At 34.8% G+C, this 65,538-nt stretch overlaps 1 protein-coding gene across 1 annotated transcript; it reads right to left on the bottom strand.

The window, feature by feature from the left end:
* Positions 1 to 4,803: 4,803 nt before the first annotated feature.
* NUA (nuclear pore anchor) lies at positions 4,804 to 35,272 on the bottom strand. Its single transcript, XM_085670044.1, has 48 exons — positions 34,847 to 35,272; positions 34,591 to 34,737; positions 34,283 to 34,381; positions 33,806 to 33,934; positions 33,611 to 33,703; positions 33,457 to 33,522; positions 32,200 to 32,289; positions 32,018 to 32,095; positions 31,636 to 31,745; positions 30,676 to 30,796; positions 30,492 to 30,584; positions 29,945 to 29,993; positions 29,387 to 29,490; positions 29,241 to 29,309; positions 27,962 to 28,102; positions 27,772 to 27,876; positions 27,563 to 27,676; positions 27,127 to 27,205; positions 26,158 to 26,210; positions 25,933 to 26,006; positions 25,246 to 25,352; positions 25,031 to 25,161; positions 24,827 to 24,925; positions 24,722 to 24,763; positions 24,587 to 24,640; positions 24,288 to 24,467; positions 24,156 to 24,203; positions 23,646 to 23,696; positions 23,374 to 23,457; positions 23,223 to 23,297; positions 22,953 to 23,137; positions 22,773 to 22,875; positions 22,038 to 22,154; positions 18,595 to 18,687; positions 17,859 to 18,017; positions 17,722 to 17,775; positions 17,251 to 17,364; positions 17,060 to 17,137; positions 16,702 to 16,851; positions 16,531 to 16,602; positions 14,024 to 14,179; positions 13,893 to 13,946; positions 13,696 to 13,783; positions 13,517 to 13,584; positions 13,281 to 13,409; positions 6,824 to 6,928; positions 6,475 to 6,649; positions 4,804 to 6,353 (listed from the first exon to the last, which is right to left on the bottom strand). Exons 1-48 carry the CDS (start codon positions 35,150 to 35,152, stop codon positions 5,011 to 5,013), a joined length of 6,234 nt encoding a protein of 2,077 aa, XP_085526170.1. The 5' UTR covers positions 35,153 to 35,272; the 3' UTR covers positions 4,804 to 5,010.
* Between the last annotated feature and the right edge of the window lie 30,266 nt (positions 35,273 to 65,538).

Here is a 65,538-nt window from a genome sequence, read left to right as displayed (position 1 = left end):
ATGTATGTCAACGTGATGTATGTCAACGTGATGCATGTCAACGTGACATGAGTATAATGATTGTAACATCCAAATTTTAGCAGTTTCATAAAAAAAACTAATAAAATAGGACTGTTTCACTATAGTAGTCAAAACAGAAGATTCGATGAATAAAGTATATTAATACAGTCCTAGAACAGATAAGACTATAAAAGTATAACATTTATACAAACCAACTAAAAATACTAATTCTAATTCTAAGCAGAAACTAATCACTTACAATAACTCCCACTAAAACCTTCGATCAACTTAAAAGATGACTCATCAACCTTTAGAGGTGCCTCTGACATTGCAGCCACATCTGCTCCCACCGAATAGGTGATCATCGCAAAAGAAAGACAAACAACACAGAAAAAGGGTAAGCTAATGTAAATAAGGAAATATTCATATGAAAACTTAACGCAGTTTACCAACATAAATCACATAGGCATACATATGAGCAAAGATACAATTGACACTAAACTCAATTATTCGGATACATGCAAGTGACATCGGATCTCTCGGTGGCTTGCACCTGTGTGGTTACCAAAATCTGTAGAGTTTGGCCTCAAAGGGTTATCACCCAACCACTCATAAGGTAAATCCCCTTCGCGCCTAGGACTTGATCAAGTCCAGTGACTAGGACCTCCTGCTACTCCTCACGACATAACTCATTATGCTCTACGTGAGCCTTAATGATTATTAGAGCATCAGGATACCAACCAATACCAAGTTCGTATGTCATTGCATACACTAAAATACCACTATATAGAATTTCTCCTTGAAATTCCTTAAACATCATAACTTCTCATGCTCACACAACATTTCATACCAATCATCATCTTATATACCCACAATAACATTTTTATCTCAATTCATAGCAATAAGTACTATATAATCCAATTCAAGTATACATAGAGCATCCAAAGTAACCAAAACATCAAAAACAGAAAAACAGAGCAATTGGCACTATATATGAAATACATCCTAATGGTCAAAACCATTTCTCTAACCACAGACTTCAAAACAAAGATCTCACCAGTCAAAATGAAGATTCACGTGTCTAAAATCAGTTGTCAAAATTTTAGCTTAATCTGACGGTTAACGAAGCGAGAATCTTCATTTTACCAATAAGACGCAGTGTTTAAAATAGAATAGTGTTGAGCGCTAGAAAGTGGCGTCCAACGCTGATCAATTCACAAAACCAGCGCTCAACGGAACCTGGCTAGCGCTCAACGCCAATTGACACGCAAAAACAAGCGCTTAGCGCTGCCACGTGAGGCTTAGCGTTGTATCAGATATCAACAACATCACATTAAGGATTTTGAGCAATCTGAACCTGTTTCATTACTCCAATTGATACTTCTACTTTAGATAGTGGTAAAAAAGAGTTTTAAATTATAGTAGGTCGGACCAATTAGATTTATGATCCAACAACTCCATCTTTCTCAAATACCCCCAATTCCAACAATACAATCAATTTCAATTCAATCATTTAAAATATCAACATACCACAATCACAAGCATCAATAATTCATCATAACATATTAGAGACTTCACAATCATACAAGATATGACTCACTCACTCTAAAAGCTATTAGCTTCCCTTACCTGTTATCCAGTTTAGGTCGCTCTATAAACGTCAAATGCCTTTAACTCTACATGATGCTCTATCTACGCATAGAAACATCACAAGAACGATCAAGACATATCGTTATGATCATTGATCAGCAGAGACTATAAAAGCTATTGCGTTCATTATTTTGGGTAGCACTATGAAAAGAGGAAAAAGACTGATGATTAAAACGATGCATGCAACCGAAAAAGGATCACATGCGACAGAAAACAAAAATAGACCAAAAAGATGACAGAACTCAACTTACGCGAACGGAAAAACTGATCAATCTAATTTGAAGAGCTAGTCGAGAGGGTCAATTCTACGGTCTCGATTCTTCAATCAGACGATCAGAGAGACATGACTCCTAGAGAGAAGTCAGAGAGCTTTAGAAAAGTAGTTTCTAGAGAGATAGTATGTTTTAAAATAATGAAAGTCTTTTAGAATGATTCTGTTTATATTAAAACTTTTTAATATTAAAATAATCGAGTCTCACTAATTTTAAACTTCTATCACTTCTAAAATGCCATTTTCTAGAATTTCACAATGATCAACATAAGTAACAAACCATTTTACTCCAAAAATAGATTCTAAAGTATGTTCACAAACATCGGAGTGAATCAAGTTAAATGAAAAATTACTCTTTTACTATAGATGGGATAGATGCACAATGATGTTTTGATAGTCAATAAATTTCACATTTGAAAGAATAAACAGACTTTGTAGTGAATAAATTATGAAATAACATTTTTATAAAGTTGAAAGAGCAATGCCCATTTGTTGATGAAGTCATATTTGGAAATTTACCCGTTTTTTTGTGGTGCTTGTTGGCTTATGACCTTTGTTTCTGTTTTGACACTTGGATTGTAATGTTTACAACTCATTCTTTTCCTTAGCAACTAAAATTGTTTCCCATGTAGAAAAGTCCTGAAATACACGATAAAAATTATTGAATAGTTTAAATCTTATGTAGGTTGTTGAATGAAGACAATATTATTGGTCAATTATGTTAGATAATCTTAAATTAATAATTAGGTTGTTTTATATAAATACACATTTGGTACCCAAATTTTTTCGGAAAGTTCAATGTGGTACCCGAACTTTAGGAATGTTCAATTTGGTACCCCAATTTTCTAAAGAGGTTCAATTTGGTCCTCTCCGTTAAGTTGGAATTAACACCGTGTGCGTATAGGACACGTGTCAAGCCATGAAATTTTTATTTTTTTTAATTTTTTTTTTCAAAAAATTTAAAAAACTGTCACGTGTCAGTTTATCATCGTGCCACGTGGCAGCTTACAAGCATGACACGTAATAGTTGTTTTCAATTTAGTACCGCAATTTAAATTTTTGGTTCAATTTAGTACCCCAATTTTTTAAAATCATTCAATTTCGTCATCTTCCACTTGAGACCAAATTAGTAAATAAGCTTAATTACAACCTATATATACATGTTACAATAACTTTTTATAATATATATACATCAAATCATTTCACCTAAATACTTAAATTATTTTATTTTTTTCATTTTAACCTTTGTAATTTTTTATACATGAAATTTTTTACACTTGTAAAAAATAAAATAATTTGAATATTTAGGTGTAGTGATTTGATATATAAATTCAAAAAAATTATTTTAACATGTTTATATTAAGCTTATTTACTAATTTGGTCTCAAATAGGAAAGGACGAAATTGGATCATTTTAAAAAATTTGGGTACTAAATTGAACCAAAAATTTAAATTGGGGTACTAAATTGAAAACAACTATTACACTGCCACGTGTCATGCTTGTAAGCTGCCACGTGGCACGATGATAAACTGACACGTGGCAGTTTTTAAAATTTTTTGAAAAAAAAATTAAAAAAAAATAAAAATTTCATGGCTTGACACGTGTCCTGTACGGACACGGTGTTAACTCCAACTTAACAGAGAGGACCAAATTGAACCTCTTTAGAAAATTGGGTACCAAATTGAACATTCCTAAAGTTCGGGTACCACATTGAACTTTCCGAAAAAGTTTGAGTACCAAATGTATATTTATACCTATTTTAAACGTAAGTTGCATATCTTTAAAATAATATATTTGGGTAGTTTGTTTTTATTAGATTGTTGAAATATTGGATAGTTTAGATTGCTGAAATATTGGGTTGTTCCATTTTATTCGGCTAGTGATTAGGGTGGTTATTTATATGCTGTACACGGCTATTTTAAAAGCCAATCAAAAATAAAAAAGTGAGTGTTGCGCATCTAATTATTTTTCTAGTGTAAGTGAATTGAGTTTAACAAAGTGATATCATAGCTCTTATGCTCTTAATACCAAATGAATGAAGAGAAAGAGAGTGAAATAGTGTGAGGAAAATAATGAGAGCTTGAGTGTTTTGAAAATAAAAAAAGAATAATGACAAAAGTTATTAATGATATGATCGTGTTACAATTATCAAAGAAAACCAATTATGATAATTGGTCTTTACAAATGAAAACCCTTTTGGAATCCCAAGACATATTGGTCCAGATTACCGCATTGAAAAAAACGCAAGTGAAAGATAAATTGGCGTTGTACTTCTTGTACAATGCGATGGACAAATCAAGCTTCGAGAAGATTGCAAACGTTGCATCTTCAAAAGAAACATGAGATTCTGTAGGTTGCATAAGGGGGAGCAACCACGTTAGACAAATCTGACTACAAACCCTCAGGGGAGAGTTTGAATGCCTAAAAATAGAGGACAAAGAGTGGATAACCGACTCGAGTAGAGAAGGTGACCAACCAACTAAACAAGAATGAAGAGCCAATGCCAACAAACCGGATTGTAGAGAAAATTTTGAGATCACTACGAACAAAGAAGAAAAAAAAACCTCTTACCAAGCAGTCCAATATTATATTGAATGGAGTTTATCTTTAATGTTAATTATTTGAAATTCTTTAACTAGACTTATAACACGTATAGAATCGGAACAACCGGGTTCTAAAATTTTATGTTCTATGCTTTCATTCTCAATAAAGAAATTAATGTTTACCTTTTATATTCTTTAAAATTTTAAAAATCTTAATGTTTATCCTTTATACTCTTCTTTCTTAATATTAGCCTTTGGGTGATTTTTTACTAAATCTATCAAGCATTATCCATATTTTCATGACATAAGAAATCATTATTCCCCCAACAATCCATTACGTGTAGAAATCTATCAAACCCAAGATTACCATTATCACACAACCAAGGTCATGATTCTAAGCAAAATTAGATAGGAGTAAAACCAGTGAAAAGCAAAATTGCATTTACATGACGAGAACAGATCGCCAATTTACACCTAATAAGTGGTCTATAATGTAACAGTCGGACTAAGGAAGAAGTTTAGAACCCTGAGTCAAATAATTTCCTTTCATGACTCACCACCAGAAGGTGGAGGAGGCCGGCGTACTACTGTTCGACCACGACCGCGCCCACGGGGAGCACCTCTTCCGCGACCTCTAGTAACATTAGGGGTAGAAACCAAACCAGCCTGTCTCATTTGTGCCCTTTCCCGTGCTCGCTCTGACAAATTTATGGTAGTCGAAGTACTACCAATAGGTGATGCCTGCTTTGTTGTCTCTTCTGTTTCAGAGGGGGTAGTGGGGGTTCCTTGCCTTGGAACCGGTATGTTCACCTTAGACGAACTACTTTCTGTAACACTACTTGTCAAAGTAGAACCATCACTCACAACAGGTGTCGGTTCAGCTACCTGATCACTCTCAACTGATACTGGCTCATTAACATCAATTAACTTGTCAGAAGCATCAGCAGCCTCCTCAACCAAGTCAACCTCATCATTCTTATCATCGCTTGAAAGCTCAGGAGAGTTAATCTCACCGGCCTCTAGAGCATCATCATCCCCTCGTGCTGGGGAACGTTCAGGGGTTGCAGCAGACTCAGATTGACCTTCCCGAGATTCTTGGTTTTCAACAATGTTAGACAGATCACTACCACCCTCAAGATCTCCAGCATCTGGCAACAATTCTCCCTCTTCTCTCTCACCACTGGGTGCCAATGTTGACTGCTGGTTGTCTGGGTCAGTGTGATCCCTCTGCATCTCATCAGGTTGATCCGGACTCTCATCTAAAATTCCAGTCCTGTCCCCTGGTAATTCCTCTTGACTTGTACCATCCAAGTGTTGTGGATCTTTGGATTCCTCGTCATTCCCAACAGCAATTTCACCATCTTCATTTTGGACTTCACCTTCCTCATTTTGGCCTTGTGGCAACTCATTGCTATCAAATAATTCTTCAGTTGCTTCCAGAGCTGCAGCAGGTTGTTCTTCTGTACTCTCTTCTGGTGACTCTGACCCTTTTGACTTCTTCAACACAGGTGCTACTACTGCATCAGAGCCCTTCTCTCCAGATGCAACTGATTCTTCACGTAACTCAGAAGTGGACGTCGGAGCAAGACGTTTACGAGCCAATGGTTGAGATGATTGAGCAAAATTACTTGTTTCTGTGTCACTAGACGGCCCAGTCTTGCCCAGTGGGCCTTCGGCATCTGACATTTCAGTGTCACCTTGTGGCTCATCCGGTCTTACAAGTCTAGGCCTGACCAATTTTCTACCAGTACGACGAGTTTCAACACTAGCTTTGGGTAATGGTAATGCAAGTCTTTTCTCACTTTCTCCAGTGGCTTTTGGTGGTAAACTGCTAGCTCCAGGAGCAGCCAGAGATGTGGTGCTTTGGGATTGAACTTGGACAAGAGAACCTGATATATTCTATCCATTAATATAGCTAGAGGTACAAACTTAACTTATCCAAAACTTCGTTCTTTCTAAAATAAAATCATTATTCAAGAAACTTGATCTGCAAATTATAAATGAAACAACCTGTAGCAGCTGTTGAACCATCTGTAACTGTAGCTGCCTCCCCTAGATTACCGCGACCTCCAAGCTCACGAAATATTGAATGAGCTTCCTTTTCAAAACTTTCCACAGCAGATATGTAAGAAGCAGCCAAGTCATCAACATTGGATCCAGAAAGAAGTTGAACCACATTCGAACCCTAAAAAAGGATAAAATTTTTTTGCTCAAAAACAATTGACTCAAATATAATAATAGCAAGTAATGAGGGATCAGAATATAATAATAAAGTTAAAATAAAAAATTCACGAAGGCTAAATTATTTCTACCAGTTCAACATTAGATTTCAAAGTAAACCACTGTTCTATATTCTTACCTCGGGAAGATTGCCAATAACAATCTTAATCTTTTCGACCTCGTCAGATAACTTTTTCAGGGACTCCTTGTGCTTCTCAATTTCATTAACAAATTTTGTTTTCTCCTGAAAGTAAACAAATAAATAAAAACATTGAAGAAAATACATACATATTATGGTTGAAGAACTGGACAAGAAACTACAAAAAATGAGATTACTAACTTTCCTCAACCAAAGTAATATCTGTGCATTATCAGTATCAGTGAGCCAGAAATATATCTTTCTGTAATGATGCATATTTGTGCATGTATTGACAAATACAAAAATTACAGACAGCGAAAATTTAATGGTCTAGTACTTTAAATCGGAAGTTAACAGAAACCTCGTCACTATCGTTTCAGCTTTCACATCAAATCTCTATACCTCAACTCAAAATGATGTAACTAAAAGGAAATCCTCAAAGACCACGGAAACAAGCAAAGAAACAAAAACTGCATTCTTCCAATGCTACTATAGAGAACACTTGCACCTGCTATTGAGACCAGAAGTAATACTGAAGGAGTTTAAAAGCATGAATAACAGTATTAACAGTATATATGACAAATTAAGGCCTGAGACAAGTATAAAAAAAAAGCACTATTGATTCCAATTTTCACAAAAAACACGCTAAAATTCATATTATGCATATATGAGCAGTCGTACTAAACATTTTCGTTCATTGAACCTACTAAATTTCGGTTCAAAAGCAGAAGTTTAACAAAAATAGTTTATTGGCCAATAAAATGTAGGGGCAAGAAATGGATGAATTCTCAAGACAGTATTTACCTATTTTTTTCTCTACTAGCTTAAACCCCACCAATTATATCCCATGAATGGGTAGGGGCAGATTCAATGATAAAAAAATCCTAATAGGTTTTAAATAGTTTATATTGGAAAATTGCTGTGTTGAACCAATGACCTGTACGTAAAATATATTGTCTCTCTACATATCTCAAATTATTCCGTTTAGAGAAAGTATTCAACTATACCATGGTTATTGCATTGAGATTCGAATCGTGAATTTTATTTTTTTATGTATAACTTTATTGCATTGAGATACATAAACAAAATCCTTCACAATCACTAATTTTTATAGAAATAAAGAATATAATAAAAAGTGTATATTAATTCAAACTTATTTTCTTTCCAAAAAAATTAAATAGAAAGAATCCTTTTCAAATAAATTAAATAAAAATAATCCTAAATAACAACTAATTTTATAATTTATACAAAAATATATAGTAAAAATAAAAAATATATACTAATTTAAATAATAGTGTGAAACTTCTACAAAAATAAGATAAAAAATCCTTAAATAAGAACTACTTTTATAAAAAAAAATAAAAAATATAATAACAATTAGGTATTATTTTAAATAATAATAATTTTTTTTCTTAGAGATCATGTTAGAATATAAAACAAAATAAAAAATAACATAAAAATATTATTGTTACGCAAGTGGTAAGATTAAAAAAATTAAATTTTTCAGTGGCAAAAAAGATGAAAAAGCTATTCACGATTCTCTCTCTTTCACGGATCATCTTCTTCCTATTGACGATTAAATTTGTCTTTTCCTACTCTTTTTCAATGTTTGTCTTCTTCGTTCCAATTCTCCCATGTTTGCCATCTCCGTTGAAACTCATTGTTCAAATCGTACTATTACAAGATTGTCTTGGAAATCCCACATTCACAATAGTAAAGGCCAAATTATAATCTCTCTCTCTCTCTCTCTCTTTATATATATATATATATATATATATATATATATATATATATATATATATATATAATAAAAGGGTGTATTTCTCACTTTACAAGCAGATTATAATATTGAATTAAATTTAAAATGTACTTTAGAAAATGATATTAGAACATATCCTAGCAAGGCTTGTAAGCCACTATTAGCAGACTACCCATAAATAGCCACAGATTTGAGAATCCAGTTGAAGATCCCAAGTACATTAGCAATATATCTAAATTATAGTATATAAAGTATAAATCCAACCTTACAAGTCAATTTTGTATGGTTGAGTCACTAAGTACATTTTCAAAGAAAGTGGATGCAAAATAATCTAGTTTCACCAGGTTGAGTAAGACTTTTGGGTCTTATGTGCCACTATTAGACTACCCACAAATATCTAGTCTCACATCAAGATGTTTGGTCTTTTGACACAAGGTGGTACGTTTGAGATCTCACTTCATTTAAAGATATGGTTAATATAGAGTGTTAGATATAGTTTGATATTATTAAGATATTGTTAGATATTGATAACCACAATATCAAACAATATCTTCTATTTAATCTTTTTATTTTCAGTTACTCTTTTTACTTGTACCTCTCTCTATTATAAATAGATTACCCTATGTGTGGTTTATACACAAGGGAGATTAATCTCAATCCCTATCTTCTTTATTCTCAATATGGTATCTAGAGCTTAAGGTTTTTTTTTTTCCACTATCGCTGCCTCCACCTCTGCCGCCACCGCCGCTGCTGCCACCGGAGCCGCCGGCGCCACTGCCGGCGCCGCCGCCGGAGTAGTCGCCGGAGCCGTCGCCGGAGCCGCCGCCGGAGCCGCCGAAGTCGCCACCACCGTTGTCGTCGCCGGAGTGTTAGTTCCGACCGGCGACCATACAGTTTTGATCATCCCTCACGCGCCATTCGAAGCCGCATTCGAGCATTCGAAGCCGCGTGTCTTCCAGTTCCTCTATGGCGTCTTTCGCTGCCTCTTTCCGTTCTGAACTCTCTTCTGTTTCATCCGATATACTTGTTATGTACAACAAATTTCTCAAATGGTATAAGGATCAACAATTTTCTAGTTCCACTGCATCTGTTGCTCACACAGGTACATCTTTTGTTGGTCTGACTCAATCTTCTTCTCCTGGTCCTTGGGTTTTTGATTCAGGAGCCACTGATGATATTACTGGTAACAAATCTTTGTTCTCTTCTTTATCCTCTACTAATCCTTTACCTTCTGTTACACTCGCTAATGGTTCTAGAGTCTCATCTCATGGTGTTGGCACTGTTAAACTTTTTCCTTCTTTAACCATTGATAATGTTCTTTATGTCCCTGGGTCTCCTTTTAACCTGTTGTCCATCAGTCGCCTAACTCGTTCTCTTGATTGTGTTGTTTCTTTTACCAACAATTCTGTCTGTTTACAGGATCGGAGTTCGAAACAGGTGATTGGCACAGGATATGAGTCTCATGGTCTTTATCATCTTCGTCCCTCTACACACATTGGTGCAGTTATGGAGTCTCCCTCTCTTATTCATGCTCAGTTTGGTCATCCAAGCCTTGCCAAGTTACAACAGCTTGTCCCTGCCTTGTCCAAGTTGTCTCGTTTGGATTGTGAGTCGTGTCAATTAGGCAAGCATACTCGTACTTCTTTTCCTCGTAGTGTCACACGTGATGCTTCGTCCCCTTTTGCCTTGGTTCACTCTGACATTTGGGGTCCTAGCCGCGTTAAGTCTACTTTAGGTTTTCAATACTTTGTTACTTTCATTGATGATTACTCCAGATGCACTTGGTTATTTCTAATGAAACATCGTTCGGAATTATTTCATATCTTTCAATCTTTTTTTAATGAAATTAAAACTCAGTTTGGTGTTTCTATTAGAGTTTTGCGTAGTGATAATGGCCGTGAATATCTTTCTCATTCTTTCAAACAATTTATGGCTTCTCACGGCATTATGCATCAAACTTCTTGTGCTTATACCCCTCAACAAAATGGTGTAGCTGAACGTAAAAATAGACATCTTATGGAAACCACTCGCACTCTTTTAATTCATGGCGAGGTTCCTGAACATTTCTGGGGTGATGCCATTCTTACTGCCTGTTATCTCATTAATCGTATGCCTTCTTCGGTTTTAAAGAATAACATACCTCACTCCATTTTATTCCCTCATGAACCTCTTCATCCCTTACCTTTAAGAGTTTTCGGGTCTACATGTTTTGTTCATAATTTTAGTCCTGGTCTTGACAAGCTTTCTCCTAGATCACATAAGTGTGTTTTCTTAGGGTTTACAAGATCACAAAGAGGATACAAATGTTTTTCTCCTTTTCTTAACCGTTATTTTGTGTCTGCAGATGTCACCTTTAATGAGTTCTCCCTTTATTTTAAGAGTCAATCTTCACCTCTGACTCCATCCAATCCTGACAACTCTTCTAATACCTTTAACGTTCCTATTGTTTGTGACCCTCTTACTGTGTCTTCACCCTCGGTTCCTGCTCCACAGTCACCTGCTCCTCCTCCACCTCTTCAGGTTTATAGTCACCGTAATCGATCACAACCACCACCATGTGACTCCACTCCAGTGCCAACTACTCTGTCTCCTCCGGCTCTGACACCTGAGTCTGACCTTCCCATTGCCCTCCGAAAAGGTATGCGTTCTACCCGTAATCCCTCTCCCCATTATATTCCTTTGAGTTATCATCGCTTGTCATTACCTTTTTATACATGACTTTCCTCTCTTTCTTCTGTGACCATTCCAAAAACTGTCCGTGACGCTTTAGCCCATCCTGGTTGGCGTCAGGCCATGGCAGATGAATTAAGTGCTCTTCATAATAGTGGAACTTGGGAACTGGTCCCGTTGCCGTCTGGGAAATCTGTTGTTGGTTGCAGGTGGGTGTTTGCTATCAAAGTTGGACCTGATGGTACTATTGATCGCCTCAAAGCTCGTCTTGTAGCCAAAGGTTATACTCAAATTTTTGGGTTGGATTATGGAGATACTTTTTCCCCCGTGGCAAAGATGGCTTCTGTTCGTTTATTTATCGCCATGGCCGCTCTTAAACAATGGCCTCTTTATCAACTGGATGTTAAGAATGCTTTCCTCAATGGTGATTTGCAAGAGGAAATTTATATGGAGCAACCTCCTGGGTTTGTTGCTCAGGAGGAGTCTTCTGGGATGGTATGTCGTCTTCGCAAATCACTATATGGCCTAAAACAATCTCCTAGGGCCTGGTTTGGAAAGTTTAGCAATGTTGTTCAACAATTTGGTATGACTCGGTGTGAAACAGATCATTCTGTTTTTTATCAACACTCGAGTGCTGGATGTGTTTACTTGATAGTATATGTTGATGACATCGTTCTTACAGGGAGTAACAACCATGGCATCTCTCAGTTGAAACAACATATCTGTCACCATTTTCAGACCAAAGATCTTGGCAAACTCAGATATTTCTTGGGTATTGAGGTGGCACAGTCCAATGATGGTATTGTTATATCTCAAAGAAAGTATGCCATGGATATTCTGGAGGAAACTGGATTGATGAGTTCAAAGTCTGTTGATACACCCATGGATCCCAATACTAAACTTCTACCAAATCAGGGGGAGCCTATATCTGATCCTGAGCAGTATAGACGATTGGTTGGGAAATTGAATTATCTTACCGTTACTCGTCCTGACATTTCCTTTGCAGTCAGTGTGGTAAGCCAATTTCTTAATTCTCCATGTGAAGATCATTGGAATGCAGTCATTCGCATCTTGAAGTATATTAAAAAATCTCCTGGAAAAGGATTGTTATATGGTTCTAATAACCATACAAGAGTTGTTTGCTATTCAGATGCTGATTGGGCAGGATCTCCTTCTGATAGAAGATCTACATCTGGGTATTGTGTCTCCATTGGTGGTAACTTGATCTCGTGGAAAAGTAAGAAACAGAGTGTTGTAGCAAGATCTAGTGCAGAAGCAGAATATAGAGCTATGGCCTCAGCTGCCTGTGAACTTGTTTGGCTCAAGCAATTGCTTCAAGAGTTACAATTTGGAGATATTACTCAAATGACACTTGTATGTGACAATCAGGCTGCCCTTCATATTAGCTCTAATCCTGTCTTTCATGAGAGGACTAAACACATTGAGATTGATTGTCATTTCGTTCGGGAAAAGGTTATGTCTGGAGACATCAAGACTGAGTTTGTTAACTCAAGTGATCAGTTAGCAGATATTTTTACGAAGTCTTTACGGGGGCCTAGAATTGATTATATTTGTAACAAGCTTGGCACATACGATTTGTATGCTCCAGCTTGAGGGGGAGTGTTAGATATAGTTTGATATTATTAAGATATTGTTAGATATTGATAACCACAATATCAAACAATATCTTCTATTTAATCTTTTTATTTTCGGTTACTCTTTTTACTTGTACCTTTCTCTATTATAAATAGATTACCCTATGTGTGGTTTATACACAAGGGAGATTAATCTCAATCCCTATCTTCTTTATTCTCAACAGTATAAGAGTGAGTGCAAATTTCATCTTATAAAGAGATTTTGTAAGGTTGAGTTAAACCTAATTCCACACTTTATGACCATAAATATAAAGTTAGGGTATAAAATTTTCACTTACATGAGCATATTAATAGGTACAAGAAATTAAAGCAAACAAATTACTGAAAGGTACTGGCACAAAAAGACAATTAGGGGGTGGGTGAGGGGAAGAACCTGCTCAACATTGTTGTAAGAGTCCTTTATGGCCTTTTCACTCTTTAGTCGTCTCCCTCTCTCCAGGCGACTTTCTTCCTTCTCCTTCTTTAATTCATCTCTGAGTCTCTCTAGATGTTTCTCCAGAATCTAGCAATCAGAAATAATAAGTAAAATTAAGACAAATTTAGTTGCTCATCACAAAAAAGGTAAAATTATGACAGTGAGTTAAAACAAAACTAGTGTTTCAAATGAACCTGTATTCTTGTGTCCTTTTCTTCCTTCATCGCTTGTTCACCAGTTGTATCAGATGTTGACCTTTTCACTAATATACACCATGAAATTTAAACAAGAATTTCCAACAGCAATAGCAGTTTAGAAACAAATATAAACACGGACAGCAAAGGAATAGAGATTGGAAAAATAATTTAATCACCTTGTTTAATCTCATCTAATTGCCTAGATAGTTGCTGGTTCTCTTTACTTATGTCTTCCTTTTCCCTTAACAAAACATCAATCCTCTTCTGGAAAATGATGGCAAAGAAAAGTAATGTGAAAATCTTTTAACAATTGGAGTATACAGTTATTCAAAGAGAACACTATCCACTTTTCAAAATAAGAATTTCTACGCACCTTATACTGAGCCAGCAGTTTCCTATGCTTCTCCAAATCAAGTTTTAGGTTAGCCTGGTTAAATCATAACAGCCAATGTTAATAGAGAGAATATATCACCAAATATCAGATATAGAGAATATCCCAGTGACCTCATTATGCAGAACGTCATTAATTCTCTTCTCTCTCTCTACAAGCTGCAATCGGCAGTTTGCAAGATCCTTTTCTAGACGTGAAACAGAATCCTGCTTCTCTGATAGACTTCTACTCATTTCCTCAATCTGAGCATCCCTATCTCTTAGTTTGTCCTGATCAGACAAATGAAAAAGATAATGATATCTCACTTCAAACATAGAAAACAAAATATAAATCTAGCAATAGCTATGATGTGTGTGTGTAAACAGACATGTAAATGAAAACTAGAAGTTTCTCGCCATCTTTAAAACTGCTGTATCTGACATCAAGCTCGATAGGTATTCCAAATACAGTTATAATTTTTGGAATTATAAGTTCTCTTCCAATGTTGTCAAACTCGAGTATAGTAAGAGGATCATAAAGGGGGATGAAAAAACTTGAGGACCATAACTTGACTAGTAAGTATTAAGAAGTAGACTTTAAACCTAGCTCATCCCCAAAAGTTGGCTTGTAAGGTGAGGTTTGCACCCACTTATATATTGTGAATTGACCTTATCTCTAGTCGACGTGGGACTTCCAACAAAATATAATATACATTATCAAAATAACTCATAATAATAAGTCTTAAAGGAGCAAGATCCAATAAATAGCTCAACTAAAAATAGATTCACAATTCATAAAATTGTTCATATAATAAACAACTAATAAATTCACAAATGTTTGAAACAGACTATTGAATAAAATCATTCATATTAAACGCAAGATAGAAGTTTCCTCAACATGATCTTCATTTTCATTAAAGTCATCATCTCTTCCATGACCTTCATCCAATAAAATCATTCATATTAAACGCAAGATAGAAGTTTCCTTCCTCAACATGATCTTCATTTTCATTAAAGTCATCATCTCCTCCATGACCTTCATTATTACGGCAATTGGAGGAAACTTCAAATCATCCATAGCTAGAGCAACACCACCACTAGCATCTTCATCTCTTCTAACTTCAATTAAGATATCTACATTTGAAGCATCCAAAGTTGAATTTGTTTCATTCTCTTTCACAAGCCATTCATCATCATTCATCATCAGATGCAAGATCATCAATGTTATCATCATTTGTTTCCCAAAACCTTCTTGTTCAATCTTGAATTAGCCATTACAAACACAACATCATTCATGGTCTTTTGTTGTAAAGGATTTCCTTTTTATGATGTCAATCTAAATAATCATAAAACCAATTTCAGAAATTTAAATTCGTAACCCTCTCAAAAACATTCCAATTATGCTCACAACCAAATGAACTACTAGTCAAACTCAAACATCTAATAGGTGTCCTATTGTAGTGATGGAAGTATCATCTGTTGTGGAGAATTTCTTATCGTTAGGGTGGTGCAGGAGGTAAAATTTTTAGGTAGAGGTGCATGTGATCAGAGCCACCCGAATTCAGTATCCAATATTTCATATAGAATCTCATTGAGTCCAACAGCAAAAGGAAACTTCCCCAACGTACACTTTGGTTTATCCAATATGATGTAAAATGATCTCATTTTCTCTATTTCATCTTGATTGAGTTGAACCAATTACTCTTTGTTTTGTCGCCTTTTTCCCCACACTCCTTCACACGCTCCGGGGGGACCCAATCTTTTCTAGGTGGCTTTTCATGCATATTGCATTAGGTACACCACACTCCTTCACCTTTGTTCACAATGTTGGTTATTATTTTCTCTTTTTTCTAGTTTACCATCTTGTTCGAGGCCCCATTGGTGAACTATATTCACTTTTGACCATAGCGGCTACTTCATTGATTCCTGGAACTTTTACTTTTTTTAGGGTCTGAACCCTGACAAAAGTCGGAGTTGAGCCCCAAATCATAAACTCTATCCTGCACAATATATTCTTTGAGCATTGCTGAATCTGCTGAACTTGGCCATCATTGACGCCAATGAAGGATGTGTCATCTAGGGCTTTTGGGAAGCAGAGTCAAAGGCTGCTATCAGGATTTGAACGCTCAAATACCAGCTCAAATATTAGGATAGAATAAAATGATTTTATTGCTAACAATACATCATAAATATACAAGACATTGGAAGACTAATTATGGAAATACAATAACAATAATTATCTAATTAGATACCTATGATTCAAGGATATTTCCGTTATACACTTTAAATATGATATGCTAAAAATAGAAGTAATAAAATGTGATTGTTAATATAATAGATTTCATATTAGTTTTACAATAGGCAGACCCAGTTTGATCGCCAATTGTCCTAACTTTAAATATAATATGCTAAAAAAAGAAGTAATAAAATCTGATTGTTAATATAATAGAATTCATATTACTTTTGGCAGACCCAGTTTGATCGCCAATAGTCCTAAATTATTAAATGCACAATCTTTAGATAACAGAGTTCATTTATAAGGCATGAAACATGTATCAAATAATCAATTGTGCTATACAACTGAAAGGTTGAAAGAGGCCTCAGTACTCATTTAAATGAACAATTTATGCTAATATAACAACCTGAATTTCTCTAGCAAGTTTCTTCACTCGATCATAATCCTCAACATCAACGGTTTTAGTCTTTTCAAGCAACTGAAAAAAGAATGGAAAAAAATTAGAAAAAAAAAAAAACTGTAGAACAAAGGCAGTAATACATTGTCATAATTTACTTTCAACGTCTCAAGAATATACCTCCAAAACCTTGTTATTGAGATTATCTTTTTCCAATTTTAATGTTTCAATTTCCTTCTTACAGCCTTCAAGCTCAATTTCTCTTTCCCTCAGGGCATTCTCAAGTTTCTCTGTCCCAGCTCTAGCCTTTTGTGCTAGTTCACGCAATTTCTAAGAAACCGAAAGCTGCAAGTGTCAGTAACTGGAAAACATAACACAAGACAATAGATGTTACCAAAATACATTTCAACTAACATAAACAGCATTTTGTTATTATGACATCACCAAAAACCTTTTTTCCTAGCCTGTCAAAGCATTGCAACGAAGTTCATGTGTTGGAGTAAAAAAATCAGACAATGTAATTGACATAGCTGTATACCTGACACTCCTCAAAATTGTGTTTGTTTTCTTCCCTGAGCTGCATGTTACTCTCACGAAGTAAGTTCATTTCTCTGACCTAAATATTTAAAAAAAGAACAGCAAATTATTTGATTGATTGATCAATAAGACCATTAAGAAACAAGCCAAAGATAATATAGAAAAGTAGATTTTCATGATAGGACTCTCAACCTGGAGTTGCAGCGATTTGAACTCTTCTTCAGTAAACAAAAATGATTTTGATTTTGCACGCTCAGATTCTAGTGATGCGTGTGCAGACTCTGCTGCCTTCAAAGCACTCTCAAGCTACAGAGAACCATGAGATCCCAGAAGATTATATCATTAAATACACAAAACAATAGCAAAATCGCCACCCCCATCACAAATCCTTACGAAACCAAGCACAATTATCACCAGTTCAAATTAGAACGACAAACAGTGCTTGGACGAGAATTAATAAAGTTACAGATACCAATAAAGATAGAAGGTACTGCTGGTGTTAAACAAATGGTGCAATTTTGAACAATATATCAGGTAACAAACAATAATATGAATATAAGGATAGTTCTAGTATTATTTAGAATACTTGACGAATAATTTGTCCATCATACAACCCTGACTACCACACATCATGCAAGAAACATAATCAATACAAAATATTACCTGTGACTGTAACCGCAGCTTCTCTTGTTTTAACAAAGAAACTTCTGTTTCTGCCTGTAAAAGTTCAAAAACATTATTAGATAACCAGGAAATGAACAAAAAGATTAAGAAGTATTTATCAAGGCATAGATATTTACTATTTCTTTTGATCGTCTGAGATAATTAATCACATTTTGAAGTCCAGCATCACCAAAGGCTTCTGCGCTACTACTTCCGGATGAAATACCAGCAGCATTACGCTCCTTCTCAGCCCATCGAATATGAAAAGCCTCAAGTTGGCTGTGTAATATTTTATTCTGAAAAATGTAGCAAATTTATATGGTGAGAATGATAACAATTAGTGTGTACAATATAAGTAAGAAATCACTACAAGCAAACACTAGGTCATACAGAGCTCAGACTTCTACACAATAAAAATCCTCAATGCATTTTTCACCATGGAAAATAGAACAAAAATTATATATCTACTTCACCGATGCAAATGCAATTGAACAGATCTAAAAAGGTATTATTAAGTCAAGAGAAATCAAAAAATTGTCAAGAAATCCTTCAAAAAATAAAACGAATGGGAGAATTAAAAAGGAGAAGACAAAAATGGGAGAAACATTGTCCAATCCCAGAGAAACTTAAACAATAATTATAGCAGTTGCAAATTAAGAATAACATAACAATAATACTAACCCATTTCCCAGATGAATGAAATTAGAAACCAAAACAATTTGACAGTAAGGAAACAATCATGTAGCATCACTCAATATTCTAGTGACATAATAAAGCTATGCAAATAAATTTGCGTCTATGATACACGACAAACAGTTTACTGCACATCCTTTGTACTGAAGCATAAAATAGGGTAGAGATATTCTCAATCACCTGTTCATTGATTTCATTGTATTTCTTTTCAGCATCATTCCTAGACTTCTCTAATTGTGCCTTCTCCTCTTCCCACCTAGCCTTCAGTTCATTCTGTCCAACATAGGGTTTGTAAATTAATTGCCGTATTTTTATTCAAAATATGAAAAGCAACCATAAAACATTGTTCAGAGACAAAATAATTGGTACAAATCCCAAAGTATCACATAAAGAATTAGGGAAAATCAAGTAAAAGAGCAGGTACTCAATGTTGAATGGGGAAGTAACATGGAGCAACTATGGCGTCTTTCCATCACTCCCCTACATCCCAAGGCACCAGCACACAGCATAGCAAAAACAACTGCGGAAAAATAGATGACCTAGGCATAGGGTTAAATATCTTGGAATTTGGGCCAATGATCTAATTCAACAACAAAGTTGGGGGTGCATGTTTGGTGAGCATTACCCTAGAATCAAAAGCTCTATTGAATCACATATATAATCGATGTGGAACTAAACTACCACCCTAAGAACAAAGCTACAAATAGGCAAGCAAAAAGTCACTGCAATTAATGAAACTTTCCAACAACACTATAAAAACTCAGGACAGGATCATAGTGACACCATTCTCCATAAGCTGTGTTCTAAAATTTCATTGACATGTTTGTAAAAGTATGGAATTATTGTGTTTTCCGTATTTTGCCCATTGATACCAAGACTTCCTCAATTATGTTGTATTGTCATTCTAGCATGTTTGGATACCTATAACAGTGATTTGTTTTCCTAACTAGCTAATATTGAGTTAACATCCCTTAGAATTCAGGGGGTTTAAAGCCCCAGTACAAAACCAGCTTGTTAAGTGTGAACTACCCAAGTCTTTTAAGTTCTTGTTATAATTATAGAAATAAGGAATAAATCATATAAAATGTGGAATATCTAAATTATATATATATATATACATATATATATATATATATATATATATATATATATCATTAGGAATTATTTTATTTATTCTCATATCATATCTTCATTAATAGAGGACATATTGATTCCGTTTTCTCAATACAAATAAAGTACTTGCACTGCATCAAAAACACAGGTTTCAGCTCAGGAGCTCTGTCTTTCCAATAGTTTAACTGTTTTAATCAACTAATATCCACATTCCACTTGTAACAACATCCACCCTTGAGGCTACAATATCTTTATCATTAGAGGATATTAAATCTCCTTTATTGTGTATTGATTCCGATTTCTCAATAGAGGATATCAAGTCCCCTTTCCCTATTATATGGATTCTGTTTTTGCAAAACTAATAAAGCATTCACACTGTACCAGAAACACACGTTTCAGCTCAGGATCTCTCTCCTTCCAATAGTTTAACTGTTTTATTCAATTAATATCCCCATTCCACTTGTAACTACAACCACCCTAGAGGCTACAATCGATGCAGTCCCCAAAGAGGACACAACTAAAACAAGCTAGGGGTGACTGAAATTATGTAGGCTTGTCCAACACTCTTCCTCACGCTTGCAGTACCTAGCCTGCATAGCAAAATAAACTAACCCAATTAGATATAGGGGGAACTCTAATACCATCTTAGAGTGAGCAAGTCTAATCCAAAAGTGCGACTAGCTAAGCATTTTAGTCTTTTGTCATTAATTCAAGGCTGCCATTATGGAAGACCCTAGAGAGGTCACAACAAAGGGCAACTAGGGGGGGTAACCTTAATCAACGTAGATTTAGCAAATATCAGCTTGGTTCTTATTTATTTAGTCGTTTACTCCCTCAATATCTAAAATTGTATGACATTGACAATGTATCACAGCAAAACCATTCTACATAACCAGAGGTATATTTCATTGCTACAATCCTAATAATATGAAATTGTTCTGCTTTCAGTAACTTATACCCTAATTCCAAGATGGTTTCTTTGTGATGTATCCTTATTCCCCCGAGTTTAAATCTCCCATTTTTGCCACCACTGTTAACGCTTAGTCACTCTGCTGAACATGCCTATCCAGATCTGTACTGAAACCACCAAGTTAAGACGCTTTGTTGTTCCCTCCAGCAATTCCATCTTTTTCCACTCTACAACATGCACTACATCACATAGACTTTTGGATTTTCGGCACTATGTTAAGCTTTATTATTGTTTGGTTATTGTTGGAAGTCCCACATCGACTAGAGATAAGGCCAATTCACAATATATAAGTACGTGCAACCCTCACCTTACAAGCCGGTTTTGTGAGGTTGAGTTAGGCTTAAAACCCACTTCTAATATGGTATTAGAGCCAGGTTAGAACCTATCCTAGCGAGTTTTCTTGGACATTTTGTTCCACCCGATATCGGATCGCTAACGGACCACCCATTAATTTCCAGTCTCACGCACAAGATGAATATACCTCAATGTGAGAGGGTGTGTTGGAAGTCCCACATCGACTAGAGATAAGGTCAATTCATAATATATAAGTGAGTACACTCCTCACCTTCCAAGCCGGTTTTGTGGGGTTGAGTTAGGCTTAAAACCCACTTCTAATAATTATCACTAATTAGTGTTGACCTAGTTTCCCCTTTGAACTTCTCTTTCAAAAGTTACATTTTTTGTGACAGCTACCTCATATCATATTTGTTGTGCCCCTCTCCTTTGATTGTTTGAAAGGCATGCATGTGCCATTATTGCTAGCAACTATCTTTTTTGTTTAATATAAGAAAAACATATATTTGTAATAAACTTACAGCTTAGTAAGGCTTAACTTAAGGTAGTGTTAGAATATATGAAAATATATTATCATATCTTTAGGATTAATTTTCATATTTCCTCTTCTCTTATCATGGTTTTGTCTAGGATTATTACTACAAGTAGGAGTTAGTACAACAGCTTGCACACATATAGCAAATGAAACAATAAATGTCTTAGTCAATATCAATTCAATGTTTCACTATCTTTTATCTCTTTTTCTCCACCAATATCTAAAACAAGATAATTTCAAGAATAAGAAATGCAAAAGAACATCAAACCATTTGTGTTATACAGTTGCACCATAACAGTAATGCACTAGTGCTTCATTTTAGAACATGGCCACTCTTAACTTAAGAAATAAACAACTAATCTTCCATTCTTGGGTAGATGTGCACAACCTCAAATAGTAATTAATAAACAACTCATGGGAAAAATCACTAAGATACAAGATACTGAATCCTTTCAAGACTTCGTGATAGCCAAAAAACAAACCAGCAGCATAATCCATGTCAACAAAATTATGGTATGTTAATCTGATGACAATCCACAAATAAAACCAACAAATGTTTTATAAGGGCTATAAACACCTCAGTAATAAAAACTTAAGCAGAAAGGAAAATCAAATGTATTGTAGTAAAGTATATTATGGGTAGAATATGAAATATTGAGAAAAAAAATACATGAGAAAACTAAATTATGGATTGAATAGGAAATAGTTTACATTTTCAACTTTCTGAGTATTGTTTAGTTTCCGTAATTCAGATGCCTCCTCCTGTAGCAAGGATAGTGCTTCAGATGTTTTTGTTAACTCTTGAATCGTTTCAGACTGGAGAACAACCTGAAAAATAAAAAAACATCTATGATTAAAACCAATCGAAAGAAATAAAAATAGCGTTATCTCAAACAGTTTATGAAATTCCTTAGAATATATATATATATATATATATATATATATATATATACACACACATTCACGTCCCCAAAGATTAACAATTCTAGCAACAAAGAAAAAATTTCAGAATATGACTTGCACTTCCATATGCACATTAAGCAGACAGGTTGTGTATTATTAGTTTATTTGACAGAAGAAGAAATTTCAGCTGAGAAGGCAAAGGTGATAGGAAGACTAAAGGTCCAAGGATATGCTCAACAAATACACAACAATACGATTTAATCCCAGATCACGGAAGGGATGGGCCAATCCCAAAATGAAATGACAGAACAGTCACTATTTTAGTTATATTATAAATGAAATACAATTTTATATTCTTTCAGTTGATTATTACATATTTCATTTCAACTAAAACAATTGATGGTTAATGAACATTAAAGATAACAAAACTAAACCCAAAATCAACATAAATATCAGTGACATTAAAATGGCACAATCAGACTGCTCAAAAACCAGACAAACTAGCAAAATATCATGCAATCCAAGTAAACATATTTCACGCACCTGTCTCTCATAATTAGTTTGGGCTGCCCGCCATTTCTGATGCTCCCTATCCAGGTTTTCCTTTAAACCTGATAGCTCAATTTCCAATGCTGAAATTTGAGAACTACACAGAAAAAAGGTAAGGAATGTGAAACCAAACTAACACTATGTTAAACGCTGCTGCATTAAGAAACAACTTACGATTTTGTTAAAATTTCTTCTTTAAGATTTGTGATTTCAGCCACAGCAGATGTAAGAGCCTCTTCCTTTCCCACAGTTTCAGAAGCAACTTCTTCATATTTCAAACTAGATTCATTTTCAATCTCTAACATCTTCTCTCTAAGTGAATTAAGTTCAGATTCAAGAACTTTCTTGGCATCTTCAGCCTATTTGTTATCAAGAAGACAAACAATATACTACAATATCAAACTGACTGAAAAAACTACGTCAAGGTTCAATATGCATAATTACCTCTGTTTTAAACTTCTCATGTGCCATTTCTATCTGTTTCAGTGCATCTTCATTCACCTCAGCAATGCTCTTATACTTCATTGCAGATTTTAAACCCAGGTGTTAGTTTAATTACAAATTAAATATAATTTGTTAAGAAAATCATAACAACCTGAAGCATGTGAACTTTGTTGGCATGTGCTTCCTCTTTAAACTTTTCTATCTCTTCCTTTGCCTTTTGCAATTCAGTAACAACCTAGATTAAGTTGGGGGCAGATTTGTCAAGCACAATTCCAAGTATAGTTTGAAAAAATATGTTTCTTGCAGAAATAGTGAATAAGCACTAAATACTATGCACCATTCAATAAACTTAATCATATTTTTCATATGCACAAGAAATGCCTCCAAATATGGTGAAATTGATGCATACAAAACTGCGCCCACCTCATCACTTGACAAAGTGGAAGGTCCACTCTCTCCACCCAATTCGAGAAGCTACATTCAACAATTTAAGAAGTTAGAATTAAAAAATAAATATTGTGATTGCAGGAGAGCAAACATACTAAAATTGGACTTCAGCATACTGAATGATAAACAATTTAACATCCCAGAGGTTATATGAGACATCCTGAATCCATCGGTAAGTAAATAGATACTTCACCAAAAGAAGTGGCATGCAGGTACTTTGCAACATTGTAAACGTTCCTCCATTTTTCTCATGCTTCTCTCATATTCTTAGTCATTCTTCATTTCTATCTCATCTAATAGATTTCTTCGTTCAATGAAAAACAGACCCTTGAAAACTTATAATGCCCAAAAAAACATTTTAATTTGAAAGTTAGAAAATATATGCATTGAAAACTTCTACAAACTAAACCATAAGGACTGTAAACTATAAAATAAACCATCAGCAACACAAGTCATAAATTAACAAAACAAATCAAAGAAACAAACCTTGTCATTTGTGGAACCCAACTTTCTTTGTAGACTAGAGAGTTTTGCCTGTGCATAGAACTTGAAGTTAATCTCTACAACTTGTGAAGTCTTTAATAAAGTGTACAAAAGAGAATAGACAAAAACCCATACCTCAGCAACAGCAGCCCTTGATTCAGCAGATGCAGCTGCACGTAAAGCATTAGCTAACTCTTTGTTCATATCCTCAACCTGTCTCAGAGAACTTTTTATGGTCTGGTCCCTATCTAGTGTGAATCTACGCACATTTTCCCGCTCTTCATTTAGCTCTTGCTTGGCTTCAGCCCATTCCTTCTGAATAGTGAGAATTTATGATAAATATGAAAAAAATGACCAAAACTGCGCTTTCTTAACTATATGGAATTATGATTAACCAATTAATCGGAAGTATTTATAAGGAAACGAGAACGCACCTCCAATTTCCTTATATATTCTTCTTGCTTAACCCTCTCTGCAGCTCTTGCTTCCTATGTTTTACAAATATTAAAGATCATAGATAGAAAGTTTCGTAGGAACATGAAGGTAACTTGTTGATGATTATAACCTACCTCTCGAACTTCCTCAGTACTTTGTATGGTGCCCAAACTAGCCTGCAATAGCAAGTGTAAGAATATGCAAATTTAAGAAATATAAGAAACAAAAACAATGCTTACCTGCAAACGCTGAACTCTTTCAGACAAACTGCGAACCTCGTCAGACGCTCTCTTCTCAGCATTTGATATGATTTCTTTTTCTTGTTTTAAAACTGATATCTGAAATTAAGTTATGGAATGTGTCCCCGAAACAAAGGTAAATCTCAGCTCAAAAGTCTATAAATTTTAAAATAGCCCAATAATTAACTTGAATAAGATATTAACCTCCATAGTAAGTTTCCGAGAAAGCTCCTCAGCAGCAATCAATGACTCAGAGCTTTCACGCAGCTTTCGTTGGTAGTCAACAACCAGCTGAGAAAACTCTACATTTCTTTCTAAAATGGCTTTTGCTTCAGCTTTCTAAAATGTCATCCAAAAATCCATAAATAAGTACAACACATATATTCGAGAAAAAGGCACTAAACATTATGGATAAGTACATGCCTGATGCTCAAATTCTTTCATAAAGCTATCAAGTCTTTCCCTAGAAAAATCTGCTTCAAGTGCCATCTTGTCACGTTCAGATCGTAATAAAATAATCTCACTCCTGAAGACACAATTTCAGAATTTGAAACCATACATATGCTATACAGCAAGCTCATAGGTACCTGTATGTAAAACATTTACTTACCTATATACTGTTGTTATAATCACATTAAGATTACCTGGTTATAATTGCTTTAAAATAAATAAATAAATAGATAAAAGGGAATTATGGTTGTGACTCAGCAAAATCGTTAATTGTTAGAAGGATTGAGAATAAATAACCTGAAATTAGAAAAATCACTGTTGCATAACTACAAGTAAACCAAATATTTTGAGAGAGTTCCAAGAACTGAATTTATACTACTTCTCCAGGTAAGTGGATTAAACATTATAAAGGTGTGAGGCAGCCCTTTAACACACTCACATTGTCTATAGGACCCTTTCTAGACAATGCATATTCTTATTTCAGCCAATTAGACATACTGAATTAATACATAAGCAGATTAGAAAAGGCATAGTACTACTATTTAACCAGAAGAAATCCAGAACCACTGAAAGCAATCACGTTTTTCAAAAAACAATTAAGATTTTGTATGCAATGTTTTTCTGAAAACAATGTCACAGCAAATTTTCAACCATACCTAGACTTTGCTAAATCATCCTCAAGGCATCTCATACGCTCAGCAGCTTTTTCCAGGGACTTCTTAGAAGCCTCCTGTGATAATGAAAACACCCCAAAATTCAAGTGCTAACATTAGAACCAAATAAATAATGCTTGTTGAAGAATTAGTTATTTACATGATGTCAGAGCAGATAAAAAATAATGGGCCACAATAATGTCAAGGAGATCCTTAAGAAGTAATCACCTGTGCACTTTCAATTGAAGTCTTAAGGTTGTTTCTTCCAACTTCGACAAAAGCTGAAAAACCCACAATCAATAAAATATAAGATGGCAACACTGTATAGGCAGACATGTCTTTTACAATAATCAAACAAAGATATCAAAGGGTCCAAAATCATAGTAATAGTAAATTCAGAAAAGAAAAAAAAAAGGCTTTAGGTTTAAAATTTATTCTTGTTAGATATACATAGAGATGTCAAGAAAATCCGTACCCACTGCTAAAACTCGCAACGGGTAGGAAATGAATATTATAAATGAATACCTGAACAGGTACGGGTATTTTTAATACCCGCATGTTAATGGAACAGGTATCGTAGTATCCGTACACGCTATACTCTAATTAAAATTAAAAAAACAAAAAATCATGATTAAAATATTAATATATTGATTTTGAATGAGTTATTTTTTTATCAATTACTTTCAAAAAAAATCATTTCTTTGTAAATTGTCATTCAACACTATTTAAATGTGTTATTTAGACTTTGTTTAAAATTTATGAATGTTATATATTGTATTTTATTTGAATTTACGATTAAAATATGTTGTTAAATATTTATTTTTATTTTTTTGTAAATACTCGCAGGTACCCCCCGGAATATACATGGATATTAAAAAACGCATAACGGATACCCGACAAATATGAATAAGAGTACGGGGCAGATATTTATCTAACGGGTAGAATACAGGACCTGTTGACATCCCTAAGTGGGATGATCAAGCAATTTGTTACTATTTCTCAAATTACAATTCATTTTTACTCAGATTTTCTATGCTACCCAAATATAATCTTTTCTAGAGACAAGAATAATAATAACCAACACTCAAACCCTATAATGTGAGATCTCACATTTTACTCAATGTGAGATCTCCAAACTGATTGCACAATAGGGGGAAACATTAAAAGGAAATTCCAACAAATAAATAATTGTTAAACCTGCACGAGCTTCTGAAGAATGGTTATGAGATAAATGAAGATTATGCTCCTCCTCATACAACCTTTTGTACATGGCAACCTACAAGATGTAGACATCACAAGTATGAACTTAGGAGGCCTGAAGAGTGCAGTAACAAGGAATCAACCTTTAAAAATTTTCAATACATAAAATTAACCAAAGAATACAACTTTTCATAAGAACAAAAATCAAGGTAAAATGTATGACAATTACAAAAGAGGTGGAACATTACAAGTGAGACCTACAGTTATAACTACAGTCATTATAGTTAGTATTCTACATATAGTGGTTTAATCCCACAGGGAAATGTAAGGCTATGTCCTCATATCTAAAACAAAAACCACCCATCCCAATCCTGTCCCCTCCTCCCCAGGTTGCAGACTATGAACTATAAAAATAGGCAATATATAAACTTACAGATGCATGAAGGGCCTCAATCATTTTCCCTTGCTCTTCTGCTCTCTGCAGAACAGCAGCAACTTTAGAAGCAGCTACTTCAGTATGCTTTTTGAGTTCCATTTCAAGCTTCTCCTACAATTTATAGGACAAGAACAATCAAATATTGTGGTTAAGGGTCTTTGCAGTAATAAGTATAAGGATAGCAAGAGATTTATTTCTCAACAAACCTTGAATTCCACCTCCTGATTTTCAATCTGGCCAGAAAGACTACGCACAAGGCTTCTAAGTTGAACGTTCTGCTCAACTAGTCCATTAATGTCCTTAAAGGTCAACTGCATCCCAAATTTCAATTTAACACGTGTAACAATGAAACAGACAAGTTCAAGAAGAGACAAATTAATTCCATAAGCAGGTTACCAGTTGCTCTGATATGACATGCTCAGCTTCAGTCTCTGTAATTGTCCTTGAAGCAATATTTGAAGAATCATCAACATTATCATACCCCATTGAGCCACAACGAAGTTGAATGTCTCGACATTCCTTTAAAAGTACTGTCACCTGTAAAGAATCAATTATTGAATAATAATCTGTAATACATGGAACCATGATCAAGGCCATGAAAATCATGACCTTGATTATAATGAAGACAAAAATGGTCCAAATGAAAATTTAGATAAAACTATTACATCATAAGAAAAGTACCAAAAGTACCATTTGCTGGAGGCATTTTAGAGTTATAAACAGCATAGCATACTTCTGTTAACATAAGATGTCAAGCTTTTGATGTTTCTGTTAAATAGTTTATGTTATTGTGATATACCTGTCATTTGCGGTCAGAGTTAGTTTGTAACTAACAGCTTAGCCTGTAATCAGTTTGATAAATTCCACTCATTTTCCCTCACTTTCTTCAACTTCTAGTAAAGTTTAAACTATTTGCATTACAAACTAATCCCAACAAATAACTTGATGAAAGACATATTTCATGTCACAATCACACATACAAATGAAACACAATGACAGCACAATTGCACTGAAGTGGAGCACAGTAGCACCCTGATGCTCCTCCAAGAGTCATTGTAGCACAAACCGCAATCATGGTAGGATCATAACAATTTGCAGAAGAAAACATAGCAAATAGTGGCCTACAAAGGGGTTATGTTGAGAATACACCAATAGTCAATTCTGGCCCTGAAACCAGGTTGTAATTGGACTCAAATTTGCAAAATCCCATGTCAAATAAATCTGATGCATTTTGAGTTCAATCTCACTTAATTTTTGTCTCGCTCCTCTGCATTCGCCCCGTGACACCTTTAACTTCTTCCTATGTTCTAAAACTTCTCCACACCTCTTCAATCATATTTTAATCTGCTTCAACCTTGTTCCAGTGAGCTTTATAACATTCAGATGTTGTCTCTTCAATTCCAGAACTAACCCATAATTTTCATTCAAGGTCAACAGTGATCTTTGTTTATTCCTTGCTTGGTTCAGTAGTATAAACGATTTTAATTTTAGCAACTTTATTTTTAACATATATATGTTATGTAACAAAAACCTACTCAATGTTCAAATAGCAACCATCCCCTATCCGCTATCCCACAACAGATTTTTTTGGTGGCCACTCCATGCTGCCATCTTCTGTTGACTACTATGACTCAATTACATGCTACAATAACAAATACGTGTTCTTCTTTGTTACCTGTTTCCGAAGGTCGTCAGTTTCCTTCAGGACAAGATTATAATCGCGTTCACGCCTTTTCAGATCAGCCTGCATGAGATCACCTTAGCAAATCCACATGTAAACAAAAGTATAGATAGATGACACTGTATTTTATGTTTTGAAACCTTCAGTTCCTGGATGGTTTTCTCATAGTTGGAATTTTCATTCAGGGAGTTTTGCAACTTTTGGCTCATCAGCGAGTATGCATCGGCCATCTTCTCATGCTCCTCTGCGAGCACATCATTATATTTATTTCAGTGAAAAACTACAGCATCAATGATAAACAGATATAAACAATGACATGCTAGCATATACCCCACAGTGAAATCAGGCACAACTGATTCCTGCTAGAAAAATTACCATTATATACATAAAAGTTCACCAGCCAGTTTAAAATTCAAATGAATAATCAAATCCAGGTGTATTTGCTCAAGCAGTGCACAATGAAATCTTTGAGAAACAACAGCACCACCACCATCAAAATGATAAAAAATAGGAGGAAGCACAAAAATAGAAACCACCAAATATTATTGTACATTCATAACTTCATATTAGACATCTAATCAGAGAAATAATGCAGTACAATCGAGATGCAGATCTACATTTTTTTCTTTCTAGTTAAACTTTTTCAGTGGATCAACAAGGAGGGCAATGTTGGATTGGGATTTCACACAAAAGCATACCTCTTTCATCTATAATTGCTTCAGCTTTCTCCTCTAACTCATATAGAACCTGAAAAGGTTAATAGAATAGCATTGCATCATATTCAACATAATAGACGCAAGAAAACATGGGTTAGTATTGAAAATATTGCAGTTAACTATATGCGATACTATAAACAAATTCCTTACAAAAAAATAAAACTTTTTATTCAAATGAATATAATTTGTCATTTATAAAACATAACCTTTGAACATGGGCAAACCAGAACACTGTTGTGTCGTAGAGTAGAGTTGTAGTAAATCAATTTTCCAAATCAAATCACAGTGCATCCAGAAAACAATTATAATCAGGGTATCTCAAACATTCATCAAAACATTTTTAGCCAACCAAAGAAAAAGAAATAATAGTCAGTTGACACCATCTCAGTCCTCTAAAAATACAAGTATCATTATTCATTAGCTTGGTCCTTCACTCATAAATAAATACACAAAAATGGTCATTTCATGCCAATTCTTTTCATCAAATTTTGAGGTTATACATAAAAAAGATGCACCAGGTCAACCATACCCGTTGCAGTACTGCCTCTGACTCCTTCCTTCCCAATTGTTCATGCCTCAATGCATCAATAGCCTCTTGGTATTTTGAATACATTTTCGCCAACTTCAACAAATAGATGTATATGGTAAGATGTATCATTGTGTAATTCAAAAGAAAAGTGAGATCGGTGTTAAAAGTAAATTTTAAAACTCACACTCCACCCATCTCGAAGAAGTGAAGCAGCCAATGCAGTCCCAGAAACTCCAACAGGAAGTTTTGGGACTAGCAAGCTATTTTCCTCCACCATGCCATCGGCTTCAACTGATTCCATCCACCTTTAAGACCAAAACAACTAATTAAGAAAAAGAAATTATAGGAGCAAACAATGGCTTTATGTTATCTCTTATAATTTTCATGTATAGGTATGTTTCCATAACTTAATACATGAAAAGGATTGGAAGGAAAATCAATTATATATGCTGATTTTGCACAAAAATGTCAACAATAATCATCTATCTACTACTTCCACCGAGAATATTAATCATTTACTCTTCCCTCATTTACTCATTGAAATAATATAATAAAGTGATTCCATTTATATAACTAAAGTTGTGTATATAAATAAATATTCAGGTTGTACATTTTTGCAAGGGTTAAAATGCTAGTTCTTAACATAAACAGTTAAACTTCCGTGATTTCTATTCCTCACATCAACCCTGCCCCAAAAAACCAAAAAGCAATTCCCATCCACATAAAGATACAACAATTAATAAAGTAACACAATTTTAACCCTGCCATCCAACTCCAAAACCTCAGCCCAATCACATAACAACACTATGAAGTACACACAAAGTTTGACCATGCTCATTGCTCAATGTTGTCAATAGTGGATACCAGGACAACAATTTAGTTACACATGAGACCTCCATGGCCAAACAACTTATTATTAGGTAGAATAACATCTTCCAATGTGAAAAACAAAACAGATTTTTGCCCTTTTCAACAACCAACGAAATGGGTACTAGATTTTAGATACAAAAGACAGCATATAACAATGCTGCATCTTGGGGCTAGACATTTTCAGCAACTTATACCATGAGAAGGACAAAAGTAGAATATTGAATTATGAGTAAAATCAAAATTCAAAAGAACAAAAAAAAAGGTAAAGACATACGATTCAGTAGTGAAACTGCTAAGAGGAAGATTACTCAGCCCATTGGTCTTCTTCCTTGCCTCACTTTCAGCTTCAAATTTCTCAAGCTTTTCTTTTAAATCAGTGACCTCCTACAAGAACCCAAATAGACATACATGGCTATTAGTACATTCAAGCACAATCTATTTTGAATAAATACCCACCCTCAAACAAAAGGAGACCACTGTCAACCCCATGCCACCCAAGTAGTTATCAACTTCAGGCATTACCAGTAGTAACCTAAAACACTTAGCACCTTAAAGAACCATACTATGTTAACTCTTTTTAGTACCGCTAATTATTCGTGTCAGAAGGGAAAGCAATCAAATTCTGAACATTTAAACAACTTGGATGACAAAAATACCTTTTCAACCTGTTTTCTGGCAGATAATTCCTTCTCAAGTTCCCCTTTATAATGATCCTCAACTTGCTTTAAGTCAGACTGTTTACACACAAGTAACATTTAAAAATAACATGTCTTGTACTTTATAATTTGACTAATTCTCTCCAAACATAAAAAATTGTGCAATGGCAAACAAAATTCACCTCCAACGCTTTTATCACACCCTCTAGGTCTGTTGCTTTTTTTGACAATTCCTTGGAACTCTCTTTATACAGCTCATTAAGCTTATTAACCTGAAAAGGGACATTTCAAATTCAAAATACATAAAAGAGACACAAATAACAATTTGTTGCTTAGAATCTAGAAGAAAATATCATTGTTCATTAAGTGTAAACAAAATTTCACTTTCCACATGAAATAGATCTGCTCCACAAAACATGAATTGCTAGAGTTACTTTATAACTTATCTTTTAGGTTTTCTACTCCTGACGGCTTCAAGGGAACTTTTCAAATATGTCAAGATTAATAGACAGCATTATTCCATTGCAAGAATTTTCAAGAACTCAACTGTCTCCCCTAGTTATATTTCATAGTATTGAAGGATTCCTTGTCCTCATCATAGATGTTTACCATCTCTCTTGTCTCAATTTATTTTTCTACCAGCATAAACTATAGATCATAAAATATTTGGCTTCGTTCAAATACAATGCCTCCAAAAAATAGACAAAACTTGGGTTATAAGATGTTCAATCAATTGCACATGTCTAAACTGTAAACAACAAGTTCATACAATTCCCTTCCAAATAATGTAACCCTCCAAGGCTCATTCAGTCCCTCATAATCATCAGCACAGCATTTGCACAAGGCATTAGTCTTGGCAAAATTGTATTGTATAGTTTTCAGCTATAGTTAGTTAGGACTGTTGGAAATCAGTTACAAATGAACCCTCAATATCTCATAAATATCAGTTGTATCCTATCAGCTCAATCCATTGATACTATAATACAATCACTATTTTCATTCTCTAAACCCTACCACTGTTTTCTGAATCTTAAGAAGGGAGATTGGATTTACCAATGCCTCAAATGCTACTTATTCTGTGATTGTGACTGGTGAACCAATGTCTAGGATTTATAGACAAGAAATTGCTGTTTCTCATGAACTAAAGCTTTCAAATTCATTTTCTCTGTTCAAACTGATACAAAAAAAAAAAGAGAAACACTAAGCTTCACTCGATCATTGTAAGGTTGAAACCTACTCAAATTTAATCAAAAGGTCTTTCCTTTGCATCAATTTCTTATTTCCAATTGATTCCACTAATATGCCACAAGCGTAAAGTCAACAGAAATGAACCTATATCTAATGCCAAACACAACTAAGTCATGTCAAGAAAGAGTATAAGGATCGTTTTTGGGAGGAGAGCATGGATCGTGCATGCCAAAGGTTGTCATAAAACTCACAGTAGAGAGCTCAGCAGATAATTGTTCTTCATTGGCTGCTGCAGCATCTTTAGCTGAAATTAATTCCTAAAAAGGTAAAATAAAATCAATCAAGCACGGTTCCATATAAAAGAAATTCACTAATCACATTTCGAGATAATGATCCAAGTTCAACCTCCTGCACAGATTTAAGCTTAATTTCAAGCTCCCTCACTCTATCCTTATTCCATTGTAGAGATTGAGAACATTCGTTCAATTGTCTCTCCATCTGAAAGCATTGACAACAACCCAAATATCATTAATGCAAAGAAAATAAAACAAATTCAAAAAGAAAAAATCATTTTCCAACTACACTACTAAACTAGCTTACATCTGTAAGCTTGGAAGATGTATCAGCTTCCAAATCTGCGTTCTTTCTGCGTAGCTCAAAAACACTATTAACTTTACCATTCAACTCCTCATTAAGCCAAGAATTCTGCTTCTCAATAATCTCCTTCTCCTGCTTACACACATTGCACAGTTATCGTGAAAGAAACATTTAAGTTTTAACACTAGATAAAACAAGAAAGAGTCTAGTTCATAAGAAGAGAAATAGATATTAAGACGCATTTTGCTGTTTTGGGAAACAGTAAAACAGAGCAGCACAATTCAAAATTTCCAAGTTGTTTATCATTATATTTAATAAGTATAAGCTACAACTATGTTTAATTCAGAAATGAGTCATTTAAAACAGTCAGACGGTGAAGGAATCCAGTACCACCAGTAATCTGCTCATGTAAAAATAGAAAGGCAAATCAAAGGAAACAAGTTACAATAAATAACAGCAAGCACTGAAGAAAATAAAAACCTGTTCAAGGCGACTGCAAGCAGCCCGGCACCGCGCTAATTCTGCCTCAACTTCACTCAATCGAGCCTCCTTATGAGCAGCCTTTTCACCTAAATGGACCTTTAACAACACCATTGAAACACACAAAACACGTCAACACCGTTACAAGAAAACACATCACGTTACAGTTTTGCCATGGCCCTTAGTATTTATGCGGTTGATATGGCCACAATTGGGGTGGCAGACACTACAACACCTCCACATTGCAACCGCCAAAACTACTTTTAAAACCTTACTAGCACCAGAAACCAAAAGGCAAAGAAACTCACAATCTTATCAAGATAGCTCTTCATAGTTGCATTTTTCTCACTAAGCTCCAAATCCTTCTGCTCGTTCAACTCAATCAACTGCCTCTTTGACTTGTGCAATTCACCCACCTCCATCCTCAACCGCTCTATCTCCCTATCTTTCTCAACCTAATAAACCCATAACAAACATAAAATCACAACAAGTACAACAACGACAATAATAACAAAACAGCAATAAAAAAAGTGGACAAATGTTCCGTTTTGGAACGATTCGAACCGATTGCAACTGAATTTGGTGGTTCTGCAATTGCGCCTCGGCAAGTTCGCGGAGGCGCTGATCGAGGGAAGATTGGAGGTCGGCGACCTGGGCCTCCAACTTGGAGAACTCCGCGGTGAGGGAGAGGTATTTCTGCTCGATGAGGGAACAGTTCTGCTCGGCGTTGATGTCAGCGGCGTCGGCCTTGGCGCGGACGGTGTCGAGCTCATGGAGGAGGCCTCGGATGAACGCGTCGGCCTTCGCGGCCACGGCGGCGCCGTCACCGGAGCACCGCGAGTACTCCTCGTCGGAGAGGAAGAGAGGCATCGCGTGTGCCCTAATCGGAGAGTTTGAAAGGGATAGTAGAAATGAAAAAACTAAAGAAAGACAGTAAAGGGGAATGGAAAAGAAAGGAAAAGAGGGAAGTGGGAAATTTGAAGGGGAAACGAAGGGATTGGTGCAATTTTATGAGAAAGGTGAAAATCAGAACTTTATGGGTTCGCAATACTTTTACGGATTGGGCTTCAGGCCCGGTGTGAGTTCACGTTTGGATAAACTAAATCCGTTTTGCTTTAGAAAATATTTTTTCATTACAAAAAAGCATTAATTAAATAAATTCAAAGTGTTATAAATATCATACCAATTGCATAAGGTTGGGTTTTAGAATTTCTGGTTAATTGAACATTTAATTTTTTATTTATCAACAATAATGATGTTGAGTACAAGTACCTTAATTATCATACTGATATCAGAACATATGGTTTTAGAAGGGAGTTGAATAGAATATATGATCTTATGGCACATTACTGGACTTAGACCTTATAGTGTAAAACAGAAAACATATTGGACAATATTATACTCAGATTTTATATTATTCATTCCAAATACTTGGGTTATTTTCAATACTTCTTTAGATAATTAGTTTAAGAGATTTCACTAATCAAACAAACATTATAAATAAGTATACCAATCACTTATGATTACATAATTACACAAATTATTTCTAATTATTACGAGTATATAAAGCAATCTTGATTAAACTTAATCTCCTGGTGAGATTAAAAATTCTCAATAGAAAGAAAATATTCTTTAAGAGAACATAGTTTAAGCTCGCAGGTATAGCTTCTCAAAGTGAAAAATATACAAAAAATTTCTCACAGCCACATAGAACACTTTTGATAATTATAAGACTTAGAAAAAGTTTGTAGCATAGTTGTGGTATTCATCGTCAACTTGAACTCTCTTTAAAACTCTCTTGAAGATGATCATTGCAACTCAAAACAACAAATCTTTAATTCTACAAGATTTTTATGTATACTTTAATCCTTGATTCTTCCATGACTCGCAACTAACCAATAGTAGCTTGGTGTTCTTCCCTCACATTATCTTGGATCATCACTTGTACCAATAGATACCCTCTTTCTTTATCCTTTACTTTGCATTTTATTATCTACTCTAACATAGAAGGAGAGCCGAGGGAAAACAAGCTTAACAAAAAAAAAAAATCTATGAAACAAAATCAATTAAAGTTTAACTCTTTGTCCAATATACTTCATATGATAGAACTATCGTCAACTAATTGCGTAACAAGTAAAAATATTATTTTAATATTTCCTATTAGACGATATTTTTTAAAGGTGCCAAAAAAATTTATAAACACAATTCAACTCTTTGTTCTTGTGTTTTTTCCTATTTTCACACATTGCCTTTTGTTGCTTACAAAAACATAAAGCGTTTTCAAATAGATTTTTACAATTCTTTTTGAATGGTTTTATTGAAGAAGAGGTTTATGTAAAAGTATCTTGGTTTTGAATGTCTCAAAAGCATATCATTTTTTTAACTCAAAAAGGTTATTATGTATGGTCTTAAGCAAGCTCTTAAAGCTTGGTATGACCGACTAAGCAAATTTTTTTAGAAATTGATTTTATAGGAGAAAAGGTTTATGCAACCTTATTTAAGAAAAGAATGCAACAAAGATTTGATCATTGTACAAATATATGTTGATAATCATATATTTAATGTTACTTAAGAATCCTTGTGCAAGGATGAATTTAAGAGAGTATGATAGAAGAGCTCAAGTTCTTCTTAATCTCAAAAAATATGATAAATATTCAACATGTCAAATGTAGAGCCAATGAAAACTCTCAAACATATGTTTGTCTCATTTTACAAAGATGAAAATGGTAAGTGATAAGTGTGGTAGTTACTTATTTTTCATACTTGTTATAACTCTTTATTTGTCTTTGTACCATGCATTTTTGTATTATTTTCATGGAAATATTTAGGATCTTAATATTTTCTTTTAAGATAAATATAATTACCTTTTTGGTGGATTATTTTTGTAGAAAAGTGAAAGAATGGAGAAGAATATAGAACTACTTTCTAGGACCTCCTTGCTCAACTAAAAGATAACTCACCCAGCCAAAAGAATGTTTTGTTGCTCAACCACTTAAATCGTCCTCTAGCAAGAATACTAGACATTTGCTCAACGAGTAGAGTGTTGGCACAAGCAAGCTTGAAGCAAAGAATTGATAAAGCCATGTGCATGAAGATCTTAAGTGTTTGATGAAGATTAATGAAGATCCTCTTGAAGATTAAGTTTTAGTGTGTTAAATTTGTATATAACATGTTAAATGTAATGTGTTAGTGTTATATCTTGTTGGTAGGCTATATGACATAGGTTAGATGTCTTGTGTGCCTTAGTGTGTCTGTTTTAATATGTTAAAATGGTTTTTAATAGGTTAAAAGGCTTGTTATATATAGTTTTTGGTATGAATGTATTCAGTCAGTTGAATTATTTTTCAATCGACTGATTTCACTTAAGTTAGGTGAAATCAGCTGACTGTACGGAAAATTCAATCGACTGTTTTCACTTAAACCAGGCTATATAAGCTGTGTTTTCGCAAGCACAGGTGCGAATATGAGTTTTTCTAAACGAAATCGTGTCATCCATCTCTGGGAAGCATTCTCTCTCTGCAATACACAGCTGGAACTCGTGTTTTGAAGATCTTGGTTGATCTTGGAGGCATTTTGGCTTGTGAGTAGCTTGAAGAACACATGTATGGTTGGCTAGGGACAACCACCATCAGGTTTGGATGTTCTTGTGCCTTTAGATGGTTTGCCTGATGTGATTTCAGGTCTGCAAGTGTGATTCTTATGGGTTGTGTTTCTAGATTTTTGTGTGAGTCAAAAATCTTATGTGTTTTGTTGTTCAAAAGTGTAATCTTGGTGTTTGATTTGTAAAACTTTTGAATATAGTGGAAACCAGACTCAGGTTGTCTTGGTAAACTGGATGTAGCTCTGTGATTGAGTGAACTAGTATAAAAATAGTTGTACATTCTTCTTTCCCTCATCTCACTCTCTTTGAAACTCTTTAAAAACTCAAGAAAACCAAGCAATTTGATATTTGGTGTGATTTAATGCGTTCTTGTGTAATTTAAGGCTTTATACTTGTTATAAATACTTATTGGAACAAGTCTTGTATGCAAAAGATTGTTGTTTGAGTTGAATTCGCAAATTTTGCATTTTGCATAATTCTCCAGTATTTTAGCCGACTGATTTGCCTTTTTAATCAACTGTTTCATAGCATCAAGAACAATTTAGTCTGATGTTTTATATTTTAATTGACTGAAAGTGTACTGCCCCCCCCTTCTTGGCTAAACTCACCATTTCAAAACTAACAATTGGTATCTAGAGCAAGGTTCTTGAAAGGTATTCAAGTTGATAAAAAATATTTTTGAAATGGTTGAAAGTAAACTCCCTTTTTCTAAAGGTGCATCTATTCATAGACCACCTATGTTTTGTGGCCTAAACTATCAGTTTTGGAAAATAAGGATGCAAATTTTCATTGAATCTATAGACAAAGGAAATTAGGATGCAATAGTTAATGGACCATTTACTCCTAAATGTGTTGTTGAAAATAAGCAGGTGGACAAGCCTTGAAGTGAATGGAATGATGAAGAAAGGAGAAAAGCTCAATATGATTGCAATGCCAAGAATATCATCACTTCATCTTTGAGTATGGATGAATTTTTTAGGGTCTCCCAATGTAAGAATGCAAAGGAAATGTGGGATGTCCTAGAGGTTACACATGAAGGAACAAGTGAAGTGAAGAGAGCAAGGAAGCATGCCTTGATTCAAGAGTATGAGCTTTTCAAGATGCAAAAAGGAGAGTCCATAGCTGAAGTGCAAAAGAGGTTCACTCACATAGTCAACCGTCTCATGGGTCTAGGCAAAGAATTTGACAAAGAGGAGTTAAACATCAAAGTCCTTAAGTGTCTTGATAGAAATTGGCAACCAAAGGTGATTGCCATATCTGAATCCAAGGATTTATCCATCATCACAACAACTGCATTATTTGGCAAGCTTAGAGAGCATGAGATTGAAATGCAAAGGCTAAGTGAGCTTGAAACAAGTGAGAAAAAGGTAAAATCCATAACCTTGAAGGCTAGCTCTAAGAAGAGTGATGAAACCGAGGAAGAGGTTGTTGAATCTAGTGACAATGAGAACTTGAATCTACTAGTCAAAAAGTTTGGAAAGTATCTCAAGAGGAAAGGCAACAAAGGTAATCAAAGGAGGTACAATTCTAAACAAAATGATTCAAGTAATTCTTCCAAATTCTCATGTTATAATTGTGGAAAGCAAGGACATATCAAGATTGAATGTCCTAATGTTAACAAAGAGAAGGAGAAGGTTGATGACAGGAAAAAGGAGAAAAAGGGCAAGGAAAGGTGTGCCTACATAGCTTGGGAGGACAATGATGATTCAACAAGTACTTCATTTCAAGAAGGAAGTGAGGAAGCAAATCTTTGCCTCATGGCCGGATATGAATCATCCTCATCAAGCCAAGTAAGTTCCTTGTCATCCAAGGATAAAAATGACTATTACCAATTGTTGCATGACTTTGAAGAGTTGCATAGTGAGGCAAACAAAATTGTTTTCGTGAACAATCGGCTAAAAGGATTAAATAGCTGGCTAGAAAACAGAGTTAGCCAACTAGAATCAGAAACAGTTGACTTAAAAACTGATTTTGAACATTTGGAAATGATTTACAATAATTCAGTCGATTGTTCTGAAAAATAGTTGGCTAGAAAACCTTGTGAAAACTGCACTACTTTGAAAAATCAAGTGAAATATCTTTTGAAAACTTGTGCAAAGTTCACAAGAGGAAAAGCAAATCTGGAAGCTGTTCTTGGCTCTCAAAATTGTGTTTTTGGAAAGGCTAGACTTGGTTATACACCTATCCATGAAAAGAAATCCAAGAAGTTCTCTAGTTTCTTTTCCAAAAGTGAGCCAAATTCTATGCCATTTATTTCCTGCGACTGTAAGACCCGTGGAATGTAATTAATTAAATAAATAATTAATTAATAAATGTGGGTGGAAAGATCATTTATGACATTAAATTATGATTGGTATGACGTGGAAAAGTACTAGCTCAAGTGGTTGTGAGTACTTGATTGTGTGAGAGGACTTGGGTTCAAGTCTTATGTATGCTAATTTTGTGTTATTGGTTGTTATTATTTTAAATATATGTTAATTATGCTAAGAAATAATATGATGGTTGAATTGTATTTGTTAGCATAAAATATGAATTGGCTTGATGGTTTAGCATTGATTTGACATGTGCATGGTTGTGGGTTCAAATCTAGGAGAACCTGAATTAAACCTTAAGTTTTTGGTATATTTTTTACTTTGGCGTGAATATGAAAAGTCGAGAGAAACCCAAGTTGAAGGGCAGCTTGGTGGTGGTTGAAAAACAACCATAAGGAGACAATGAATGTCATTAAACAACTCAATTAAGTCTCATAAGTCTCATTTTCGTTTTAGGTAAATAACATAGTTTTTAGGCACCTTTAAAAAGAAAAATTTGGTTAAGTGAGAGGGTTTTGCAAGGCTGGAACTATACTCATACTTAAAGCACGAAAATAATTGAGATTGGTGAGGTTGAGTGAGGTGTTGGGGCTGAAAAAGAGAAGAACCAAGGAGGGTTTGGTGATCAAGGGAGAATTTTCAAGTGTCAAAGGCTTAAGCAAAGGAAACCAGGTTAGGGGAGTTTTACCACGTTAGAGTTGTAAATTTTGATTAATTGTACAATCTATGACTTGGATATGTATGTTTTTCCTCTGTTGAATGCGGATTCTCGTGATTCTAGAAAAATTTCCAGAAACCGCCTGGCGGGCTATACATAGCCGCCAGGCGGCACGTACCAAATTGCTATTTTCTAGGTTCTAGGGAGGAACCGCCTGGCGACAGAGTCCCAGCTGCCAGGCGATGCATGCTTGAACACGTTTCTGGGCTTTTCCTTGAGGCACTGCCTGGCGGTGATGAATAACCGCCAAGCAACATGAGTCAATCCGACTCGTTTTTGGTATTTTGGGTCGCTAGAGTGATTTTAATCGGAGAAAAGGACCGTTCTAGTTGTTGTGAACGAATTGAGGTAATGTCTTGTTGAAAACATGCATGATTGGAAGGGTAAGCTATATGAAATTGCATGAACATGGGTTAGGGTTTACGTGTTTGGGAATTTACGGTTAAGAATCAATGGCATTGTGAATTGGAGTTTGAACTACGTGTCATACTATACTAAGAACTGTTTGAGGTGCGAGAATTGAATGAACTTGGTAAAATGAAGGTGAGGACGAACCTCGAGTTTCTGGATGCAGAAACGCTAGGGGTTTTCCAGAATTTGGATGCGCCGCCTAGCGGCACCATGCCTGCCACCGGGCGCTATACCAGAAAATGGGGTTCTTGAATTTTAGTGCAGAGTGGAGTTGGGAAATTTAATTATTATATGTGCAGTAGAAATTTTAGGAGTTGGAATAATGTAGCAAATTTATAGATGCAGAAATGGGGTATCAATATTATCGAGGTCAATGGTGGTAGATAGGAGTGGAGTGACACTGTGGTAATGTTGAAAAAGAAAATGAAAGAGACAAACTATAAGAATTTTGATGTTAACAGTGGCAGTGAGATTACTATTAAGACCTCTCAAGTTAAGTGTGAATGAATGAACAAATAGAAGTGATGTCTTGAACCTATTAGGGAGGATACTTACTGTTGTGAAAGGAAGATGGGAATGGAGTGTGGGATAGCATAACGTTATTAAGGTTATGGTAAGTAAATAGTTGCCCAAGGTCATCAAATTGCACCCACTAGAGAGAGGTATGCCTACTCGTAAATTGCTAGCTAATCAATAAGTATATAAAGGTGATGATATTGGCACGCAATAACAAGGTAAGAACGCCATGAGGGAAAACATTGGATAAGGGTCTGTAGAATCTGAGGAAAACTAACAGTGTGCAGATACTGATACGTCGCCTGGCGACGAGCTAGGTTCCGCCAGGCGGAAGCGTGATAACAGAAACGTACGCACACTGGGGCGCTTGGCGGTAGGGGCCTTCCCGCCAGGCGGTTACGGCGGTGTTACTGAATCAAAGGCGCTACGTGCCTGGCGGTACGCGTCACCCGCTAAGCGGTCTAGGAGCTGGCAGCGCCTGGCGGCACGTGTCCCCCGCTAGGCGATTTTACTGATGCAGCGTGGAGTCGTTGATTTCCTAGAGTGCTCTACATGGCTTTTAGTGATTGCTTTAAAGGTGGGATTGTTGGTGTTCCTTGAGTTGTGGCTTGGAACGCATCCCTTGAGTTGTGGCTCGGGATAGGGGTTAAGCACGTGGTATTCCTTGAGTTGTGGCTCGAAATAACATCTCTTGAGTTGATGCTCGGGATGGCGGATGAACACGAGGAACCCTTGAGTTGTGGCTCGGGTTGGCGAGTGTTGCCGGTGTGAGTGTGCTAGTTGTGGCCAGTACGAATGGGTCCAGATAGATTGTCCTCCTCAGTAGTTGGCTGACGAGTTCGGTAGTCTTGGGACATTGCAAACTATGTTCGCATTTGGGAACTCCACCTGGCGTTACGGTGTATGATCCGTAGCAATGGTTCCTGCACGTGCTCTATCGGTTGTGACCGATAGGTATGGCAGCAAGTCATCTTGAAGTAATCACTAGAAGAGGTAGAACACGAAAGTTATGGTTGTGGTTATGTTACATAGTATTCTAATTATGTATGAGCATGTCTAAATATATATGTGTTATATTTGATGTGCTGTTTTTATATGTTATATTTGTTAAGCTCACCCTATCTGCTTGTGTTTGGCGATGATCGTGTACGCGGTACACGAGAGCAGATGTTGTTGATGCAGGCGGCTCTAGTGAAGCTTAGCTGCGAAGAGGGGATAGATTGAGGGACAACTTATGTTTATTTTCTTTGATTTTGAAATACGTTGTAAATCCTTATGGGAACTTTTATAATCATTTGTTTTGGTGATTATAGACTTGAACAATTGTGGTATTATTATGGGAACATTTGTTTTAAATTTTCCCGCGTTCTAGGAAAATGAGGTATTATTAAATGTGGCATATCTTAATTTATTTCTTTTATTTTATTATAAAACCGTAATATCCTGACGGGATGTTACAGCGACTATTGTATGAAGAAAGGTCATATTCTTAAGAGTTGTCATGTTAGAAAGTATGATGTACCTAAGGGAATTATGAAATGGATCCCAAAAGGATCTAGAAAGGCATAACTATGTTCGACCCAAACTATTAAAGGGTACCATGTAATACTATGTTGTTTTGTAGGTCATAAAACAAGAAAAGAAGCATCTATGGTACCTAGATAGTGGTTGTTCAAGGCACATGACAAGAGATAAGACCAAATTTGCAAAGTTGGAATTGAAAGAAGAAGGATTTGTAACCTATGGAGACAACAACAAAGGAAGAATCCTTGGAAATGGAGTCATAGGCAATGGATCCTCTTTCAACATCAAGAATGTGCTGCTGGTAGAAGGGCTCAAACATAATTTGATAAGTATAAGTCAATTATGTGACAAAGGCTTTAAAGTGATGTTTGAACCAAATAATTTCTTGATATACGATGCACATGGTAGAATTATTTTGATAGGAAAAAGTGTCAACAATATATATCTACTTGATATGCATCATGCATCATTTAACATCCATTGTTTGCTTACAAAAGGGGATGACATTTGGTTATGGCATAGGAGACTTTGTCACATACACATGCAGAATTTTAATCGGCTAAACAGAAAACAGTTGGTTGAAGGACTACCAAAACTCAAGTTTGAGAAGGATAGAGTGTGTGAAACATGTCATAAAGGAAAACAGACCAAGGTCTCTTTCAAACCCAAAAATGTTGTTTCAATTGAAAGACCTTTAGAGATGCTTCACATGGATCTATTTGGTCCATCTTGAACCACGAGCCTTGGTGGCAATCTTTATGCATTAGTCATAGTTGATGACTTCTCTAGGTACACATGAACTTTGTTCTTAGCTGCCAAAAATGACACTTTTCATGCTTTTAAAAGACTTGCCAAGGTGCTAAAAAATGAAAAGAGTTCCAAGATAGTGTCTATTCGAAGTGACCATGGTGGGAAATTTTAAAATGAAAGGTTTGAACACTTTTGTGAAAAGCATGGCATTAAACATAATTTTTCTGCACCAAGAATCCCACAACAAAATGGTGTTGTTGAAAAAAAAAATAGGTCACTTGAGGAACTAGCTAAAACTATGTTAAATGAGAATTCACTACCTAAGTATTTTTTGGCTGATGCAGTCAACACTGCTTGCTATGTTTTAAATAGAGTGTTGATTAAGCCAATTTTGAAGAAAACACCCTATGAACTTTTCAAAGGGAGGATGCTTGTTTTAAGTCACCTAAAAGTATTTGGATGTAAGTGTTTCATCTTAAACAATGGCAAAGAAAGTCTTGGCAAAATTGTTGCAAAAGCGGATGAAGGTGTTTTTCTAGGCTATGCTACACAAAGTCATGCATATAGAGTCTATAATAAGAGATTGATGACTGTGGAAGAGTCTATGCATGTTGTATTTGATGAAACTAACCCCAAATTGCAAGATCATGTGCCTAAGATTGCAGATGAAGAAGAAACAACACTAGAAAAGAAATCTGCTGCAGAATTGGAATTTGCTGCAGGAAATCAGTCAGTTGAAAAGGAAATTCAATAGACTAATAAAGCTGTAGACAACAACTTACCCAAGGAGTGGATTGAACCCAGGGGATTATCAAAGGGCAACATAATTGGTGACATAGAACAGGGAGTATCCACTAGACGCAAGCTTGCATTCTTTCAACATGTTGCATTTGTTTCTCAAATTGAACCTAAGAATGTGAATGATGCATTGTGTGATAGTAATTGGGTTGTTGCTATGCAAGATGAACTTAATCAATTAACTAGGAATGATGTATGGTTTCTTGTTCCTAAAACTGATGCAATGAATGCGATTGGTACTAATTGGGTGTTTAGGAATAAAATGGATGAAAGTGGTAATATAGTTAGGAATAAGGCTAGGCTAGTTGCTAAAGGTTATAATGAGGAAGGCATTGTTTTTGATGAAACATATGCATCTGTAGCTAGGCTAGAAGCTGTGGGATTAATTTTAGCATCTGCATGCATGTGTAATTTCAAACTTTCTCAAATAGATGTGAAAAGTGCATTCTTGAATGATTTCTTAAATGAAGAAGTGTATGTATCACAACCACCTGGCTTTAAAGATCACCTCTATCCTAATCATGTTTTCAAATTGAAAAAGGCTTTACATGGTTTGAAACAAGCACCACGACAGTGGTATGAGAGGTTAAGCAACTTTCTTTTATCTAAAAGATATGCTAGAGGTGTTATTGATGTAATACTTGTTCAAGTATATGTGGATGATATAATCTTTGAATCAAATAATAACTCTATGTGTGAAGAGTTTGTTGCAGCTATGTAGGGAGAATTTGAGATGTCTATTATGGGTGAGCTAACCTACTTCCTAGGACTGTAGGTGAAGCAACTCAAGCATGGAACATTTTTAAGCCAGTCAAAATATTGTTTTGGTCTACTAAAAAAGTTCAAAATGGAGGATTGCAAAGAGGCTACCACTCCAATTGCTACAAATTGCCTTATGGATGCAGATGAAGCTGGAAACCAAGTTGATTCAACCAAATATAGAGGGTTAATTGGTTCCTTGCTATATCTAACTGCTAGTAGATCGGATATACAATTTGGTGTTTGCTTGTGTGCAAGGTTTCAATCCAATCCAAATGAATCGCACTTCAAAGGTGCAAAACGGATTCTCAAATATCTAAAAGGGACAAGTAATGTTGGATTATGGTATCCTAATCAATCTAACATTGTTCTTAGTGGTTTTTTAGATTATGACTATGTAAGGTACAAATTGGATAGGAAAAGCACAAATGGTACATGCCATCTACTTGGATCAAGTCTAATCTCATGGAATAGCAAGAAGCAAGCATGTGTAGCACTCTCTACAACTGAGGCTGAGTACATAGCAGCTGGGCATGCATGTGCTCAAAGCATATGGTTGAAGCACCAACTTATGGATTATGGTGTAAAGCTAGAGAAGGTACCTCTTTATTGTGATAATACAAGTGCAATCAACCTAACCAAGAATCCAATCCAGCATTCTAAAACTAAACACATTGAAATTAGACATCATTTCACAAGAGATCATATTAAAAAAGGTGATACTGAAATCATGTTTGTGAAAACTGAAAATCAATTGGCGGATTTATTCACTAAACCACTTGCACGTGATAGATTCAATAAGCTTAGAACTGAATTAGGTGTTCTTGACATGAAGAATATATGTTGATATTTGTTTGGCTTGTTAATCTTATTAGATCATGTGTGTGTTGCACTTAAAATGATAAAAATCTGCATAATTTGAAAACTGCCAGTATTTTAGTTAGCTAAATTTACAATTTCAACATAGATTTCATTTAAAATATCAAAATCTGCATAATCTATGTTTTGGAACTGTTTCAATGTGCTAAATCTCACAAAATAGCACATATATTTGATTCAAATGGATCTAGTGTGAATTTCGTTAAATCTGAAATTTTTAGTCAGCTAAAACTGTGAATTTAACACATAGATTTCACTTAAAACTGCCACTGCACCAAAAATTAGTTTTCTGGTACAGTGTTAGTCGACTAACTTTGTATTTTTATGTGTTAAAATCACTTATGTTACTGTGGAATTGCTTGAATTTATTTTAATTGATTGACCTAGTCAAAGTATGCATCAGATGACTATTTTTGGACTATAGCAACAGCTGTAACAACTATTACATCAGCTAAATTCAACTTTTCAGATTGCATTGACCATAAAGTGCTTTAATTACATGATTTCCAATGAGCATGCATTTGGTGTGCACTGTTTATGAGTGGATTGTTCATAAAATGCATGGAAAACACATCACTACATCTCTGATACAGATTCCCTCCCATTTAATTGGTTGTGATTTTCTATAATGCATTGAAACCAGAATATCTGCACAATTTAATTGACTGATTTTGAAAATCAACATGTTGATTCTATAAATACTTGCATAAGCTTCATGCATTGGCATTCTCATTTGCTAGTAAAAGCCAAACCTACATTTCACCATGCCTAGAAGATCACGAACAGTCCCCTCAGATGATGAAAGCTCCACCCCACCTACTCCACTCCAAATGCCATGAATCAAGGAAGGCTTGAGATATGGTTTGAAGGCCATGAAGACAGAATTCAAACCTTCTTGATTGAGATCAATAGGAAGCAAATCATCCTTCCTAAGGTGATTCGTATGTCATGGCTAAGGGCAGAGAATTTTGGCAACCTTGAGCAACATCTCAAAACCCAAAATTGAAGACATTCCTTGAACTTTTGGGCAAGGTGTATCCGAACTTAGTGAAGGTGTTCTATGCCAACTTCATGTTCAACAATGGTGTTCTCAAATCAAGTGTCAAAGGTATGGAAATGGAAATCACTAGGCAAACATGGAAGGATGTGGCTAGCCTAAGGCAAAGAGGTGTGCAAGTCCGCAAAGGAGAAACTAATGCAGTGGATGAATTCAACAAAGTGCAATACTTCAACCAATGTGTGAGAAATCAAGGTGAGCAAGCTAGAATTTCTATGTGGGAAGGCTTCGTGTGGAGGAAAGGTTGCTAGCCATGGTGGTGAGCAAAATCATCATGCCTAGGGGGAGCAACCATGCTACCTTGAATGAAGGTGATCTAGTGGTGATGTACTGCATTCAAAATGGGGTGATGGTGGACTGGTCCTACATAATTCGAGATCACATGATGAAGGCAAAGAGACTCACGAATTTCAAGCTTCCATATGTGGTGCTCATCTCCAAGTTCATTGAACATTTTGGTGTGGATGTGGAAGGAGAGCTTGAGGAGTCTACTGGCCTTCTCAATCATGTTTCAACACTGAATATGCACAAGATGGGATTCACCAAGGTAGGCAACACTTGGCTAGTTGAAGGAGATCATGGAGCAAACATTGAAGTTGGAGAAAATGATCATGAAGCAGGAACTAGTGGAGGAAACCAAGAGGAAAATGAACCACAGCCTATGGCAATTGAGTTGTACAACCCTCTTGAGAATACTAAACCTGCATACTTCCAATTTGAGAGAATGGTTCTCAACCAGCTTCAAGACCTCAACATGGCTTAAAATGCACATCGTGTATATTGCACAACAATGTTCCAAGACTTGGATGACCAGCTGCATAATGTTCATGACCTCCTCTCCAATGTCTACAACAGAGACAACCCTAGGAATGAGTGAAGGGGATGACTCATAGGTCATGCATTGCATTTTCGTGCTACATTTTGTGTGTCTGCTATCTATTCCAGTATTTTAATTGGCTATTTTCTAATTTCAGTCAACTGACTATATCAGTTTTTAGCTTCATGATGCATTTGTCATTTCTGTTTCTGGTTTGGTGTGTTTGTATTCGTACCAGGTGCCCTGGTACACCCCAATGTTAATGCGTTAATGAAAATTTTCATCTTTCCAAATTGATCTATGCATTTACTTTCATTTGATGAATCCAAAGGGGGAGAAAACTGAGTTAAAATGAGTAAAAATGTGTTAGATTTGGAAAACCTGAAATAAATCTACTGGAATCATATAATACAACAAACTTAATCTAAAATCTGAAGTTAAATCATATTATTAGTGATAGGGGGAGCATATGCATATGTGATATGTATGTATGTTATCAGGTTTCTCTATGGATCTTAGCTCATCAATTCAACTTGAGGGTGTTGGCTTCATCAATTTAGGGGGAGATTGTTGGCACAAGCAAGCTTGAAGCAAAGAATTGATAAAGCCATCTGCATGAAGATATTAAGTGTTTGATGAAGATTGATGAAGATCCTCTTGAAGATTAAGTTTTAGTGTGTTAAATCTATATATAACATGTTAAATGTAATGTGTTAGTGTTATATCTTGTTGGTAGGCTATATGACATAGGTTAGATGTCTTGTGTGCCTAAGTGTGTCTGTTTTAATATGTTAAAATGGTTTTTAACAAATTAAAAGGCTTGTTGTATATAATTTCTGGTATGAATGTATTCAGTCAGTTGAATTATTTTTCAATCGACTGATTTCACTTAAGTCAGGTGAAATCAGTTGACTATACGGAAAATTCAATCGACTGTTTTCACTTAAACCAAACTATATAAGCTGTGTTTTCGCGAGCTGAATTGCGAATCTGAGTTTTTCTAAACGAAATCGTGTCATTCATCTATAGGAAGCGTTCTCTCTCTGCAATACACAACTAGAACTTGTGTTTTGAAGATCTTGGTTGATCTTGGAGGCATTTTGGCTTGTGAGTAGCTTGAAGAACTCATGTATGGTTGGCTAGGGACAACCACCATCAGGTTTGAATGTTCTTGTGCCTCTGGATGGTTTGCCTGATTTGATTTCAAGTCTGCAAGTGTGATTCTTATGGGTTGTGTTTCTAGATTTTTGTGTGAGTCAAAAATCTTATGTGTTTTGTTGTTCAAAAGTGTAATCTTGGTGTTTGATTTGTAAAACTTTTGAATATAGTGGAAACCAGACTCAGGTTGTCCTGGTAAACTGGATGTAGCTCTGTGATTGAGTGAACCAGTATAAAAACAGTTGTGCATTCTTCTTTCCATCATATCACTCTCTTTGAAACTCTTTAAAACTCAAGAAAACCAAGCAATTTGATCTTTGGTGTGATTTAATGCGTTCTTGTGTAATCTAAGGATTGGAACAAGTCTTGTATGCAAAAGATTGTTGTTTGAGTTGAATTCGCAAATTCTGCATTCTGCATAATTCTCCAGTATTTTAGCCGATTGATTGCCTTTTTAATCGACTATTTCATAGCATCAAGAATAATTTAGTCTGTTGTTTTATATTTTAATCGACTGAAAGTGTACTGGTCTGCTACATTTACATCCAAACTTTCTAGTCCATTAGATTCAATTGAAAAAAGGCTTAAGCTTTCAAAAAAGTTTTATAAAGCCATTTCAACCCCCCTTTCTTGGCTAAACTCACCATTTCAAAACTAACATAGAGTACGCACTCAACGAGGGGGAGTAGTTAGCCCAGACACAAAAGAAACCTTTCGTTGGGCGAGAGGTTATCCTCATCTAGCGTGAATACACTTTTGGGAGTGTTTAAAAAGTTGAGTTTTCAAAATGGTAGAGTTTTTTTGTGTGGGAATGCAACTAGAAACTAGAGCGGCGACTGAGGCACATCCATAACTCAAGCACTTCATTTTCCTTCATCCATTCCTTCCTTTTGATCCATTTTTGAGTTCCAAATGTGTAGGAGTAGCTAAACTCCCAATTCTTTGGGGTTGGATGTAATGTATCTATATTTCATTACTGTTGTATTCTACCTTTAATCTTCATGTGCATGATTTATTGTGTATGTTATTTTGTGGTATCTAATTGTTGGAAAATGTTTTCGAACCTAGACAAGAAAAGTATAACTAAAAGGTTTTGTTCCAAACATAGACTATAATCTCGATCATTCTAAACACTTTTTCTTAATGCAAATCTTGTGTTAAAACAACTATGGGATTACTATTGTTCACATTGAGGTTTAGAACTTGTCTCTAGGGAATTAGGAGTTGTGAACTTTTGATGTGAATGCTTGAGTATGTTAGAGATATATTGTGTAGATTCTTGCATTGAGTTTAGTTCATGAAATCCAACCCTAGTGAATCTTTCTCCTGATCAATTTATATCACTTTTGTTTAGTAGCTTTCTATGCTTGCAATTTAATTTCATCTTAACTAAATTTGAATCAATTAATGTTCATATTCATAACTTAATCTTTTTGCTTATAACAAGGAGAAGTACACCCAAGTTGTGCATTAATGCTCCTATATTCTATGTGTAAAATATCAATTAGAGGATTACTTTAATTTTGAAAAGGGTTAAATATGTTTTTGGTCTTTTAACTTTCAACTTTTAGTGAAAATTGGAATTAGTCCATCTTCAAAACTTTGACCAAATTTAGTCCCAAAACTTTAGAAATGTGTAGATTTAGTCCTTACTTGAAATTGACTATTTGGGTGAAACTATTTCAAATCAAGGGTTGCGAATGGATGGTAAAAAAGTGCAGGTTGTCAAAGATTGGCCCAAACTAAGTAATTTAAAATAGTTGCGGGGATTTTTGGGTCTTACAAGTTATTACCGATGATTTGTTAAGGGTTATGTGCATATGGCTGCTCCATTAATGTATTTGTTGAAGAAAGATGTTTTTGAGTGGATTGATGGAACTACCCAAGCCTTCTTAGCATTGAAGGAAGTACTTACCACCACACCCATTTTGGCTTTCCCTAATTTTTTTAGCACATTTTATTTGGAAATTGATGCTTCGGGTTCATGTGTGAGAGTGATTTTAAGCCAAGATAATCATCCTATAGCTTATTTCTCTAAGAAATTGTCCTTGAGAATGCAAAAATAGTCCATATATACACGTGAGTTTTATGCTATTAATGAGGCATTGACAAAATCTAGACAATATCTTTTGGGTCATAAATTCATTATTAAGGCAAACCAGAAAAGTTTGAAGGAATTAATGGAACAATGTTTGCAGACTCTAGAGCAACAATAATGGTTGCCCAAGTCTTTTTTTTTTGTTTTATAATTCAATATATATCGGAAAAAGAAAATATCCCGGTTGATGCCTCATCAAAGAGTTTTATGTTGGCTTAGTCTAAACCCATGAGTTCATGGTTTAAAAAAGTGGTTACATTCACTTAAAAGGATGCTCGGTTAAAAGTCATTTATGATAAGTCTCATGCCTATCAACAAACATCATCTGATTATGTGATTAAGGATGGGGTGTTAGCATGGAAGGGTCAACTTATGCTTCCTCAAGTAGAAGATGTATATTTTAATCAAGTGTTGTTTGAATTCTATTCTTCCAAAGTGGGAGGTCATGTTGGCATGGCAAAGACTCTAGCACATATATCTTTTCAATTCGTTTGGCTAGGGATGCATAAAAGAATCAAGAAATTTGTCCGTGAGTGCCAAATTTGTTAACAGGCTACAATGCAACAAGCATTATCGATAGGCTTATTACAATCCTTGCCAATTCCATTACATGTTTGGGATGATATTTCACCATATTTCATCACTTCTTTGCCTTTGTTTGTGGGCTATTTTACGATTATGGTAGTAGTTGATAGACTTTCCAAGTTTAGTCATTTCATTCCACTCAAGACTGATTATCCTAGTAAGATAGTTGCGGAAGTCTTTATGCATAATATAGTGAAATTGTATAGGTTACCTCGTTCTATTTTTTCAGACAAAGACTGAGTTTTTGTTAGTTCATTTTGAAAACATCTCTTTAAGGTTTATGGCACAACACTTGCTATGAGCTTCGCCTACCGTCCCCAATCCGATGACCAAACAAAGGTCTTGAATAAAACCTTAGAAATGTATCTTCATTTCTTTGTTTTTGACAATTCAAAAGGTTGGTATTTATGCTTCCATGGGCCCAATTTTGGTATAGTTCTTCTTGATATCAAAGTATCGACATGTCCCCTTTTAAGACTTTATATGGTAGAGATCCTCCAAGTGTCATTAAATAAGACAATGCTCCTATGGATCCAGTTTCTGTTCAAGAACTGCTATAGGCTCGGGATGCAATCCTTCAACAACTAAAGGCGAATTTGTTTAAGGCTCAGATATACATGAAACAATAGGCCGATAAAGGAAGAAGGGATGCAAAATTCGAGGTGGGTGAAGTTACAACCTTATAGACTACATTTTGTTTCCTTAAGGAAAATACAAAAGTTAAATATGCATTATTTTGGTCCCTTTAAGATTCTTGCAAGAATTGACGAAAATGCTTATAAATTGAAGCTTTCGGATAGTGCAAAAATCCATTTGGTCTTCCATTTGTCCTTGCTAAAAGCTTTTAAAGGTAATCCTTCTCAAACATATTTACCCTTGTGTTATGGAATTAGCAAGTGTACCAAATCGCACAACTAATATAGTGGACAAGTCTAGATATCTTTCCCACGGAGACTAATGTGGGTTAAAATAATGGATTGTTTACTAATAAAGGGTATGAATAAAAAATCATGGTGTATATAAGAAAATAATTCATAAATGAAAATAATACTTATTTAGAAATTTGTACAATAGAAACAATGAACTTGATTTAGAAAAGTATAAGATAAAAGCTTCATTGGGATGAGTTTCATGATTCCGTTCAAAATAAAAACAACAAACAATATACTTCTATTTCCATCTCACACTTATATCTTTAGTAACTAGCCTCGATTTTGTCGTAGTCAAGCCTAAACTTGAATAATAAAAACTCTATGTCTAGCAATTTTTACTATTAAGTTTACATTAATGAACTATATGTTGATGTTTAAGAATGACCTATGACCATATCTATGTCTAGCATGTGAAATCAATTAGTTATTTTATCCTACTCAGTGTTTTCAAAGTATCTTTTGGATCAGCCGATACTCCCACAAATGCACTATATCTAGAACATGCAAGTCGAAGATCATAATGAAGTTTCCCAAACTCTATTTTGGATTAGTTGGTCACTCTCACATGTGCAAAATTCATAGACTATGCAGTTAAAACAAGAATGCAACATAAGAAATGATGGAAAAGAATTATATTGAATGATAAATCCACAAAGAATTAAGAATACATTACACCCAACCCCCGTGAATGAGAGAGTTAGCTTCTCCTAAACGTACTGAAAACTAGACTAATGATGAACTGGAAAGCCTCCAACCTTCATAATGCCCTTCTACCTCTAAGTGTATAGATATTAAGTTTCTTTCTCTCCAAGTGTGTTTTTGACCTTTGTTAGGCCATCAACTTATAGATTTCCTAAAACGTGCAACTCATTAGGCTAACTAACTCGTTGGACGAATTAAGCATGATTCATTGGGAAGTGGTCCTTCATTTGATGAATGACGTGAAAACTAAATTGGACCGGCATCTTTGTACTGGAATTTCTTGTTGGATTTATCTTTTTTTAATCTTTTGGAACTCCATATTTTAAAATTACTTTTCAATTCTTTTGACTTGTAATTGAGCAACAAACTTTGTGGATAATTGATATTGTTGATAATCTTTGATTATTCAATATTCCACTAATTTTGTTGATAATCTTCCCAAATCTTTGAGATTCCATTTATTTGCAAAATATAACTCAAACATTTATCTTTTTCACTTTTATTGAATAAAACTTGAAATATCAAGTAAAATCCAAAAATAAAATAACAATTAAACATAAAAATAAACTAAAATAAAAACATGATAATTCCAATTATCACCTTACCACTCACTATTAATGACCATGGCCATGTTGTTCAACCATTGCATATCTTGGATTCTAGAACCATTATTGGACAGTCTCACCTAATTGCTCAAGTCCTCATTCAATGGGATTCATTAGATCTTATTACAGCCACTTGGGATCTCTTGTGTAACAATGATTTGAAGAAGGTAATTAGTTTATAATTCAACTAATTTGTGAATGCTTAATCTCATGCCTTCACATTCTTGTTTTGCCTGAAACCTAAACATCAAATTTGTATTATTTTAATTTAGTTTTTGTCAAAGATTGAATTGTATATCAATCTTCACTTGCCTTCACTACAATTAATAGACTTTGTTCTAACATTGTGCACATATTTAAGGAATCAAAAGATTCCTCACAATTTCATTTATACAAGACCCACTAACAACATATCAAGGTCTGATTTATATGTTTTAAACAATAACTACCTCACTTGTCTTTACTGTTCACAACACTATTTTATGGTGGAAGACATCATTGTGGCCATGGTATTTCTTTAGTAAGGACATAAGAAAAACATTATGAAATTGGCTTCTTCTAGTAATTCCAACCTATAAGCAACCAACCTAATTCTCTCTTGAATTTGAAATGGTCCATCATACCTAAATGTCAATTTGTTGAATGCAAAATTAGGAATAACACACTAGTGTAGTTTTGCATTTTTACATCGCCTTATAGGCCTCAATTATTCAAGAACTGAAGCCTATAAAGATAAAATGACATTTTTGAAAATTTTCCAACTTTTCTGCCTCAGGTCATATATGAACTGAAGCCTATAAGGGCTTTTATGCTTCAATTATAAGGCAACTGAAGCCTATAACCCATCACAGTTCCCCAATGTTTCAAAATTACCACTGTCAGAAAAACTTTTGGCCTCGGGTGTGAAAGGATCGAGGCCATATCCACTTTAGGCCTCGGTTATTAATTGAACAAGGGCATATACCGTATTTAGGTTCCCAAATTCGTGAATTCCCATTGTTCACCTTCGTCCCAAAACCTTTACGCGAAAGCTTTGCGAAACCACCACTATTCATCGTCCACCGTCACTTGCCCTTGATGTAGCTGCCTCCGTCGCGTGTCGTCGCCTTAGTCACGCCACCCTTTATCGCTGATAGCCACTATTGGAACGTCAACTTTCACTGTCTCGTTGTCAATGCGATTTTTTTGTACATTATGGTTTTCTTATTGCATTTTGGGTTGTTTGTATTGCTTCTTTGTGCTATTTTTCACAGTATTTTGAGTTTTGTGGTTGCATTTTTCATAATTAGGTGTTGTTGCATTGTGGACTTTGTAGCTCTCACGTTGTTACATCCTCTTCAGCTTTCACTCATTTTTCGCTTTTCAAGCATGCTCCCAAGTTCCTATTTCTAGTGTGAGGCTACGATTTTGTAGTATATGTTGTTTAGATATGTTTATTTGTCTTTTGTTTGCTATATGTGATTAATTATTTGGTTAAATATATGGTTTAATTTTCTTATATTGTGAGTTAGCCTTAGTTTCCCGTTTAAGATTCAATACGAAAATTATGTATTGTTCCCGAGTTTTGTTTTTGAAGAAGTTATATTTTTATTTTTTAAAAACTAATACAAGGGGATACAATACTCATAATTTATATGTATTGAATCTTGAATTGTCCGGTTGGACAATTTAAGAAGATTAATCACTTTCTAATAGTTTATTAGTACATATATATTTTAATATACACATCTTAAAATTCATGAATATTTGTCAATTATGTTTTGTAGTGATCTTCGGGTGCATATTTGATTCTGGTTGATAATCACTTTCATTTCGTGTATCCTGAAGACCAATGTGAAATACTGGTAAAATTTCATGAAATTTAAGATACATTTTTTAAAATTAATACGTACCATTAAAATAAAGAAAGTGAATTTTCTTGAATGGAATAGGGTCATACCTTGATTACATAAGCGATGTGAGCATTCATTCAAAGATTACTAAAATTGTTCACACAATTTTAGTTCAGTATATATACGTATGGATCAAGATTGGATTAATTTACCATACTTCAATGCTGAGTGTGAGAAAGGAGTAGAGGAATTTATACAATTTGTGCAACGTTATGAGGGTATAAGTTATGATGAGGTGAAATTTAGATGCCCTTGTGTCAACCATTTGAATGAGAGAAAGTTGAATGCAACTCAAGTTAGGGCACATCTTATTTGTGATGGTTTCCTTAGAAGTTATACAATATGGACATGGCTGACAAATTAATAAACTTTCCAAATGTTTCCCAAACTGAACTTGTTGTCGATTCCACCATGGAAGAGCAACGGGAAGAACGAGTGGAAGAAGACAATATGGAGGACATGATACAAGATGTTGGTGTAGAAGCTTTTGCATAAGCTATGTGTATGAGATGATGTTTGTTGATGCAGAAACTCCGTTGTACGTCGGTTCAACTAAGTTCACGCGATTTTCAATAGTTTTTGTTAACTTCTGAATATAATATGTCATTGTAATGCATAACAATGAATTTATTTTCTTCTCAGGCATCATTGGCAATTAATTGTGGTTTCCCTAAGGGAGAACCTTATTGTGTGGTTTTATTCTTTGCACTGCCCTTCCCCAACCATCTTAGACAAGTGATAGATGAGTAAGAACCTCAATGTCAATCTTATGAATATTCTTTGTTATATAAAAGTATCCTAACTTATTCCCTTTATCATAGTTCAATTGTTGGACATAATATGTTGTTAGGGAGATCAACGACTAAGGCAAAATGTCTTGCATGGTGTTCCCTTCAGGTTTGGTATTTCTATCCATATATTTATAGTTGTTTGATTGATTTTCTTCCTTAATTAATTGTAATGTTGTTGATATAATGTAGTGTAATATACAAATTGGCTCATATGAGTGCGATTACTATATAATGCAATGGATGACAACCATTGTGCGTGCTCGTATTACAACTAATTGGAAAACGGTAATATATATTTGAATTAAAATGAATACTTTGCAATATTGTCTTTCTATATATTAAGTTAATGTCTTATTTTGCAGACATTCAATAGTCTTGCACCAATTCCCGCGAAGTCCATAAAGTTTGGTATGATAGCATTTGCCAAATTTATAATTCAAATGTTCAATAGTATTGATTAGGATATGTATTTGGATTGTGGATGATTTTCCAATTTCTTTTAAATGTATTTGGATTGTGGATGATGTTATGTTTCATAAAATATTTTGTTCTAGTTTGTGCTGGTTTCTGAAAAAATATGCAAGTTTAAATGTGGGAAATAACCATAAAACATTTTTTTAAAAAAAAGGATATTTGGCCTCGGTTCTTACCAAAAATCAAGGTAAAAAAGGGGGCCTATGGCCTTGGTTCAGACCACAACCGAGGCCAAAAGCTCTTTGAATTTTAAAATTTGTAAACTATATGGCTTCAGTTCATGATAAAGCCGATGCAGAAAAGGGTCTCTATGACTTTGGTTCACTAGAGAATCAAGGCAGAAATGTGTATTTTTGCTTCGGGTTACACCCAAGACCAAAAGCCATCCTCTTTTGGCGTCACCCTATTATGTCTCGGTTCTAGAATCGAGGCCAAAGACCAAAAAAAAAAATCGGGGCCAAAAGTCTTATTGCACTAGTGACATGTTGTTAGTATGGTTTCATTTTTAAGTACATTCTTCCTCAATTGTAAACTCTTTTTCTATTTATCTTTTGTTAGCATAATATTTCATCCTATCTTGTGCAATTTTTGCTACAACACACGAGCAATCTCATCCTAGTTTTTGTTGTATAGTTCGATGCTTACACGATGGAATCACCATCAGAAGGGAAGATTTAATGGTTGGTGCATACTCATATAATACTTTAGTAAAGTATTTTCTCTTTAATTGGAATATCATTGCCCATAACCACCTTCTCTGGTTCTTCATAATATCTCCTTCCCACTTCCCACTAATACTTCTTGTAAAGTTGTTTTGTTGTTATAATTTTATTTTATCCATTACTTTTATTAACTTGAGATTAGTATGCCAAGATTGGTTGCCACTTGTTTACCGTAAACAAGATTGCATAAAACTTTTTGTCATAAGCAAATAACAAGTTATATTTTTGTATGAATGAAATTCTGGAAATGTAGAAGAATTCGACTCTTTAATTAGCTATGTAGTGAGTAAAATGCCTTACCCTCAATGGAAAATAAACAAGAGTCTAATACATTGATTCTATTAAGTGAACTTAAAGTCTCGCATCGATGAAATATAAATAAAATTAATATTATATTAGTAGAGGTGACACAAACACATTTTATGATTGTGGATTAGATTTGATATTTGGGTCTATTACACTGGTTTTTTCACTATTTATTGGTGTTGAAAAAAAAGTAATAAACCACCTTTCGATGCTTCTGATACTGATCTGATCTATGAATATATATTGATCATGTATACTGTTTTCCTCTAGTACAAAATCCTGATAAAGCAATTTTTCTTTTTCATTAATGTAATGACGACTTTATGTTGTAGATACCATATTGATTAACTTATTACTTCCCACCAAAACTAAGGGAGAAATTAGGTTAACTTATGTCTAGAAAGAAGTCCTAGTAGAGTTTTCTCTATATATCGAATAATAAAATCTTTGGCTGAAATCTTATTTTCCTAATCACAGTGCCTTTTGGTGATTCTGAAGTTGTTTTTAAGAAGAACAATTCGTAATAGAGTTTGCTCCATATTTCAATAACTTTATTTTATTACTCCGTTATTATTATTATATTATTATTATTATTATTATTAATGATGCTATTATTTTCTTTTTCCTTTTTACTAAATTGATTCTATTTCATCATACGAATTCAACAAGTGATTTAATAGCTATATGCGAATTATCCATAAAACATAATTTATAATTTATTCTAATTTTTTTTGCTTTTGGTAATGATTTGAAGTGAGAACATGAAATCCTATATATTGTAAAAATAAATATTTAAATAAATTTTACAGATTATTATCATTGTGAATTCTACCTCCTAATACTATTCCGTTCTTATTTTAAATACAATATACATTCTTATAATATATATAGTATAAGAATAAAATAAAATAACAAGTTTCTCTATATAACATATCTCTTATATCTATCATATCTTATATCTATTATATTTTTATAACCCATAAAATTCCTGACACCCATAATATTCTTTACATTAATTATATGATCCCTAATTTTCCATATTGTAATTATATGACTCTTAAAATTTCATAAGCTTGCATCCTAATTAAGTCCGCATTAAACTTTCTATATCAAAATGCGGACTTAAGCGAATGTATATTGTACTATGATTTGGTCATTTTTAATAATATCCATTTGGTCGTTCTATTTTAGCTAGTAGTGTTATTCTATGATGATGGTATTCTCTGCTATTTGTTAGATAATAGTGTTCAGAGTGTGATAATGGTACAATGGGAAAAGAAAGAGACTGATTCACCAAATTGGCTCTTGTCTCGAGATTTTGATTCTTTTTAATGGGAGGAAAAGAAAGGTACCTGGTATAACGCTCATGGTTTCTAATAATAGAATTTAGAAGCACTAACACAAAAAAGCCTTATAACGTCACCTCAATAACATCTGCCTAAAAAAAGTTCAACGTTAAAAATGATCGGTGGCATTTTTGTAAATAACGGGACCTTTTTAACGTCTGCCCGCTCCAGGTCAAACGTCACTTAATGTCTGATGAAAAATACCCCGACGTCATTTAAAAAAGGACGTCGGACTCCTTCGCGTCAGACGTCCCTTAACGTCGGACCCCCACGCGCCAAACATCCCTTAACGTCGGCTACCCCACCCCCGACATCACTTAAGGTCGGATTAACATAGCACCGACGTTAAGTTTTGTTTATCTCTACGCGAGACACAGAAACCCTTACGATGTTCACCATTTCCACGAGATTTCCCGCCGGCGACGCCATTTCCGACCTCCTCTAGGAGAGTTTCGAAAGGTTTTCGCCATCAAACTTGTTGGGATTTGATTATGGGTTGATTTTACGCATTTTGAACCGATTATTTTGCGTTTTCATCCCCATTTGCAGCGTTTTGAGATTCGTCCCACTTGCTCTTCGTTCCCATTTGGCCAACAGTGTGCGGAGACCCTAGACTCCCTCTCAAAGTTCTCTTTCAATTAGAAGAGGTTATTTTTTCATTGTATGTATATAATTGTTCGTTGTATGTATATAATTGCTTGTATTTTTTTATAATTGTCATTATAGTTTTAGTCTTAGACTATTTTTTTGTTACTTTTTTGGCCTATTTCTTTTTTATTTAAAATTTTATAATAATATTTGTAAAATTACGAAATAAAATTATATTTATTATTAGATATATGCATGTTTAAATAATTCTAATTGCATTTTATTTTTGAATATTATTGTTGTAGTGTTATTTTATATATGTAGATTTATTATACTTATAGTATACACTGAGCTAAACTTAGTTTCCGTTTGAGATTTAGTACAAATGATTAAATTTTTAATCGTTTGTATTAAATCTTGAATTGTCTGATTGGGTAGTTTGAAAAAAATATTTTTCATAATTTGCTACAATGTGTGCATTGAGGTTTATGCATAAATTTCACAAAATTTCGATTGAGGCTAATTTGTGTTGTTCTCTGGATGCATACTTGATTGTGATTATGACCAATCACTTTCATTTCGTGTACTTCAGAGACCAATGCGAAATGTTGTCGAAATTTTGTGAAGTTTATGATGTTTGACTTCTTTGTATATGTGAAATGGGTAGGGCCTCACCTTGTGAGATTTAAAAGTTTGAGATTGATTGAGTTTTTTACGAACATAGTATGGATCAAAGCTGGATGAATGAGCGTCGCATCAGTGAAGAGTATGAAGAGGGGGTTTCTAAGTTTTTGCAATATGTTCAAGAACACGCAATCTCAAGTAACGGGACATATTTTTGTCCTTGTGTTCGTTGTCTTAATCAAATACGTCATGACTTGGAAATAATGCGTGATCATCTATTCATCTTTGGTATAATGAGAAGTTATACACTTTGGACTGGCATGGAGAAGTATTAGACAAGCCTATGACGTCACGAGGAACAAATTATGTAGACGACTGGATGAATGATCATTTAGAAGATATGGTACGTGATGTTGGGGAGGAGAATTTTGGAAAAGTTCATTTATATGATTCTCTTAAGTCTGATTCAGAGGAAGAATTGTACCCAGGATGCACTAACTTTATGCGACTGTCGGCAACTTTGAAATTATTCAGTTTAAAAGCAAGGCATGGATGGACGGATACAAGTTTCACATAACTGTTGGAGTTGTTAAAGGAGATGCTTCCAGAAAATAACACGTTACCTATCCGTAATTACAAGGCGAAGAAAGTTTTATGTCCAATGGGTTTGGAATATCAAAAGATACATGCATGCCCAAATGATTGTGTTTTATACAGAGACGAGTTTGCTTCACTGAAGGCGTGTCAACCATGTGGTTTATCGCGGTTTAAAAAGAAAATTGATGTGTATGATTCATATTCTCAAGAATTTTTTTGTTTGCGTGCAATGTTGTTTTGTACCTTAAATGATTTTCCAGCATATGGAAACTTGAGCGGTTATAATGTTAAAGGTCATTTTGCATGTCCCATTTGTAAAAAAAGCACGAGTTATATTTGTAAGACCCGAGAAACTTAAATAATTAAATAAATAAAATGCGGGTAGTGGAAGTCTTTATGGCAATTAATGTTAACCTTCGTGATGTAGAAAAATACTAGCTCAAGTGGTTGAGAGTACTTAGTTGTGTAAGAGGACTTGTGTTTAAGTCCTATGTGTGTTAATTGATTTTATTATTTTTATGATATGTGGGTCATGATAAGAGAGTATACATTTCCAGATTTATAAAAATTATCATGAAACAGGAATTGGTTGAGTTGGTTGTGCATTAACTTGAAAATCGAGTGGTTATGTGTTCGAACCTTGTCTAGAGAAAAATCATAATATTTAATTTTTGCCTTCTTAGGGAAGAATTTGAGTAGGTGAAGAGTTGGATGTGAGTTCTACGAATTTGGACACAGACAAGGGAGTTATCAGTCTTAATTAGACTTTAAGAACAAAAATTAAGTAGAGAATTTCAATTTATTTTCGTTTTTATTTTATTAAAAAATTATTTTTAGGGCTGAAAAGAGGAGGGGACTAGGTAAATTTCGTGTGGCTATTACCAGAGTGTTTAGAAACCTAAAAGAGTTGAGTTAGGAAGGTGTTAGAAGGCTAGGAGAAGGTTTCAAGGGCAGAGATTAAAGTTGGCGCAAAGAAGAGTGTTCGTGGATTAATTTTTAGCAGGAATTACAGGTTAGGGAAGCTAAGTTTGTTTTTTGTTTTTGTTTGAAGCCTTCTTTCTTTTCTTTTATCGTTATTTTTTGATGCGTAAAAGTGGATTGCTCGTGGTTGTGTTGGGTTTGGATGAGTTGTGACTGTGCATATGTATTATTGTCTGCGTGATTGAATTGGTGATTGGTGTTGCATGGTTACTGTTTGTTTCCATAAACTAGTGTTGGGGTTTTAACTTTTACTTTGCTTTCTTTATACTTTGGTTGTTATATGTTGTGTGGGTGTGCATATCCCGCGAATGGAACACATGGTTCCATTGCCATGATCCTTGTTGTTTAATAGGTAGTGAAAATTTCTTTTATGTGAAATGAGGATGCTTAGCTATCCTATCTTCTTTGCTGATATGCGTCTGGCTTTGAGGGATTCCTGATGCCATATGCATTATGGGAATCAACCCACATCCTAGCTCTAGTTGGATGTTTCTTTTATAAGAAAAGGAATATGGTGCGTGGAGGTGATTCTCTCAAGTGTTCGTGAGTTGGAGGGATGTTCAAAGCTGGTGCAGGGATGCTAATTTTGGGCTGTTTACGTGGTCGCGCAAGTTAGAATCAGATTAGTTCTTGGTGTTGCAGAGGAGTCACGTGAGACGAGTCGCCTGGTTTCGTTTCGTTTCCTTATATACCACACCACCTGTTTTCCTGTTGCATAAGAATCACAAGATGTATTCCAATTTTCCTTTCCTCGTTCATGCCATATTTTATTCCATCATCCTTGCAAACGTTTTATTTATCGTTGAAACATGCCTGGAGGAGTTGGATTATAGGATAAAAGTGTGAACCATAACTTTTTCGTGGGACCCTTAGGATGTTTTTTTTTTCCTTATTTTATTCATGATGCAACTTTTCTTCATTTTCATACTAAGTTATTTGGATAATGATAGAATGCCCCTTTTTTTTGACCCCGAAGTTACCCGCTTACGTGGTAGTCATTATTTTAATAATTTTTAACCAAACGGGGAGCAGAAACGCGTGAGAGAAGGTGGAGTGAATGATGAGGTTGTGATACACGCGCAAGAGAGGAAAAAGGAAAAGTTAGAAAAACAGAACTTTCCTTTGTGGTTTAAACTAAAGGCGAGAGTGCGGATTGCTGCCATAGCTTCGTGCGTCGAATTGGAAGCCCTAATTTGAAGTGTTCTTGTTCTGCAAATCAAAGGGTGCTCTGGTTTTACTATCCGATTACAAACCCCTATTTTTATGTTGTTCTTCCCCAAATGAAACCACTATTTTTGTGATGTTTTTTCGAAAATGAAACCCCATTATCGTATTTTCTTGTTCGATGATTGAAATGACATTTTGATGAGTTGTTCCCCAAATTGATGCTCTGTAAATCATAAATGTTGTCGTGGATAGTTAATTGAAAATGTGAACTGTTTTGTGTAACCAAAAATGCGAACTGTTTCGGCAGTTAGGGTCGGGTGGCTACAAAATGTGAAATGCAGTTGTGTTGTTGGATACCTATGAAACATTAAGTTGTGTACAATTCTATTTGTTGTGTTTCTGTTGTGTTATGGTGCAATTAATAAATAATGACTTTTCTAAAGTGTTTGTGGTGTTATGTAGTGCATGTACAAAAAGTTCATCGTAAAAAGACAGTTATGGAAACACAAAAGGACACTTGATTAACGAACCATAAAAGTTCGTTTTAAATTGAATCTTGAATTCCAATTACTTATTTAGGTTGTTTGGTGATGATTCATGGTGATGAAATTATTTCGATGGCCATTCGATTGTGTCGAAACCCTATTTCAAGTAATAATACAGTGTAAAATCAGTTGCAGTATTGGCAGTACAAAAAGTTCATGGTAAAAAGGCAGTTATGGAATCACAAAAGGACACTTGATTATCGGACCAGAAAAGTTCGTTTTTAATTGAATCTTGAATTCCAATTACTTATTTAGGTTGGTTGGTGATGATTCATGGTGATGGAATTATTTAGATGGTCATTCGATTGTGTCGAAATCATATTTCAAGTAATAATACAGTGTAAAATCAGTTGCAGTACTGGCAGTACAAAAGGTTCATGGTAAAAAGGCAGTTATGGAATCACAAAAGGATACTTGATTATCGAACCAGAAAAGTTCGTTTTTAATTGAATCTTGAATTCCAATTACTTATTTAGGTTGTTTGCTGATAATTCATGGTGATGGAATTATTTGGATGACCATTCGATTGTGTCGAAACCCTATTTCAAGTAATAATACAGTGTAAAATCAGTTGCAGTATTGCATGTACAAAAAGTTCATCGTAAAAAGGCAGTTATGGAAACACAAAAGGACATTTTATTAACAAACCAGAAAAGTTCGTTTTTAATTAAATCTTGAATTCCAATTACTTATTTAGGTTGTTCGGTGATGATTCATGGTGATGGAATTATTTGGATGGCCATTCGATTGTGTCGAAACCCTATTTCAAGTAATAATACAATGTATAATCAGTTGCAGTACTGGCAGTACAAAAAGTTCATGGTAAAAAGGCAGTTATGGAATCACAAAAGGACACTTGATTATCGAACCAGAAAAGTTCGTTTTTAATTGAATCTTGAATTCCAATTACTTATTTAGGTTGTTTGGTGATGATTCATGGTGATGGAATTATTTCGATGGCCATTCGATTGTGTCGAAACCCTATTTCAAGTAATAATACA

The sequence above is a fragment of the Vigna unguiculata genome, chromosome 1, assembly GCF_037176805.1.
Source record: "Vigna unguiculata cultivar grain cowpea cultivar isolate G323 ecotype 2 chromosome 1, ASM3717680v1, whole genome shotgun sequence".
NCBI classification, from domain to species: domain Eukaryota; kingdom Viridiplantae; phylum Streptophyta; class Magnoliopsida; order Fabales; family Fabaceae; genus Vigna; species Vigna unguiculata.
This window is presented reverse-complemented; position numbering and strand designations above follow the sequence as displayed.

What these genes read in the sequence shown, in the direction of transcription:
- NUA (XM_085670044.1), bottom strand. Translation starts at nt 35,152, where the DNA reads ATGCCTCTCTTCCTCTCCGACGAGGAGTACTCGCGGTGCTCCGGTGAC. An exon ending in CAGAGGCAGTACTGCAACGG is followed by an intron (nt 29,994 to 30,491) that starts GTATGGTTGACC and finishes TAACCTTTTCAG; the next exon opens with GTTCTATATGAGTTAGAGGA. An exon ending in AAAGAGTTCAGCGTTTGCAG is followed by an intron (nt 24,764 to 24,826) that starts GTAAGCATTGTT and finishes TTGCTATTGCAG; the next exon opens with GCTAGTTTGGGCACCATACA.